This window comes from Mastigoproctus giganteus, chromosome 12 (assembly GCF_048544385.1).
Source record: "Mastigoproctus giganteus isolate SK-2022 chromosome 12, ASM4854438v1, whole genome shotgun sequence".
NCBI classification, from domain to species: Eukaryota; Metazoa; Arthropoda; class Arachnida; order Uropygi; family Thelyphonidae; genus Mastigoproctus; species Mastigoproctus giganteus.
The window spans coordinates 89,878,214-89,948,267 of record NC_143586.1 but is presented as its reverse complement, the minus strand read 5'-3'; the positions used below and the strand labels follow the sequence as shown (position 1 = coordinate 89,948,267).

The window sequence follows — 70,054 nt, the reverse complement described above, 5'->3', positions numbered from 1 at the left end:
CTCTTTGCTTGGATGTCCTGGCCCATTGCCTGTGGTCAGAACTGCTTTGTAATATACAATGTTCGAGTAAACTGCCCATTATGGACACTGTACTGAGTGATGACTATGGTCACAGAGTTCATGTATATACAAGCACAAATGTGAGGCACAACTTTTCGTTGCTATTAAAAAGCATTATCGCAAGTTGTGACAGCGTTATAGTGAGCTACAGATTATAATATAAGACAGGGTTATAGCGAATCAGCATAAAACAAACCACATTATAACAAGGGCCTACTGTACTGTAAATTTAGTTAATGCTTCAAGTAACTTCCACTTTTTTAACCTAGAACCAAAGAGTTATGCTTGCTCTTTAGATAAGTTTAAATTGCAAACTGTTATTCAACTCTTCTTGCTCAATTAAATGTGGTATACTATAATTTTCTAGTTGGTAGTCCAAATCTGTTGAAATGGATGGTCCAGCAAAGTCTGCAACACAAGAATCTTTACTATATTCATCACTGCTTCCTTCATCCCACGATTTTGGGAGATTTGGTATCAACAAACCTCTGTTATGAGGAACAGGCCTTACTGAATATATATTAAGATATTTTATGCTGTGATTGCTTTTCTGGACACCCCTGATATTTCTGTCATGCAAAAATGGCAAGTCAATGTGGTTGTGTAGGAATTATCACACTATAGGAATGGCAAAAGGCACACTTTTAATTTTCCCAGTTAACAATATGCAATAGATATGCAGATAAACTATACAGGTACTCGCACTGCAACTGTCTTTCTATTACTGAGAGACAGAGAGAGAAGTTTGAACATGTTAACCCTTCCATATTATTGCAGGGTATACATGTTCAACCTAATTAAGAAAATAATATTACCTTTAAGCACCTGCAGATATTATTTGCAGATAATATAATGGTTCAGTGTCATATCTATATCTTAAATTGTAGTAAGATATACGTATTATGGATAAACATAAAAACCTGTGAATGTAAAAATTCTTAGGTGATGTGAAGTTTTTCAAATATGCACATTCAAAAAATGTTTATGCCTTCTGTGCATAAAAAATGTAGGTGCATTCTATGCATAAAAATTAACTGCAAACAACTGATACATTAGTTAAGGTAAAAATCACATTGGCCAATGAAAATACCGAGGCTTAATTGAATCTGCATTTTTCCTGCTTAAATGACAATTAACAGAGATTGCTGGAATTTTCAATGAAAAAAATCAACAAAAATTCCTTCGTTGAAAGGTATGGGGAGTTTTAGCTGTGTGGACCAAGTAGACAAAGAGCACAACATCCCCGAAATCATGTAGGATCTTGTAGACCTTGTGTGCCTGGCTCCAAGTTAATACCACTTTTGCGTCAGAAAGACAGAAAAATTCTAAGTGCTGTTCATTTTGCTGTAGCTGGAATACTTAGCTTTGCCTTGTTGCTAAAGGTTCAGATGATTTTCTACTGACATCTGGCATGCTTGGTACACTAATGTAAAGTGATGGTGAGGAAAATCTTGGCTCGGTAGCACCTACATTATTTCAAAAATATTTTAAATTGATGGTAAATACCATCAGAATGAGGCAATTACATTACTGAATACCTTATAGCTGTAGTGGAGTTTCATTGGATGCTTTCTATTTTATTTACAAAGCCTGTTAAAACTAAGGTCTGTTAAAGCAAGAGTTTCTGAATATACAATTTAGAAGACAGTATTACCTTTAAGATTCCATTCTTCAGTATCACTCAGCTGATTCTTCCAGTCCATTACACTATATTTATGATTTAAATTTTTCCATGATCTGTGATTAAAGAAAGAAATTTATAATACAATGTAATCAAAATATTAGCTAAAAAGTACTAAAAAGGGTTTAGGGCTGAAAGCCTCAGACTATGAGATATTACTAGATGAACAAGTTAGCACAAAGCATCATTTTAATTCATAGTAAATCATCGAAGTAGGTGAAAATGATGCCATTTTACCGAAATGGCATCATGTCTTCGATGACTTCAGTGATTTACTATGAACTAAAATGATGCTTTGCACTAACTTGCTTGTCAAGATATTAGCTTAATATCACTAGATTATACATATGAAGTAATAAAACAAAGTTTAAGATCAGGTTTAGCTGATGATAAGTTCCTGCACTTTCACATTCAGATATACATTCTTCTTCTTCAGCTCGATAAACCTCCAAGGTTCTTGGGTGCAAACACAATCTTCCTCCATTCCTTTCTGTCCTTCACTCGATCTGTCCAGTCTGTTATTCCAAGCTCCTCAAGATCCTACCAAACGCTGTCCTTTCATTGTTGATGAGGGCATCCTCTTGGTCTTTTACCTATTGGTATATATTGGTATGCCTGTTTGGCTGCAATGGAGTCTTCCATTCTTTCAATATGTCCTAACCATCTAAGTTGCATTGCCTTCATTTCGTAGATGATCAGTGGTGATTCAGATATGCATAATGCAACAAAATTAGTAGTTGAATCCCATAAAACAATACACAAGCTCACTATTTGTAATTCATGTGATACCTTATAGTAGGGGTCGGCAGCCTGCGGCTCTTTAACTTTTAGCCCACATGAAGCACAATTTGAAATGGAGTTAGAGGACTTAAAAAAACAAGTACATATGGCAGGCAAGACTAAAATGCTTTAAAACTGAAATTGAGGATTTGGAGAGGCAAAAGGCTGCCCTTGCAATTCTACACAAATGGACGGCAATAGATGAGTTGAAAAACTGGACATGTATACAAAGTTGAAAATACTTACATTTGGACTTCGCTCAGTTTTTGGTTCAACAAATTTCTGTGGGCAAATATTTTCGAACATGAACTATATTAAAAATAAATCAAGAAACCGTCTAAACAATGCAAGTATCAGCATGTTTAAAGATGAAAATTATAGCATACTCACCTGATATTGAAAGACTTGCTCAAGAAGTTCAGCAGAAAAAGTTACACTGATTCGTACCTAACTGGATGTTTGTTCCATTTTTTCAGTATTAATAAATATTTCAAAAAATATATATTTTTTAATAAAACACCTTGCCATTCCATTCCATTCCATTTCTTAAAAAACTCCTCCACCCCTCCCCCCAGCTTGAGCTGAGGTGCGGCTCTTTGGATTCTCTTTTTTTTTTTTTAATTAGATCAAAAATGACTCTTCACTCAAAAAAGGTTGCTGACCCCTGCCTTATAGGGCACTATGTATACCAATATTGCTGGATCTGTCGGTAAATTAATGAACAGCTTCTGTAAGCATTTAATTATTAATCATTTTATTAGAGATTTTTGTGAAGTTTTCCTGTTGCAAGTGATCATGATTTCTGAGTTCTACAGGTTTATATTATGTACAAAAAATAACAATAAACTTTTCTAAATCAATTATGATGAAATCGCTTACTGATTTATGTAAGTCACTTTCAAAGGAGAACTTCAGAAATCAAAAGGGTTTCATCTTAACTGATTTAGCTAACTTCAAAAATAACTAAAGCAACTTGGTCTACTTGATATTTGTGAAGAGGACAGAACTACCTTTTCCTTTTATGTTTTCTACAGCCAAAGAGTTGAAGACTGCATTTTTTTTTTTTTTTTTTTTTTTGGATTCCTGATGCTTGTCACAGACATTCTACCACGAATGATGGCTACAGTTTGCTACCTGGAAGTCTAAAATGACGATGGAATTGATATTCAGATCCCATATATGAGTCAAGTGAATCAAGTTTCAGCAAATTCTGGTTGTTCTGCAACAACTAAATCTTCTGCTTGTGCCTTAGTGGTGGTGAGACTATTAGAAATTCTGTGTATACTCCCACGTGGAAGTTTCAAAAATACAGCACCTAATAAACCCAGGTGTGAAAGCATAAGCAAGAGTCAAATGGTAGCAATCACATCACACAGAGGAATGACCAATTCCTTGTGTCACCAAGAAAAACAAGGCAATGTAGTAGATAACTCTCATAACTGAGTGATATAAGACCCATTTTGATTAGTGGAGGCTTGAAGTGGTGAAACTCATGTTTAGTCTCTACAGCAAAGCCTAGCTCCTTGCCACCTCTTCTGTCATGCAGTATAAATCATGTCTTTTGAGGTTATGGGAATCGTGGCAAGATCAAATATTTCTTACATTTCAAGGGTACAGCTTTTGAATGATTTTTACAGGCTAACTGATAGATAGTCCATTATACCAAACTTACTGGTACCTCTAGGAGACATCCAGATCAACTATATACATCTCACTGCTTTACTCTTCCAACAGTGAGCAAGTGACTGGAGGGAGTCTCAGTGGTGAGTATGCAAGAAGTGCTGTGAAGGCCATGTTATATCAAGGAGCTGAGTATATTCTTCCTGTGTGTATGCTATAATCAGAAATTTCATTAATTCATACAAGGTCCCTTTGTCTTATATTTTATCTACTCAATACATCATGAATAGTCAAAGTAATAGAACAAACTTACATGCAAAGAGATTTAAATCTCCCAATAACTTCTCATTCATTTCACAAATATATGCGGTGTTAGTTCAAATCACAATGATGCCTATTTCCACCAACAGTCTGCCAAGTTCCACTTACTTTTCTTACAGAATCTCAATTATTAGTAGCCTCAACTTATTTGCCCCTAACTATTTGCTCTATGATTCCTTTTGCTTCAAGGTGGCAATTTTGCATATGTCTGCTCTAATATCCTTTGTCAGAGACTTGATAATCTGGAATCTCTTCTTTTTTGATCTCCTTAAAATCTCTTTGCCATAATTAGCATTAGCATTAGTAGAGGCATTTGATGCAAGAAAGCAAGCTTATGCAGCATCAGCCAAAAAAAAAAAAAAAAAACCCCACTTCCACTTCACCCCTCTGTTGGTTCAAAATACCTGTTCAGCTGAGCCTTAAACTTATTTAGGCTATCAACCTCCACAACAAGGGATGGAAGTCTGTTCCACCAACCAACCAACCACCCGCTGGCTAAAGGCAAATTTCCGCACATCTATCCTACATCTGTCTTTCCTCAATTTGAATTTATGCCCTCTCAGGTGATTATTCTGAGCTAGAGGAAGAATCCCATCAGCATTGAGCATGCTCAAACCATTCAAGGCTTTATACACCTCTATCAGATCACCTCGCTGGTGCCTAGTCTCCAGACACTGTAATTTGCAAAACTTAAGCCTTTCTTCGTAAGAGCACCCCTTTGTTCCATTCACTAATCTTGTTGCCCTTCTCTGTACTCGTTCAAGCAGCTCTACATCCTTCTTGAAATGAGGCCTCCAGACCTGTATACAGTACTCTAGGTGTGGCCTGACCATTGCCTTATACAAGAGAATAATCACCTCCTTATCCCTGCTGGAAAAATTCCTGTATATCATTGACAATACTCCATGAGCTACTCTTGCAGCCCGTCTGCACTGCTCAGAGAACTTCATATCTGCCTGCACAACCACCCCCAAGTCCCTTTCATTCTCTACCACTGTCAGTGTAGTACCACAGAGTTGATACGTTGCTCTGGGGTTGCTGTTTCCCATGTGTAGTACTTTACATTTGTCAATGTTAAACTTCATTTGCCACCTCTCAGCCCATCTGCTCAACCTTTCCAGATCCTGTTGCAGCAGCATAGTGTCAGTAGTGTCCTTGACAACCCTAATAATCTGCCATAATCCATCAAATTTTTGTCTGCTACCTCTATTTATTCTCCTAACTCTAAAGATCAACAAGAACTTTTTGACTTCCTTTCTTTGGAACCAAACTTTCTCCCATCTACCTTTACTACCACCTAACTTTCCTTAATTATTTTAATATTGAACTAGGGGGCTCAGCTTCCTGCTCGCAGGAGGTTTTGCTGATGATAGCAGACCACATTCTACCATCCAGTTTGAGAAACCTTGCCTGCATAAACAGCTTCAAATTCTAAAATGCCCTTTTCCAGATAATTCTCCAATGGGAAAAAGAAATTTTAGTTAACTATGGTCTTTCTAAAACCAAGTCCTCTCTCATTTTTCATACAAAAGAGTTATCTAGTGCTCCTATGCTCTTCTTTTATGATACTCAGATTTCCAAACAATATCACATCTCTATTGGGATTACCCTGACTTCTAATCTATCTTGACATAAGGCAATCACAAATATTGCTTCCTTTGCATCAAAAAACTTGGTTTTCTTTTTCACTCTCATCATTACTTTTCAATTAAACAACTACTGACTCTGTACAAAATCTCAAATTTCTCCCTACCTTGGAATATCAATCCCACATGTGATGTGGTGCCCCAAAATTCTGTCAAGCTTCTTGACTCTATTCAAAAGAAGACAGTCAATTACCTGTCTCTTACAAAATCTCTCCACCTAACTGACATTCATTCATTCTCTCTCTCTCACACACACACACATTCTTCCAGGCCAATCTAGACAACATGCATCACTGCCTAACTCTACACCCACCCACAGAACTAACTTTTCCTTTTTCTTCATTTATTCCTTCTACTTCTGTTCTCAGGAAGAATCTTCCATTACACATATTTCTTCGAAATTATAAAAATTCAAATCAAATGTCAATTATCTTTTGTCTTTGCCTTCCAGCCAACCACAGTACTAAGAACTATAGGTTCTAATATCTTTGGTGCTTCAGGCTTTCATAAGAAAAAAAAAAATTTGCTGTGCCGTTTAAACTCTCAAAGGAAATGAATGAACCACTCTGGCCCACTACAAGGGGCGAACAATGCCAATCGAAAGTCATCAGTGTCAACTGTGCAGGCCTTACATGTTGAACATGTTCTTGGCATCTAGGAGTGTGTTATAGGCCCAATGACTCTGATGAGTACAATGAGCAACTGTGCAGAGTAGTAGAGTAGGCTTGTAAATCAGAATGTCTTATAATGGGAGATTTTAACTTACCAGATAATAAATGCAACTTATGGGTTGATCGCTCATTAACTAGCAAGACTTTTGTGGTTTTAATGGATGACTGTGTTCTACGGCAGCATGTAAGGCAGGCAACAAGAGAGAGTAATACCCATGAACTGATTATCAATAGTGATTATTCACACATTAGGAATCTGCAGATAAAGGAAATACTAGGTGGCCATGATCACAGTGTAACAATGTGGGTTTTACTTAAAGGTGTAACTACCATCAAGGTTAAAAGGAAACATTTTTGCTTTCATAAAGGTGACTACAGCAAACTCAGTTTTTAAGTTCTACAGAGCTGGACCAACTGAAGATATTATCATCTGAAAATTTTAAATAGGATGCATTCAAGGAAATAATCAAAAATGCTACTAGCCTTTTAATACCAACTAAGAAATGCCATTCAAGGCTTAGACCAAAATAGATGTCATATGAAATGATGAGACATGTTGCAGAGAAGAAAATCCATGTCACACATATAATCAGGTGATAAGAAGCTTATATCAGCTTGGCCTGCAATCAAGAGGTAGAAGGAATCTGTTTTACATTAGCATTAGCCGAGGCATATGATGCAAGAAAGCAAGCTTATGCAGCATCAGCAAAAAAAAAAAAAAAAAAAAACACACTCCCATTTCACCCCTCCGTTCGTTCGAAATACCAGTCCAGCTGAGCCTTAAATTTATTTACGCTATCAATCGGCATTGAGCATGCTCAAACCATTTAAGGCTTTAAACACCTCTATCAGATCACCCCGCCGGTGCCTAGTCTCCAGACACTGTAATTTTCAAAACTTAAGCCTTTCTTCATAAGAGCAACCCTTTGTTCCATTCACTAATCTTGTTGCCCTTCTCTGTACTCGTTCCAGCAGCTCTACATCCTTCTTGATGTGAGGCCTCCAGATCTGTATACAGTACTCAAGGTGTGGCCTGACCATTGCCTTATACAAGGGAATAATCACCTCCTTATCCCTGCTAGAAAAATTCCTGTATATCATTGACAAGACACTATGAACTACTCTTGCGGCCCATTTTCACTGCTCAGAAAACTTCATATCTGCCTGTACAATTACCACCAGGTCCTTTTCATTCTCTGCCACTGTTAGTGTAGTACCACTGAGTGGATACGTTGCTCTGGGGTTACTGTTTCCCATATGTAGTACTTTACATTTGTCAATGTTAAACTTCATTTGCCACCTCTCAGCCCATCTGCTCAACCTTTCCTGATCCTGTTGCAGCAGCATAGCAACATTAGTGTCCTTAATTACCCTGCCAACCTTTGTATCGTCTGCAAACTTGGACATTAACCTTGATATACCATCATCAATATCATTTATAAATACAGAAATCAACAATGTACCCAACACTGAACCCTGAGGGACTCCACTAATAACATTAGTCCACAACGAGCAGTGTCCATTGATTACCACTCTGTCTTCTCCCCCTCAATCACACCTTTATCCATAGCAGCAATTTGCCTCCAATGCCACACTGCTCCAATTTGTGCAGCAGTGTTCCATGTGCAACAGTATCAAAAGCCTTTCTAAGATCCAAATATATAATATCAAAGCTATTCCCTGCATCCAGTTCTTTTGTGACTGCATCATAGTATCCAATCAAATTGGTCAGGCTTGACTTGAATGTCACCCGAATTGTTTTAGAGGTGCAATGGTTGGAGGGTTAATAAACTCCATAATATATTGTCACATAACATCAGATCTGGGTAATCCTGCCTTTCAGCATCCCAATTCTCAGAGTTCTAAGCCTATCAAATTGATTGCAGTTGAAGCATTTAACATGAAAGTACAGTAAACCCTCAATTTAACAGATTAATAGGAGAGATGGGGTGTCCGCTAATTCCGAAAGTCCGTTAAATCGAATGTAACCCTGGGGTGGGGAGACATTTTTTATTGTTCTTAATGTAAAAAAAAAAAAAGTTTTAATACAATATACAGTACTGTACAATATAAAATTACGTTGCAATTTGGCCTTTGATTTACGGATATCAGAAACAGTTTGTTTTTTAACGCCATAAATTTCAGAAACGTGCTACTGAGATGCCTTGTTCTAATTTCTGTGCCAAATTTAAGTTCACGCGTTTTCTTTTAGTTCCTCTATCACTTTATGCCATTTTAAATTGTAAGGATTGCAAAATTATTTAATAAAGTCACGATTCACAAATCACAGAAACACTCTCTGTATACAACCTGACCGCACAATAGCTTGAGGCAAACTGACACCGAAACAAAGCAAGTCGGTAGACCTGCAGTTTAGTGTCCTGAGTCACGTTCAGCTCGCAAGTCACCGCCTGCTCTTATCTGTTATCTGGGAAAACAGCTATTTGAACATATTTTCAGAAAGAATAAAAAACAATTTCCTGACTACAATCTCCCGAATTTGATTATAAAAATAAAAGTAGATAATTATCAAAACAATAATGAAAATATGTAATTATTATTAATTTTTAATTAATAATAACATTGAAGTTTTGTATAACATAAAAAAAATAATATGGTCGAGATTAATATGTACATTACTGTATTATTATTTGTCCGGTCGTTGTTAATACTGTATTTATGTTTTTATTTTTAATTTCCTCCACTTATAGTGGCAATATTTTTGCTATCACTTCTAATAAAATTTTGAAGTTTCACATCATGAAACACATATTGGGCACGGTACACATTTTGTGATATGAAATATGTGTTATGCAAAATATGTGTGTGAAAGTATGGCTTATGTGTTTTACAACATATGGGCTATACTTTCAGTATTGATTCAGGACCTGAAAGCAATGATAAAAAGTTCATAATCTGCCTTCACCTGCCTAACCTTAGGAGGTTAGGCAGGCAAAGGCAGATTACGAGAAATCTTTGGCAAACGATGCAAAGAAAATCAGCAAAGAGTTCTTTACTTATGTAAACTTATGGACTAATTCAATGGAAAGGTTCGGTGAAACACAAGTAGTTGCTCTTGACATCTCAAAGGCTTTCGATCGTGTTTGGCATAAAGGTCTTCTAAACAACAAGATTCCACCTTATGGTTTGCCAACTGTTTTTAGTAATTGGTAATCCAGTTTTCTCTCTGATCGCTCACTGAGGGTGATGGTAGATGGCTCTGTCTTCTAACTTCTCCACTAATGCCGGTGTCCACCAAGGTTCAGTCCTTTCCCCCGCTCTTTTCTTCTTGTATATTAATGACCTTCTTTCATTGACTGGAAATCCTATCCATAGTTTTGCCAATGATAGCACATTACATTCCACTTTCCATTTTGAGAAACCTTGCCCTGCTCAATCAGCTTCAACTCCTCGAAAATCTGCTACCAATTCCTTAAATGCCGATCTTCAGATAATTCTCCAGTAGGGCAAAGACAACTTAGTTGATTTCAACCCTTCTAAAACTCAGCCTTGTCTTATATCTCGCAAAAAGGATTCTTCCACTCCTATGCTTATCTTTAGTGACACTCCGATTTCTAGGCAAAATGATATATCTCTTTTGGGGATTACCCTGACTTCTAATCTCTCTTGGCACAAGCACATTACAAATATTGCTTCCTCTGCATTTAAAAAACTTGGTTTTCTCTTTCGCTCTCGGCGTTACTTTTCTTCCAAACAGCTGCTCACTCTGTATAAATTGCAAATCCGCCCTGCCATGGATTATTGTTCCCACATCTGGGGTGGTGCCCCCAAAACCTCTCTCAGGCTTCTTGATTCCATTCAGAAGAGGGCAGTTAGGTTAATTAATGATTCCTCTCTAACAGTCTCTCCACTTGCTGTCTCATAGATGTACTGTTTCTGCTGTATGCCTCTTCTACAGATACTTCCACGGGCACTGTTCTTCTGAATTGGCTCCTATAATTACCGCTCTCTCTTTCAAAACAATCCTAACATGTGCCGCCACCAGCCAACATTCATTTACTGTCCAACTTCAAACTCACAGAATCAACTTTTCATTTTCTTTGTTTATTCATTCAACTGCCATTTTCTGGAACAACCTTCCTTCATACGTATTTCCTGAAAATTACATACAGAAGTTCAAGTCCAATGTCAACAAAATCTTCTTCCATCTTCTCAACCTCCAACCCAAGCACAGTACTAAGTACTATAAGTTCTAATACCTCTCGTGTTTGGGGTTTATATAAAAAAAAAAAAAAAACTCTAGAAGGAAGGGGATGAATCAGATTGGTCCACTTGATATCGATGGTTCAACTGTTGATGATCCTGCTCAGGTAGCTAACAAACTAAATGAATATTTTGCAACTACATTCACACATGAGGATTTATTCAAGGAGGGGAATGCCACAGGTGAATTAAACTCTGGCAATAAGATAGATAATCTTAATAACTGAGAGTAAAGTGGAGAAGAAATTGTTGAATAAGAAAGGCACCTGGGGGGATGGAATCTATCCAGTTATATTAAAGGTGGCGGCAAAGGAAGTAAGAAAACCCTTAGCCATAATTATGAGAGCTTTGGAGAGGACTGAGGTCAAATGTGACCCAAATCCACAAAGTAGGATCAAAGGGAGACACAGGTAATTACAGACCTGTTAGTTTAACTTCTGTTCCAGGGAAATTAATGGAGGCACTGGTTAAAGAAGTATTGCAGGATCATCTAGACAAGACTTCAGTTACAGCTCGGACACAGCATGGGTTTCCTAAGGGGAAGTGTTGTATGACCAATTTGATTGGATACTATGATGTAGTCACAAAGGAACTGGATATAAAGAATAACCTTGGTATCATATATTTGGATCTTAGAAAGGCCTTTGATACTGTTGCACTTGGAAGACTGCTGCACAGATAGGAGCAGTGTGGCATTGGAGGCAAATTTCTGCTATGGATAAAGGGATGGTTGAGTGGGAGAAGACAGAGTGGTAATCAATGGACAATGCTCTTCGTGGAGTATTGTTATTAGTGAAGTGCCTCAGGGTTCAGTGTTGGGTCCATTGTTGTTTTCTGTATTTATAAATGATATTGATGATGGTATATCAGGCTTAATGTCCAAGTTTGCAGATGATACAAAGGTTGGCAGGGTTGTTAATGACACTAATGACAGTACACTGCTGCAACAGGATTTAGAAAAGTTCAGCAGATGGGCTGAGAGGCGGCAAATGAAGTTTAACATTCACAAATATAAAATACTACATAAGGGAAGCAGTAACCCCAGAGTAACGTATCAACTCTGTGGTACTACACTGACAGTGGTAGAGAATAAAAAGGACCTGGAGGAAATTGTGCAGGCAGACATGAAGTTTCTGAGCAGTGCAGGCAGACATGAAGTTTCTGAGCAGTGCAGACAGTCTGCAAGAGTAGCTCATGGTGTTTTGTCAATGATATACAGGAATTTTTCTAGCAGGGATAAGGAGGTGATTATTCCCTTGTATAAGGCAATGGTCAGGCCACACCTTAAGTACTGTATACAGGTCTGGAGGCCTCATTTTAAGAAGGATGTAGAGCTGTTGGAACAAGTACAGAGAAGGGCAATAAGATTAGTGAATAGAACAAAGGGCTGCTCTTGCGAAGAAAGGCTTAAATTTTGCAAATTACAGTGTCTGGATACTAAGCACCTGCGAGGTGATCTGATTGAAGTGTATAAAGCCTTGAATGGGTTGAGCATGCTCAATGATGATGGGATTCTTCCTCTTGGAAGAATCCCATCCATACTGCATATGGGTAGAAGTAACCCCAGAGAAAGGTACCAACTGTGTGGTACTACACTTAAGGTGGTAGAAAATGAAAAAGACCTGGGAATAATTGTGCAGTCAGATATGAAGTTTTCTGAGCAATGCAGACAGGCTGCTAGGGCAGGTCACGGGGTTTTGTCAATGATATATAGGAATTTTGCTAGCAGGGAAAAGGAGGTGATTGTCCCTCTGTATAAGGCAATGGTCAGGCCACGCCTTGAGTACTGCGTACAGGTCTGGAGGCCTCATTTTAGGAAGGATGTAGATTTGCTTGAGCGTGTACAGAGAAGAGCAACACGATTGGTGAGGGGAATGAAGGGATCCTCTTACCAAGAGAGACTTAAGTTCTGCAAATTGCAGTGGCTGGAGACTAGGTACCTGCGCGGTGATCTGATTGAGGTCTATAAGGCCTTGAATGGGTTGAGCACGCTGAATTCTGATGGGATCCTCCCACTTGTTCAGAATACGAACCTACGGGGACATAAGTTCAAATTAAGAAAGGATAGATGTAGAATAGATGTGCGGAAATTTGCCTTTAGCCAGCGGGTGGTTAATTGCTGGAACAAACTTCCATCTGTCGTTGTGGAAGTTGATAGGTTAAATAAATTTAAGGAGGAACTGGACAGGCATTTGGAGGGTATGGTGTGATTTTTTTTTCTTTTTTTTTTTTTTTTTTTTTTTTTTTTGGCTGATGCTGCATAAGCTCCTACACTTGCTTTCTTGCATCAAGTGCCACTACTACTGCCACTACTACTACTGCTTGCTCAGAATAATTGCCTGAGAGGGCATAAATTCAAATTGAGGAAAGACGGTTGTAGGATAGATGTGCAGAAGTTTGCCTTTAGCAAGCGGGTGGTTGATTGCTGGAACAAACTTCCATCTGTCATTGTAGAAGTTGTTAGCTTAAATAGATTCAAGGCAGAACTTGACAAACATTTGGAGTGGATTGGTGAAATAAGGGTTTTTTTTTTTTTTTTTTTTTTTTTGGCTGAAGCTATATAAGCTTGCTTTCTTGCATCATGTGCCTTTGCTAATGCTAATAAACATATGCCTGATTCTGACAGGTTATGGAACTATGGCTGCTTGAATTTTAAAAACCGGTATAAAATTTTTAATGGTAAAAAAATAATAAAAAATAATAAGAATACACAAACATGTACTAAGTATGAATAAACATTTTACTAGGCTTATTATGTTTGCTTATTTTTATTTACTATTTTATTATTTGTATTATTTTTTAAAATTCAAAAGGCCATAGCTCCATAACTGTTCAGAATTAGAGAGACGTTTATTATGAACTTTTTTTCAATAATTTTAGGTCCTGAGTTGATCCTGAACGTGTAGCCCATACCCTGTATATACACAACTCGCACATGCACATGCATCATATCCACACACATACTTGGAAAGAAGAAGGCCTACACTCATTTTTTCATATTTATATCCCCTGAAAATGCAGAAAAGCATAAAAACAATTAGGAAAGCATGGGCAGGAGCACACCCTTCTGGGCTTCAACTCCTTCCAAAACTTCAAAAGACACTCAAATGAAAAAATAAAATAAAGAAAGAAAAAAATAAAAACTAATAAATTTGTTTGAGTTGCTCTGATCCCCTGCCACAAAAAGAATCCTGCATTCAGTATTGAGCAAATGAATGAGTGTGTGAGTGTGAAAAATGATTGAATGACAGGGCAGAAAAAAAAAAATAAATAAAGTTGAATGACTGAATAAGAGTGATACATGAGTAGTTGACTGAATGATTGATAAAAAGCAAACTACAACAAGAAATTGAAGGAATAAATGGAAAAGTGTAATCTTCAGCCTTGAGTTATCTTATCTCTTTTGTGCTAATCCTCAGCCCAGACTGAACCTACCTAAATTTAAGTCTGTGTGCAGTATCTCTGGCAGGGATGATAGGAACTATCATCCCTGCCAGAGATACTGCACACTCCTTTCTTGGATAGATACTGCACACTCCTTTCTTGGATAGATACTGCACACTCCTTTCTTGGATAGATACTGCACACTCCTTTCTTGGACACCAAGAAAGGAGCCAAGCGATACTTGGCTCCTTTCTTGGTGAACCCAATGAAACAAGTGAATGCAATGTAAATACACAAAAATTAGTGTAAATAAAAAAAAAATACTTTTTTTCAGGGGTGCTTTCCCTTGCTATATGTGTGCATCATGCACGTTTCATAAAATGAAAATTTTAAATTTTATTTTATTTTAGGTAGTTGTGAAAATTTACTATATGTACACGAAATTAAAAATTAATAAAGGAAATTAAACATAACCACGGAATACTTTTGTCTGAACTGGTGTAATTTGGGAAGTCTTTCATTGTGTTACCAGGTGGCCTTTCCATAAGCAAAAGTTCTCATTGCACTATTTACTAAAGCCTTGACACAATTGAGTAAGGCGCCTCCGTAGCCAGGTGGGCAGGAGCAGTAGTACGTAGCACACGCTTCTTGATTAGACCGGGGTTCGAGCCCGTGACCACCAAATACGGAGGATGCGGAAAGGTCAGGGAATGACCACCGCATATCCCCGGAGCAATATGGCCTTAGTTGCTAATGCTCCTAAAATCCAAATAACAAACAAACAAACAAACAAACAATTGAGTAAGCTGAATGTTAATAGTATTCTTCCACTTTTGAGACTGCACACGAGGGAGCATAAATTCAAGTTGAGAAAGGATGGTTGCGGGATAGGTATGTAAAAGTTTGCCTTCAGCCAGCGGGTGGTTGATTGTTGGAACAGGCTTCCATCTGTTGTTGTGTGGAAGTGGATGGGTTTAAAAAAACTCGAGCGGCAGAACTAGACAAATTCTTGGGGGATGCGAACAGATGACGGTGGCTGAACTCCACATTATGGGTACACCTTGTCACCACATTGTAGGCAGGGCCAAATCCGGGATGGATTCAAGCAAAAGAACTATTGTTTTTTTTAATAGACTTTCATTTTTGGCTAATGAAAAAAGATTATGTTATGTTACACCAGTAATTCGGGGTGGATTCAAACAAAAGACACCACTTCCTTCGGAGTACCCATAATCTGGAGTATAACCGAATGGTTTTTTTTTTTTTTTTTTTGGCTGATGCTATATTGGCTTGCTTTCTTGCATCATTAGCCATTGCTACTACCTTTCTGCTAGATCGTAAACAGGTTCGTGAGCCACCGCTTTTGCACTTACTATATGTGAAATAGGCAGCAACAGTCTTAGGAGGGCACATATAGAAGACATTCGAACAAAAAAAAAATAATAATAATAATATTATTCAGATATAAATAATATGAACATTTATCACAAATTCTCGAAAATTAATTTTCGAACATCATGCCAAAGGGAACAGCCAATCTTCGGCCCTACCCAAAGAGACTTGACCAAAACTGGTAAGTTATAACTGGGTTAAAGCGGCTAGAATCGTCAGCAAAATTTTTTTATGCAGTAAATAATAAAAGTAAATTTTCAAAAAAGTAAATAACGAAATGGAGTTTATTTATTTTATTTTTTTTACTCAATACTTACAGCATATTTAGTGCCCACTTTCACCGATGTCTCTTACACTGTAAGAGACAGTGTAATTACATTTGTCATTACATGTCTCTTACACTGTAAGAGACATGTAATGACAAAAAAACATATTTCTAAAAGCACGCATAATAATTCAAATTAATCAAAAGATATGTGAATGCAAAGAATTAGAACATCCAACCTTGCACCAATTGCCATAACACTTAACTAGCAGACGAATTCTTAACATTCAAAAAAGAGCGCCACTTTAATATTGGTGTTCAAAAATATTAAAATTGTGAATTGTACATTTCAAGTTATACACTACAAAATTAACAAAACACGTAGCAAACGTGGTGTAACTCGTGAAGCTTGCGATGAAGGCCAAAATTTGGTATGGTGGTAAACGATAGAAGAACGATGAAATTAGGAGACAGCGAGAAACTTCGGAAAGCCATACGGGACATATAGGGTTGTGTAAAAATCGCCAAAAAGACACATTACCACATTGCAAAGCAACTATTTTCGAGAACCTTGTATCGACATACAAGGTGCTCGAAAATATGGTCATACGACATCAGTACGGCGTACGATCCGCTTCAACGGCTAAACAGGCCTGACAGCGGTGAACCATGCTAGAGATATAAGGGAGTCTATAAGGTTCTGTGGCAAAAAAAAATCCCATTCTTCCACCACCCCAGACCTTAGCTCCCCCCAATAACAAAGGTTGTTGTTGTTGTTGTTTGGTTTTTAGGAGCACTAGCAACTAAGGCGATATTGCTCCAGGAGTATGCAGTGATCATTCCCTTGACCTTTCCGCATCCTCCGTACTTGGTGGTGACGGGCTCGAACCCCGGTCTAATCAAGAAGCGTGTGCTACGCACTGCTGCTCCTTCCCACCTGGCTACGGAGGCGCCCCAATAACAAAGGAGTTGGCTGTCTGCGTGCAAAACGACACCCAAAGGTGTCCACGCATGCTCCAACTGATTCAGTCTGTTGATCGTGCTGGCCACGGCAGTCGTTGGATAGATTCAGTTTCAAGATATTCCGCCAACAATTCAGCTCTATGTGCAGTGGCGATGTCACGCATGAAAACAAAACCTGGGCCAACCGTACCCCTAAAAGTCGCACATAGGATTGGAGGATCTGTTCTAGGAACCTCTGCACACTCACGGAACCCCTATCAGCATTGCCGTACCTAGACTTCTGTCAGCCCCAGGCAAATAATCATCTGGGGCTCCCCCTCGCAAAAATCAAAGGTGGTCGTAAAATTTTCAAAAAAAGGACACACTCAAAAATTATTCAAATCATAATTATTTTTTTAAACTTTAACGATTAGTACATTATTTGTATAAACTTAAAAGTTTTCACATCATTATCATTACCTTATGACAAGGGTCGGCAACCTTTTTTCGGTGAAGAGCCATTTTTGATCTAATTAAAAAAAAAAGAGCGAGAATCCGAAGAGCCACACCTCCGCTCAAGCTGGGGGGGGGGGTTAAGAAATGGAATAGAGTGGGAAGGTGTTTATTAAAAAAATATATTTTTTGAAATATTATTTATTAACACTAAAAAAACGTAACAAACATCCAATTAGGTACGAATTAATGTGACTTTTATTGCTAATCTTCTTGAATGAATCTTTCAACATCAGCCCAGTAAGCCGTAATTTTCATCTTTAAACATGCTGAGAAACTTGCAATGTGCAGACGGTTTCTTGATTTACTTTTAATATAGTTCATGTTCGAAAAAATATTTACCCGCAGAAATAAGTCGAACCAAACACAAATATTTAAAAATTTATATACGTGTCTCATAAGCTACTCCATATATCGAACACAATTTGATTTTGCATTTTCAACTCATCTATCGCGGTCCATCTGTGTAGAATTGCAAGTGCAGCCTTTCATTATTATTATTGTTATATTATTTCTTCCTGATTGGGGGATTCCACTCCGTGACGGGTACTGCTACCAAGTACACAGGGTGGTTGTAATGTTGCAATGTCTGGTGTTACTCTTGGTCGAGGAACTCTCTAACTATCCTACAGGTGTACAGAATTGCGACTTTCTGGAGTTACTTGTAGGTGATCGCTGGGAAACCTATTGCTGCTAGACTGTTAGGTAAGGTCTTTGGCACCATATCTGTGATTGAGACAATGATCGGGATGGTCGTTACTTGTTGCATATGCCACATCTCTTTGATCTCCTGTCTTATGTTTTTTGTACTTCCTGATTTTTTCCCCATGGGTTTGCTGCAAGTTGCCAGAGTTGGGTACCGCCATGTCAATCAGATAGGTAGCCTCTTCCTTCTTGTCCACAAGGGCTATATCCGGTCTGTTGTGCAGGATTGTTCTATTCGTTACAATGGCGCGGTCCCAGTACAGCTTGTGGGTTAGGGTCTCTAGTACTGCCTGGGGTTCGTACTTGTAGTACAGAACATTTTCTTCGATCAACTGGTATTTCCTTGCTAGCTTCTGATGTTTCCCAAAAACATCCTTTGATGTTTTGAGCAATACCTCAAATTTGATGAATTTGAGGTATTGCTCAAAACATCAAAGGCAGATATTGTGGGGATTTCAGAGACGTGGTGTCACACAGATATAAGAAATGCAGAACTGGAATTTGGGGAGTACAATGTGTACAGAAAGGATAGACAGGATAGGAAGGGAGGAGGGGTTATGCTATTAATTAAGAAACACATAAAATCCAAGGAAGTGAAGCCAGTCGACATCGCTGGACAGTGCAGTGTCGAGTCAGTTTGGTGTGACATAAGCATTGGGAGATCAAAATTGAGAGTAGGAGTGTGCTATAGGCCTAATGACTCTGATGAGTATAATAAGAAACTGTTCGGAGAAATAGAGTGGGCCAGTAAATCAGAGAGTCTTATAATGGGGGATTTTAATTTCCCAGATATTGACTGGAATTTGGGGGCTGGTCACTCACACAGTAGCAAGGCTTTTGTGGATTTATTGGATGATAGTTTTCTACATCAGCATGTTCGGGAGGCAACTAGAGGGAGTAATACTCTTGATTTGATTATCAGTAGTGATTCTTCATGCATTCAGAATCTGCAGATAAATGAACCACTTGGTGGCAGTGATCACAGTGTGCTGAAGTGGGAGTTACTCAAAGAGGTAACTACCATTAGGGGTAAAGGGAAGGGGTATTGCTTTCGTAAAGGCGACTACAATGGACTGAGACAGTATTTAAATTCTATACAGTGGGATCAACTGATGATATTGCCAACAGCAAATTCAAAATGGGAAGCATTCAAAGAACTTATCGTGGAAGCTACTAGGCTTTACATACCAACTAAGAAATATTGTTCAAGGTTTAGGCCTAAATGGTTGTCAGATGAACTAATGAGGCATATGGCAGAGAAGAAAAATGCATGGGATACATACAAATTAACACGTGACACGGATGCCTATGATAGATACAAGTTGATCTGTAACCAAGTTACAAAGGAGGTTAGGCAGGCGAAGGCAGATTACGAGAGATCCTTGGCAAGGGATGCGAAGAAAAACAGCAAAGAGTTCTTTACTTATGTAAACTCTAGAAGGAAGGGGATGAATCAGATTGGTCCACTTGAGATCGATGGGTCAACTGTTGATGACCCTGCTCGGGTAGCTAACAAACTAAATGAATATTTTGCATCGACATTCACACATGAGGAGTTATTCAGCGAGGGGAATGCCAGAGGTGTATTCAACTCTAGCAGTAAGCTAGAGAATCTTGTAATAACTGAGAGCAAAGTGGAGGAGAAATTGTTGAAGATAAACACAAGAAAGGCACCTGGGGTGGATGGGATCTATCCAGTTATATTAAAGGAGGCAGCAAAGGAGGTAAGCAAACCCTTAGCCATAATTATGAGAGCTTCCTTGGACTCAGGGGAGGTACCCATTGACTGGAGATGTGCAAATGTGACCCCAATTCACAAAGGGGGATCAAAGGCTGACACAAGTAATTATAGACCTGTGAGTTTAACTTCTGTTCCCGGAAAATTAATGGAGGCACTGGTGAAAGAAGCACTGCAGGATCATCTAGACAAGATTTCAGTTATAGCTAGGACACAGCATGGGTTTGTTAAGGGGAAGTCTTGCCTGACCAATTTGATTGGATACTATGATGCAGTCACAAAAGAACTGGATGCAGGGAATAACTTTGATATTATATACTTGGATCTTAGAAAGGCTTTTGATACTGTTGCACATGGAAGACTGCTGCACAAATTGGAGCAGTGTGGCATTGGAGGCAAGTTGCTGCTATGGATAAAGGGGTGGTTGAGGGGGAGAAGACAGAGAGTGGTAATCAATGGACACTGCTCATCGTGGACTAATGTTATTAGTGGAGTCCCTCAGGGTTCAGTATTGGGGCCTTTATTGTTTTCTGTATTTATAAATGATATTGATGATGGTATATCAGGCTTAATGTCCAAGTTTGCAGACGATACAAAGGTTGGCAGGGTTGTCAAGGACACTACTGACACTATGCTGCTGCAACAGGATTTGGAAAGGTTGAGCAGATGGGCTTCGAGGTGGCAAATGAAGTTTAACATTGACAAATGTAAAGTACTACATATGGGAAACAGCAACCCCAGAGCAACGTATCAACTCTGTGGTACTACACTGACAGTGGTAGAGAATGAAAGGGACCTGGGGGTGGTGGTGCAGGCAGATATGAAGTTCTCTGAGCAGTGCAGACGAGCTGCAAGAGTAGCTCATGGTGTATTGTCAATGATATATAGAAATTTTTCTAGCAGGGATAAGGAGGTGATTATTCCCTTGTATAAGGCAATGGTCAGGCCACACCTAGAGTACTGTATACAGGCCTGGAGGCCTCATTTCAGGAAGGATGTAGAGCTGCTGGAACGAGTACAGAGAAGGGCAACTAGATTGGTGAATGGGACAAAGGGGTTCTCTTACGAAGAAAGGCTTAAGTTTTGCAAATTACAGTGTCTGGAAACTAGGCACCAGCGGGGTGATCTGATAGAGGTGTACAAAGCCTTGAATGGTTTGAGCATGCTCAATGCTGATGGGATTCTTCCTCTAGCTCAGAAAAATCACCTGAGAGGGCATAAATTCAAATTGAGGAAAGACAGATGTAGGATAGATGTGCGGAAATTTGCCTTTAGCCAGCGGGTGGTTGGTGGGTGGAACAGACTTCCATCCCTTGTCGTGGAAGTTGATAGCCTAAATAAGTTTAAGGCTCAGCTGGACAGGTATTTCGAACGAACAGAGGGGTGAAGTGGAAGTGGTTATTTTTATTTATTTATGTTACTTTTTTTTTTTTTTTTTGGCTGATGCTGCATAAGCTTGCTTTCTTGCATCAAATGCCTCTACTAATGCTAATGCTAATGCTAATGATGTATTATCCTGGCTACCTGATCGTGTCCATGAGTGTACTCAGTCTGGGTTATCATCTTGCATCCCGCGGTGATGTGTTGGATCGTTCATGAGGCCAGGTGGCATCGTTGAAACGTGTCATCAAAAACTCAGGGCTCCTTGGCGATGTATTTTCCATAGTTCCTGACGTTGATTACCTGCTCTTGGATGGCGAGCATGAATCATTCAGTCTCGGGGAAGAGCATCCCGCTTGTGAGCCATGCATTGGAGGCAATGTTATCTATGTGTTCTTGATGGGGGTCATTGTAGTGTCTGCCATGGAGTGTCTCTTTTACCCATCTTTCTAACTTCGTTTCTTGTACCGTCTGGGGATTCCTCGCTTAGGTTGACTCGGGCATACCACTTATCTATCTTCCTTATGGCCTGGTGGAGTGGTGCAATGTTGTTCTTGAAGTAATCCTTCAGGTTAACTATCGCTGTTTTCTGTTGCTCTATCAAGTCCCTTCCTCCCTTTTTCCGAGCTATTGTTAGTCTCTCCACTGCTGATTTCGGGTGGTGTTGGCGGCTCTTGGTCATCATCGTCCTTGCCTTTCGCATGATATCTTCAGGCTCGGTGTTAGTCCAACCTATGACCACGAAAGTGTATGTTAGCACTGGAGCTGCATAGGTGTTTATTGCTTTAATTGTGTTCCCTCCTTTCAATTTTGCTTTCAGCAGGCTTCTGAGTCTCTGATGATATTTATTGGACTAGTACTTCTTGATTTCCTTGTTGTCTAACTGCTGTGCCTGCATCATCCCTAGGTATTTGTATGTCTCTCCTTTTGTTATAGCTTCGATCTCTTTACCAGTCAGCAGCTGGTAGTTTCGGCCAACTAATTTTCCCAGTGTGTGTGTGTGTGTGTGTGTGTGTGTGTGTGTGTGTGTGTGTGTGTCTTGCATTTTTCTTGACCAATTAAAACCTGATGTCTGTGCTGCATTCTTCGGTCATCCGGAGTAGTTGGAGTTGCTTCCCGGTTGCCGCGTAGAACTTGATGTCACCCATAAACATCAGGTGGGTGAGGATGTACAGGTTCTTTCTTTCTTCTTTGAGGTTATATCCATACTTGCTGCTGTTAAGCATGGAGGATAGCCGGTTGAGTGCTGGACAGAACCACAGTGGGCTCAGAGCATCTTCCTGAAAGATTCCTCTTCAAATGGGAATTGGCCTGGTTGTGATGTTCTCGACCTTAATGGTGGTACTCCATTTCGCCATTGTTGCTCCTAGGAAGTTTGCCACTATCGGATTGACCTTGTTGATCTTCAGGGGTCTCTATTACCAGTTATGAGGTACTTGCTCGAAGGCCCTGCGATAAACGATGCAAGCCGTGCGGTGCTTCTTGTATGCTTGCCCCATAACTGCGGTATCTATGGTTAATTGCTCCTTGCATCCTTTCTGCTCTTCGGCCATTATGTTCTGACTTCTAAGTGGTCTGATATCTTCTTGGTTATGTAGCTGGTCAGGATCTTGTACTTCGTTGGAAGGCAGGTTATTAACCTGTATTTCGCCGGGTTTCTTGTATCTTTGTCTTTTGGCTTCAGATATGTGATTCCTTCGGTGAGAAACTTTGGGAGTGTCTCCGGGTGCTTTATTTTTCGAGTGAACTGCTCTGCTAGGTGCTTGTGTGTGTGTGTGCAGGTGAACTTCTTGTACCAGTAGTTGTGGATGTTACCAATTCCTGGTGCTGTATAGGTGTTTGCCATTTGTAGGTGTTCCTGATCGATTGTTTTATTCTTCTTCTCGAATCTCCCACTCTCTCATCTCCTTGGTTTTCTTCCGTTCTAGTTCTATCCCGGATTCTCTGCTGTTATATCTCACTTCACTGCTCCAGATTTCCCCAGAACTCCTCGATCGTCTTCTTCTCAGGCGGTCCGTTTCTTGCTTTCTCATATTCACCCAGTTTTCTGTAGAAGGCTTATGGGTGTATTTTCTTGCTGAGTGCGAGGAGGTTCTTCTTCAATGTGTCTAAGTATTCTCCTATTCTCTGGTCTCATGTTTTCTGTGGACGCTGTCTCTCTTGATGTTCTTCACCTTTCCAATCAATTTCTTACTTCTATTAACCTGTTGGTACTGGGTCAACTCACCACATACATCGCGACTACATACCAACCACTTGGTATGTAGTCGCGACCTGTACATTGTCATATTGGTCTCAAGCCTGGTTATTTCATGGTATGCTCCAATGATGTACGTATTCATTTCAATGCTCCACTTCATGCGTTGGCGTTTTCTTCCTTCCTGTATGGTCACTGGCGCAGTTGCCACTTGACTCTTAATTCTTCTATTTTCTGCTGAAGTCTTCTTTCCCAAGCTGGCAGTTCCTTCTGGTTTCGGTTCTTCTTTTTCTGGTCTCTCGTTTCTTTTCCATTGATACTAGTAGCTGTTATGGCAGCACAGTATACGGCTGTGTGGATAACCTCCAGCGTTACACCATTGCTATCAAGGTAATGTGGCATTATTTGCCGATTTAGGTGGTCTGTTACTCTCCACAGGATTTTATTTGGCCTCTGCTTAGGTATCACATAGATCCTTCTGGATATCATGCCTTCGCCTCTTTAAACTTCAGCTTCTCTGGGTTGTATTTCTTCTTGCTGTTCCTCCTCTGGTTCCATATTGACCACATTCTTCGTGCTTTGCAGTTGATTTCTGACATCCTGCTTGATTTTTTCCAAGATGGCAGGTGCTATTAGGTTCTTCGTGACGATGGTCCTTCTTTGGTCTGCTAATCGCCGTTCGTTGACCTGGATATCCGTATAACATTCCAACCACTTGGTATGTAGTCGCGACCTGTACATTGTCATATTGGTCTTAAGTCTGGTTATTTCATGGTATGCTCCAATGATGTACGTATTCATTTCAATGCTCCACTTCATGCGTTGGCTTCCTTCCTGTATGGTCACTGGTGCAGTTGCCACTTCCAGTTGGTGGGCTGGATGGTCTTGTCCTTCTCTTGAGGTAGCCTTACAGGGGAGAGCGCCACTTGCTCAGGAAACAGTACTTTTCGAATAATATTTCTCTGCGACATCATCCATTTACGGAGGTGGACTTGTTTAGCTTCGACTTATGTCCAGTGGTTTATTTTAGTTCTCGCGGGTGACACCAGATGGCGCCACTATCTGCCTCGCCGTCACTCCGTCCTTGGAAAGGGTAAGTCCAAAGGGGTAACTTTCCTGATGATCTTTTTTTTTTTAATCTATCATTATTTAATAATAATATCATTATTATTGGTCTCCCAGCATAATAGAGTCGCGTTGCTTCCACCACGGTGGGATCCGAACCCAGGCCCATCAGGCTGGTAGTCCAGTGTCTTAACCACCGGGCCATTGCACCCCTTCATTATCATCATCATCATAATGCGAGGAAGCGTGAGGCTTATGCTGTACCCTCCTAAAAATATTTCCGAGTTACCCTGGACCGAGAGAAATTCTTTCTTGCCTAATTGTTGTTCGCAAATATGTTTTAATCATTTTGAGTCTCGAAAATCTCCTCTCTCCAGACGGAACCGTAATCGGCAATGTTAATATTATTCGAAGAGACAAATATTATTCGTTGAAGTTGGGATAAAATTCAACTAAGTTTTGTTCTTGAATAAATGTCAATAATTCTAAGCAAACCAAATTTTTGTACTAATAAAATAAGCTGCAAAGATTGGATTTCTTGACGTAACTGTTTGGCACCGAAGTCTTTGCACCCATCTTCTTGCAATAGAAATGAAATGTCAACACCTTCTTCAAGGTGTTGACATTTCATTTCTATTGCAAGGTCTTGCATTTTATTTCTTTATAACGAATTTTTTAAAGAGAACAATCGATTAAGTTATATTTAGAAGTCCGACTGTATGTATAATTAATGTATTATATTAAGAAACAACCATTTTTTGATATTTAAAAAAATTAAAATATCATCGGAATTCGGACCCTCTCTTACATTCCCAGGCTCCTGGTGGCCGCTCGTGCCAAGGTACGGTATTGCCTATCAAAAACATTAAGACGGGTAAGTCCATTGATCATTATTCCGCTCCACACGGTCGCCGAACACTAAACAGCAACGGAGAGACGGACCGTCATCAAGAACCTGATAGCTCTTGCAATCTTGGAAAAGTCAAGCAGGATTGTGAGCGACCAACTAGTAACAATAATGAACATGGACATAACAGATCCAAACCTGGAAGAGGAACAGCAAAAACAAGAACTACAATCCAGAGCAGCCGAAAGATAAACAGACAAGTTGGCGATGTCCAGAAACTAGAAGAGAATAAAAAAGTGCTAGCAGAATTCGAGGGAATGAATCCGAAGAAAGACCCACACCAATCCGAAGCAGACACTCAACAGAATTCTAGGCAAGTCACAGACTACATCAATAAGCCAAGAAGACAAAATTATGTCAACAACAACGAAGTAACACACGGCACCATCCACACACAGCCATTTACTGTGCCGCTGTAGGAGCCACCAGGGTTAACGGAAAGGAAACAAGAAACGAATCTAAAACAAAACAGAAAGAAGGTTACAACAGCAGACAGAAGAGATAAGAGTGAAAATAGGACAACTAATACAATACCAACAGGATAATAGAGATAAGACGCTGAACAGAAAAGTGAACGTCATCCTCAAGGAAGGCAACATCCACAAACCAAATAATGATATTAGGGTCACCCCATGAATGATTACAAAATATGAACGATGAACGATATACAAAATATATTTATTTTGTATGTAAAAATGTGTGTGTGTGTTCTCTGGTCAATTAAACAGGCAAATTGACCAGGAAAAAAAAAACCTGATTTCTGGGGAAAAAAACTTTGCTATCTACATCTGAGACTGACTAACTCAACCACTGAGTGAAAAAAGCCCATTAAAGTTCCTCGCGTCATCGACGTGATTCGACCTGGTCCTTTTCCACCCGGTGTCCGGAGGACGGTGACGATACCACTGTGCTACGTGCGCAGGCAGACGGCATCAACAAATTATTATATTCAATTTAATATATTAAGGTCTCCTGTAATTTCTTACATATACACGTATATACAGGGTGTTTCAGTTAAACGTTTCAGAACTTCTAAGAGGGGTAGGGTACATCCTGACAACTCGAAATCATATAGCAATGTGGGGTCGGAAATGCTTTCCTGAAGCGGTGTTGTACACAGAAGCACCATAAAGAAAAGAGGCCGTAAGTGAGAAATCGTTTTAATAATACATGAAAAGAAGCAAAAGGTACATGGATTAAAGTAAGTGTTCGAAGTTTCTTCCACGGGCTACAATGCACGCCTCACATCTCCGACGCATGGACATCCGAACATTCTGGAATACTCCAGGCGAATTTCGAATTTCTTCGGCAGCTACTGCGATTCTTGCAACCAGCTCCTCAGCATTGTCAACAGGGGTGTCATAAACTAGCGATTTCATATGACCCCAGAAATAAAAATCAAGACATGATAGGTCGGGTGACCGAGCAGGCCAACGCACGGGACCACCACGTCCGATCCACTGTTGACCAAATGTGACATCCAGGTAGTTACGAACATCTCCGCTATAATGGGCAGGGGCTCCATCGTGTTGGAACCACATTGTCTGTTGCGTCGATGCAGAAATCTGTTCATCTCTCAAAAGTTGTGGCAATACTTGCTGCAGAAAGATCAAGTAGATAGGTCCGGTTAGACGACACGGTAACAGGTAAGGTCCAATAAGGTGATCTCCCATAATACCGGCCCATACATTGACCGAAAATCGAATCTGTGCTGCACGACGTCGTATTGCATGCGGGTTCTCGAACGCCCAGATATGGTCGTTATGCGTGTTGAAAATTCCTTCCCTTGTGAAGGATGCCTCATCGGAAAACAACACTTCAGCAGGAAAAAGGGGATTTGTAGCACATTTTCCAAGGTACCACTGTGCGAAAGCAATACGAGGTGCATAATCCTCCGGTTGCTGTGTCTGGACACGCTGCCTGGAGTATTCCAGAATGTTCGGATGTCCATGCGTCGGTGATGTGAGGCGTGCATTGTAGCCCGTGGAAGAAACTTCGAACACTTACTTTAATCCATGTACCTTTTGCTTCTTTTCATGTATTATTAAAACGATTTCTCACTTACGGTCTCTTTTCTTTATGGTGCTTCTGTGTACAACACCCCTTCAGGAAAGCATTTCCGACCCCATATTGCTATATGATTTCGAGTTGTCAGGATGTACCCTACACCTCTTAGAAGTTCTGAGACGTTTAACTGAAACACCCTGTATATTATGTCTGTAAATTGCGTGTGTTCTGTGGTCGCTTTGCATGTTTTGCTGGACGAAAAAAAACCCAATTTCTGGGGGGAAAACCTTGCTATCTACGCCTGAGACTGACTAACTCAGACACGGAATGAAAAAAGCCCGCGTCATGGAGGGGATTTGAACCTGGGCCTTTCCCACCGGTTGTGGGGAGGAGAATGACGATACCACTCTGCTACCCGCGCAGACAGAAAACATCCACAAAAAAAAATGATATTCGAGTCCCCTGTAAATGATAACATCTACCCATATAGTAATAGTAGCAGTGGCATGTGATGCCAGAAAGCAAATGTAGGAGCTTATGCAGCATCAGCGAAAAAAAAAAAAAAAATCACACCATTCCCTCCAATGGCATGTCCAGTTCCTCCAATTTATTTAACTTATCAACTTCCACAACGACATATGGAAGTTTGTTCCAGCAATTAACCACCCGCTGGCTAAATGAAAATTTCCGCACATCTATTCTACATCTGACCTTCTTCAATTTCAATTTATGCCCCACTTAGGTTTGTAATCTGAACAAGTGGAAGGATCCCATCAGAATTCAGCGTGCTCAACCCTTTCAAGGCCTTATACACCTCAATCAGATCACCGCGCAGGTGCCTAGTCTCCAGCCACTGCAATTTGCAGAACTTAAGCCTCTCTTGGTAGGAGGATCCCTTCATTCTCCTCACCAATCTTGTTGCCCTTCTCTATACACGCTCAGGCAAATCTACATCCTTCCTAAAATGAGGCCTCCAGACCTGTACGCAGTACTCAAAGTATAGCCTGACCATTGCGTTATACAGAGGGACAATCACCACCTTTTCCCTGCTAGCAAAATTCCTATATATCATTGACAAAACCCCATGACCTGCCCTGGCAGCCTGTCTGCATTGCTCAGAAAACTTCATATCTGACTGCACAATTACTCCCAGGTCTTTTTCATTTTCTACCACCTTAAGTGTAGTACCACACAGTTGGTACGTTTCTCTGGGGTTACTTTTACCCATATGCAGTACTTTGCATTTGTCAAGGTTAAACTTCAGTTGCCACTTCTTAGCCCATCTGCCCAAACCCAAATTTTCTAGATCCTGTTGCAGTAGCACACTGCCATTGCTGCCATTAACAACCCTGCCAGCCTTTGTATCATCTGCAAACGTCGACATTAAGCCTGATATACCTTCATCAATATCATTAATAAATATACAAAACAACAGTGGACCCAACAACGAACCTTGTGGGACTCCACTAATAACATTAGTCCACGAAGAGCAGCACTCCAATCCAAATATATGATATCAAAATTATTTTTTGCATCCAGTTCCTTTGTAACCACATCATAATATCCTATCAAATTTGTCAGACATGACTTTCCCTTAACAAACCCATGCTGTGTCTGAATTAAGTTAAACTGATTAAAAATTATTTGATTTCAGTGATCAACCAGGAATGGTTAGTATGACTGAATACTTCCTCTAGAACAAGGACAGATTTATGGAGCACTGTTTACCGGATTCCTTTCATGGAAAAGAAAGTCGTTCGGCTAGATTTCCCTTGGAAAGGGAAATCTAGCCGAACGACAATCTAGCCATCATTCGAAGTCAAATGGAGATAATTTTCAATTTGGCGTGATAAAGCGTTAGACGGGCTACTTGTTGATATGCATTTGCCTTTGTACTTGGGATATTGTTTTCACATAAATATTTAAAAATGTATACACCTAAAAAATCATTTAATTGGAGTAATTTTTTTTTTATTAAAACAAAAGACCTATATTTTTCGAAGGGTCTGCTAGACTTTCAGTAGCCCTGATTTTAGGACTCCAATTCATTTTCAAACATTCACATTCTCACGGTAATAATTCAGGGCTTGTTTTTTTTTTTTTTTTATTCTCTAAAAAAATTTACTGGAATGCTTTCCAAAAAGAAGTTTATAAAGCAGTCATATCCCCAAGCTGCTCGCTCTGCAGTTCCTTTCACTTGTTTTATCACCTCTAAAATTGCGTATTGGGAATCTGCCAACTGAGCGTGACTCAACCACTGCGGCCTATATGTGAACTACGTAGCCTGCAATTCCACCAACGGTTAAACTTCAAAGTTGAAACGATGTCGCGTTTTTATTCGTTTATTATTGAAACGATTATTGGAAATAGAGGATGAGTATACTATATGCGGAACCTGTTAATAAAAATATTCATTGCATTGCATTGTTCTTCACATTATTTCATAACTCCATTGGCTGTATATTTAGATTTAAAAAGCTGGGGGTGCTGCAGTTCCGCAGTGCCTACCAACGAGTCGCTCCTGATGCATATACAGTATAATAAAAAGGATATAAAATGTATTGTTTATAGGCTGCGAACAAACCGTCTTGTTTGTGGTATATAAAGGAAGAATTAGCCACAAGTAGACCCTTGCTGTGAAAAAATAAAAAAATAAAAATAAACGGGATGTGAAAACCATAAAGCGAAACTGCTGACGATTGAGTTAATGGCTGCAGAATCACCTGAAAGCCGCGGTACACTTTATAATTACAATAGCTTCTGTCAGGAACGAATTCAGGCGAACCTATTCGCAGGCTGCAATCTTGTTTGAGATATACAAACAAAGAATTAGTCGCAAGTAGACCGTTTGTGTGAAACACTATTATTATTATTATTATTATTATTAGTCGTATGGTGCAAGAAAGCCTGAGGCTTATGCTGTGAGAGAGATACAGGAAATCACCAAGAGAAGAATGACGCTATCCGGCTCAGGACACTATCAAGAGATGTTTCCACCGGTTGTGGGGAAGACATAAATTAATTGAATTCGTGTTTTATAAAATAAAAATTATTTTTTTCACCGGGGATTAAACTCACCCCCGGTTACCCCCCTGGATTCAACACTGAGTGCCTTTTTTTTTTTCATTGAAAAATGTTGACTTCAAAGTTTTAATTTGGTAGGTGTCGCTGTGTTGTATTTATTCGTCGCGTAATTCGAAACAAAACAGTTGTCTTTTGGAAAACAGTTCTAAACTGTTTGCAGATCTAGTGGTTGTGTTTAGTATTATCTTATATTTGGCGGCCTGTTCGGTGTTTATGTGTAGTAGCGGCATGTACAGAGCACTATGCTCCGTTTGTGCTTGAAATAATACCGCGATTGCTGTTTGAAATTAATTTTTTTTATCAGTCTAAATTGTTTTAAAGTATTTCTACAGATATGTCTACTACACCCCGTATGGGCCCACCGCAGACAGATGAACAAATTCGAATTCCGCCCGAGTTACCTGCCATTTTGAAACAGTATACAAAAGCAGCCATCCGTACCCAGCCTGACGATTTGCTGAAGTGGTCTGCAATGTAAGATTTTAATATATTCCGAACAGAACATCAGTTGGCACAGTTTAATATATTTAAAAAATATATATATATTTTAATTATTGTTTTAAATTACGTACCAAAGCAGCAGCACTGAAACACTGTAAATGAAACCATCTTTATTCAATTATTAGTCGTGGCAAATGATGCAAGAAAGCAAGCTTATACAGCATCAGCCAAAAAAAAAAAAAAAAAAACCTGCACATTTACTGGCCAAGCCTTCCCCCAATAATTATTTTGCCTAATTCTTCCTTGAAGTTATTCACAATATTCATTTCTATAACAACAGATGGAAATTTGTTCCAACAATCAGCCACTCCATGGCTAAAGGCAAACTTCTGCACATCTGTTCAGCACAGCCTTCCTCAATTTGAATTTATACCCCCCCCCCATACATAATCTGAGCAAGAGGAAGAATCACAGTATTGAGCTTGTTCAATCCATTCTAAATCTTGAACACCATAATCAGTTCACCTTGCAGGTGCTGCAGTTTTCAGAAAGAAAATGCCGACCGGGCTAGCCAGGTGGGTAGTAGTAGTAGTAGCACTTGATGCAAGAAAGCAAGTGTAGGAGCTTATGCAGCATCAGCCAAAAAAAAAAAAAAAAAATCACACCATTCCCTCCAAATGCCTGTCCAGTTCCTCCTTAAATTTATTTAATCTATCAACTTCCACAACGACAGATGGAAGTTTGTTCCAGCAATTAACCACCCGCTGGCTAAAGGCAAATTTCCGCACATCTATTCTACATCTATCCTTTCTTAATTTGAACTTATGTCCCCGTAGGTTCGTATTCTGAACAAGTGGGAGGATCCCATCAGAATTCAGCGTGCTCAACCCATTCAAGGCCTTATAGACCTCAATCAGATCACTGCGCAGGTGCCTAGTCTCCAGCCACTGCAATTTGCAGAACTTAAGCCTCTCTTGGTAAGAGGATCCCTTCATTCCCCTCACCAATCGTGTTGCTCTTCTCTGTACATGCTCAAGCAAATCTACATCCTTCCTAAAATGAGGCCTCCAGACCTGTACGCAGTACTCAAGGCGTGGCCTGACCATTGCCTTATACAGAGGGACAATCACCTCCTTTTCCCTGCTAGCAAAATTCCTATATATCATTGACAAAACCCCATGACCTGCCCTAGCAGCCTGTCTACTTTGCTCAGAAAACTTCATATCTGACTGCACAATTACTCCCAGGTCTTTTTCATTTTCTACCACCTTAAGTGTAGTACCACACAGTTGGTACGTTTCTCTGGGGTTACTTCTACCCATATGCAGTACTTTGCATTTGTCAAGGTTAAACTTCAGTTGCCACTTCTTAGCCCATCTGCCCAAATTATCTAGATCCTGTTGCAGTAGCACACTGCCATTACTGTCATTAACAACCCTGCCAACCTTCGTGTCATCTGCAAACTTCGACATTAAGCCTGATATACCTTCATCAATATCATTGATAAATATACAAAACAACAGTGGACCCAACACCGAACCCTGCGGGACTCCACTAATAACATTAGTCCACGAAGAGCAGCACCCACTGATTACCACCCTCTGTCTTCTCCCACTTAACCATCCTTTTATCCATTGTAGCAACTTACCCTTAATACCATTCTGCTCCAATTTATACAGTAGTCTTCCATGCGCAACAGTGTCAAAAGGGTAAAGTGCCTTCCTGGCAAACCCAAAGGTTGCGGGTTTGAATCCCGCCTGGGGCTTGGATAAAAGTACTGCAAAAACCTTGGGAGGTGCATTATGGCCACAGAAGCTGATGCGCCAACAACTACAAAAAAAAAAAAAAAGTTTTCAGAACTGAAACTTTCCTTGGTAAGAGCACTCCTTTGTTCTCCTCACCAGTCTCGTTGGCTTTCTCTGCACTTGTTCCAGCTGCTCTACATCCTTCCTAAAATGGGGCCTATAGACATGTATGCAGTACTTAAGATGTGGCCTGACTATTGCCTTATACAATGCAATAGTCGCCTCCTTATCCCTGCTAGCAAAATATATGCTCATCTGATTTGAAATGAATAATACTGAGCAAATTATTTGTTTTTCGTTTAAATCAGTTCTCTTTGGAACTGATCTGCAGTAGTCTTCAGTACAAGGCTCTTACCCATGGATCTTTGCTATAATGAGTGATAGGAAGGTCTAGCTTCGCCCACTGCTTTGCAGTGATTGGCTGCTTATCACCATGATTTTGCATCAGAACAAATGTTTTGCAAGTACAGCTGGCAGGATACAATGTACAGACCTGGAAACCTAACGTTTGTAGCAGTCACTTTTCTCCTTCTTGGTACTTTATTATTCAGCCAAAAGAAATAATTTATTTTAATAGATTTATTTTGTACTAGCTAAAAATGGTTGTTATGTGACGGCACCAATTCAATACGGATTTGTGCGTAAAACTCTTCGCAACTGTTATGGTATACAAAATTATTGTCACACCTTTTTTTCACATGAATCCGTCCTGAATTGGTGGCTTAAATTAATTCACCTAATTTTTTTAAATAATTCAAAATGAAAGTGCATTAAAATGATAAATTATTCACAGGACCACATCTTCCAATCAGTGGGAAGCAGTGGGCTTAGCTAGACCTGTCCATCGCTAATTATTTCAAAAGATCCATGGGTAAGAGCCTTGTACCGAAGACTAACCCTGATCTGTTTTAAAAGAAACCTAGTGAATAATTGCATAATTCTGATCTTATTTATGGCATGTAATGTCATTTATGGCTATTTATTATGTCATAAATAACACTACATACACAAATCAGTACATATTCTATAAATCTTTATATTTTTATTTTCCAGTATACTGCCTCATTTGCAAGGTTTTTGTAACTTGCATAGGTTTATTTGTAATAACATATAATATCACATGTGCTTCAAAATGGAGTGTAAATTTTATTTTTTCTTCTATTCTGAGAATGATAACAAAAAAATGAAATAATCCAGCTGTAAACCAAAGAAAGGTGGCAATCCTGTATATGTTTTACTTGTATAATATATATTATATTGATATTGCTGAGAAATGTTCTAAAGATTGTAATATTGAATGTGTACCATTTCATTTTTTTTTTTTTTAATATATATGCACAACAAAGATATTTCATTTAGGTATGTATGCAAAGGAAGTGATACTATTGTTATTTAAATAATAACGTGATAAATATGCAGCCATTGTTAATCTACTGCAGGATGAAGGCCCTCCTCAACAGCCATGTTGAGAGAATGGACCATAATCTGCCATGCTGGTCCTGGGCAGGTTGCAGATCAGACCATATTTAGTAATCAGAGGCTTGAAACCCCAGTTTACCCTAGGGGCTCGCATCTGGTGAGTATGGGCTTGGCAAACCTTAGGTCCTGAGCTGGATTCTCTCTCTCTCTCTCTCTCTCTCTCTCTCTCTCTCTCTCTCTCTCTCTCTCTCTCTCTCTGTGTGTGGGGAATTTTATTTTTTGGCTGGTGCACCATAAGCCTCAGGCTTCCTTGCACCATATGGCTAATAATAAGTAATAATAATAATACTACTGTTGCATTCCTGCTCCTGACCAGTTGGCTATGAGAGCTGTCATTATTTATTTAAATGTAAATGACTAATGTACACTTTTGTGGGACATTAAGTAATGTGGGCATCTCTGCACCCCAAACTTGATATACATAAAAGTTAATATATGCACAATGTATTTTATAAGGCATCAGGTTTACTTAAAAAGTAAATATGATGCCTTATAAAATTGAGATAGTTTATTAAAAAGTTATAAAAATGATTACAAAATTTTTACACATTAACATTTATATCCTTTAATGTTCAGTCATAATTTGATTTCAGTTTTCTGGTTTAATGATTTAGCTGATCATTACCCATTTTGATCACTTTCATACTAGAATACCAGACATTACTAACTGCACATCTAGCATTCTTGATATTTTCTTGACTAACAACTTTTCAAGTATACATTTAATATTAGTTGTCTAAATATCTCAGATGACTTCTCTTCCAAGTTTTAATTGGTGGTTTCTCATTGCATATCTGTTCTTCCTGGTCTGAGCTGCATTCTCTTACCACTGCATAGTGTTCTTAGCTGATGGCTGACATATATTTCTTGAACTCTGCTGCTGTAAAATTGAAGGTATGTTTGTGCACTGTTTCTGTATCTGCCTGCCTTTGCGGTTTCACTGCTGGTAATTGTTTTAATGATAGCTAGTGACTGTATGTGGTGTTAATATGAGGGAGTGAACTTTTGTTTGTCAAGAAGAGGATTATTCATAGGGAAGAATGGCAGTGGCTCTTGTTTAAATTGGATGCTGCTTAAAAAAAAATTCTTGTTTATACTTAAGATGGAACTAGGCAATCCAATGCCTGGGACAAAAGTAATATAAGTACACCTCATTATATGCAGCTAGTCAATCGTTGTGAATTTATAAAAATTACTATTGCAGTTATCATGCATATATTTATTAATAAAATAATAAGTTGAATAATACAATAAAATAAAAAGAAAAATATCAAATAAATTTACAAATATTCATTTATATCTATAGATCCTTTTTTTCTACGTAAGCTACATAGATAATGCATATAACTACAAAGAAATAAAAAATATCACAGATAGTTTGTTTATATATCTAAAATAAAATCATAGAAATGAAATATAATAGAGTACTTTTAACATAATAACATAAATTAAAAATATGCAATAAAGATATTTCAATGGAATTTTTCTTGCATTTTAATAAGCAAAATCAATTATTTTATCATAATTTATATTTTGTGCAACGTGATTTTCAGTGGATATAATTGATATGTTGGTTAGTCGTTCTTGTCCATTGTTGATCTGAGATGATTTTTAATTAATTTAAGTTTACTAAAGAACCTTTCACAAGAAGCTACTGTTACAGGCAGGGTAAGAAAAATTTGTAATACTATTTCTGTTTGGATAAGATTCTATTAGACAATATTCATGAATGAATATTGAATTACATGAAAGTTGAAAAGAGGTTACATTTTATATTTTACAGAATTGATAAAACATTATTTTTGAAACTTTGTTTCTGTTGAATTATCAGACTCATTTAAATCTGTTGTATTTTAATACATGGTTGGAAGCAGCCTCCTGCAAGTCAGATTTATTAATTAATGCAAGTGAAGTTCCAAATATAAAATCAAAATCTGAAGAAATAGTACTCTGTTCAGTTTTTCAAATCTAGTGTAAAGTCATTCTTAAGAATGTCCAAAACATTTAATTTCAATACAAAATTATTATTCGGCAGATAAACGAATCTTCCGAAGATTCGTAAAGAGTCATTCTTTTTTCTTTCATCTGGAAATGTAGCTAGTGTACCGTATATCCATTTTTTTCTGCTCAGCATATCCGAAAATATCTTAATTCATTTTCCTGTATTTCTTGGAGATTTTTTTTTATCTGCTTATTAATTGGGGCCACAACACAGGTTGACCAGAAGCTATAATCCATGTCAGGAATATGCCTTTATCTTCTGACTGGCTATGGAAAGGAGTTGGCTAGTGCAACTTCTCGATATGTGGGATAGGTGACTGCATAGGTTTTAGAGGCATCACTTACATTGTATAATCCCTTTAATTCGCACTTTCTAATTCAGAGATGGAACAATGTGTACAAAGTTAAGGCTCTGGTAATCCACTCGTTCTTCATTCTACAGAAACTATTTTGGCGAAGGTAAAGAAAGCCAACACGAGAAACATTGGATAACTTACACAGAAAATTAGTTTCCCGATATGCACTAGTGCTGCTCACTCGATAAGCAGACAGTAGGTGTTATCGGTCTGGAGCAAAGTCGAGAATGATATATTGATTGACAGGTAGGTGTGGCAAACGATGTGCTGATTGGTGCATGAACACAATGCATGATAACATCGGTTTAGTAGCACTCAGAAGCACTAATGGTAACTTGCCCTAATGAACGCTTTCCATAATGGTAGAAAAGGTCAGGTTACCGTCACTTGAATCCCACGGGAGCTTGAACCCCTCCCGAAATGGAGGGTGTAACCTAACCTTTTTTCTTTAAAGAATCGTGGGTGGATTAGCACATAAATTGTTTATTAATAAAATATTAATTTTTTATTACTGTACTTTTATTTTTAAGGTCAGGTTACAAAATATAACAAAAAATAAAGAAACCTTTTCTTTTTTCGTAACCAAACCTAAATCAATAGTATAGTAAAAACACTCATGAATTCCAAAAAGCTGCTTTTAATAATGAGAAAAAAACATGAAGAACATAAAAGAACAGAACGAAACTTATTAATTTAGTTTTCAACAAAAAATCAACCGTTTTATTTTCCTTACAAATTTCTTCCATCTTTAAAAGATTCATCGCTGCTATTACCTGTTTACCGTTCATCACAAAACTATTATGCACCGTTCTTTACTCATAAATAAGTAAAGGTGTATAAGGTCTTGAATGGGTTCAGCACGCTGAATTCTGATGGGATCCTTCCACTTGTTCAGATTACGAACCTAAGAGGGCATAAATTCAAATTAAGAAAGGACAGATGTACAATAGATGTGCGGAAATTTGCCTTTAGCCAGCGGGTGGTTAATTGCTGGAACAAACTTCCATCTGTCGTTGTGGAAGTTGATAGGTTGAATAAATTTAAAGGCATTTGGAGGGAATGGTGTGTTGTTTTTTTTTTTTGGCCGATGCTGCATAAGTTCATACATTTGCTTTCTTGCATCACATGCTACTACTACTAAATACACATTATAATGCCAACCAATGACTACACAGTAGCTTGTCGTCTGTTGCACCCACCACCAATCATTTCATTGTTTGCCATGCCTACCTGTCAATCAATATATCCTTCTCGATTTCGGCTCCAGACTGATAACACCTACTGTCTGTTTACAGAGCGAGCAGGGCTAGAGTCTGGAAACTAATTTTCTTTGTAAGTTATCCGACGTTTCTTGTCGTTCTCGTGTTGGCTTTCTTTACTTTAGCCACTATTTTAAATGTAATTACCAAGAGGAATTCAAAAAATTTGCTGTAAAGAAATTCGTTACACAGAGGTACGACTATAATTAAATCAAAAATGAAGCAATTTTGAAATGTAACTGGGTGAGTGTGCCCTTAAAATGATATGCCTTGGGCTGGAGCCCCGCTTGCCCCATTGTAGTTCCAGCTCTGGTTTATACTCTGGCACGACCACCAGGTCGGTGAAGTTTACAATAAATCAGTACAAATGTTAATCGTATTCATCAGTCACGGGCTTGAACCCCAGTCCATTCAAAGAGCATGTACTACTGCACTCTCTCTTCTGACCACTCAGCTATGTCAGGCCTAAAGGAAGACTAAAATTATCTTATGTTTATCTTTTGCTGGAGAAACATGTGTTTAACTTTTTTTTCAAGTTGAATGTTTCTTAATTCACCTATGATGGACATCACTAGTTCTGTTTTTACACCAAGTTGGTGTAGGGTATACTCATCAATTCTCATTTTTATTTTTCTGTACATCTGTTCAATGCCAGATTTACATTTGCATGTGAGTTGTGTTCTTACCCTATGTTTTCATTGGGGGAGGAGGAAAAGAACTGAGGATGGTCTTCAGTTTGGGTCTTGTAGTGTATTTTGATTTTTGGACTTTTTCCAATTCTCTTTTCATACTCTTCGAAGCCTGGGTAATATATTATTTTTCCACTTTGTATTAACTGTGAAGTAGTATCTGTTTTGGTTACTTGTTTTGCTGAAGCTATTTCTAAATCAAGATGTGAGCTGTGTGTACAGAGAACCCCTAATATGAGGCTATTTGTTACTTCAGCTTCTATGCTTCTGGAGTTGGTCAAGGTGAAGTACAGTAGCTTGCTCAGTATCTGTCCGCTTCCTATACATGGAAGTGGTGACTTTATGTATTCTTTACATGAGAATAACTCCAGGAGTGGTACCAAAGAGGTTGACCTTCCTTAGCGAGACGAGTATCCTTGGTTAAGAAGTTCATTCTAATTGGTGTATGTAAGTTGTCTGTGCTTGCTAAGGTGTCACTGGAGAGCATTGTTATTGTTATTTGTTTTTTAGGAGCATTAGCAACTAAGGCCATATTGCTCCGGGGATATGCGGCGGTCATTCCCTGACCTTTCCGCATCCTCCGTATTTGGTGGGCACGGGCTCGAACCCCGGTCTAATCAAGAAGCATGTGCTACGCACTGCTGCTCCTGCCCACCTGGCTACGGAGGCGCCCACTGGAGAGCAAGGTGCTTATTTCCCATTTAGAAGATTGGTCACTTCTTAAGATATTTTCTCTTCATGATCTTAGTGGTGAATTGGTGCACTAGCTCTTTTACTAGGTTTTGTACCTAATATATTATTAATTGTGTAGAACTTCCCTTTGAAGAAGTAAGAGCATTTTCATAAAATGCATGATTATTAATGAAGGCAATCATTGCTTTGTAATGTTTGAGTAGTGATAGATATTTACTTGTTTTTTTTTTTTTTTTCATTTATATATTCAGGTATTTCAGAGCTTTAGCTGATGGAAACCCCCCACCAGTAAAAGAAAGACTGGATCACTATGGACCAGGTGCTGGAGGATTAACTTTAGCAGTTATTCAATTAATGCATAGTCAGGTAAATTGCATATTGTATAGTCATTAAAAGGTCATCAATCATAAAAAAAAAAGTCCATTACAAAAATGAAAATGATCTCTTTGACTAAGCAGTAATGATTATTGATCAGCTAAATAGCAGAGTATCCTTTGTCACTACATTCATTAAGATTGATTGATTAATTAAATGTTTTGTGAAAGGAGAGATTAAATCATTATGTATTTGAGTTTAATTTATGAAATAAGTAAATTTATTTTTCTTAACTTTATTTCAAACAGAATATCTGTCAGTACAGTTATTTGATTAAATGAAAATCTAATTTATAAATTCAGTTAATCTTTGAATATAACTTCTTTGTGAAACACTAAAATTCCAGATGTATTAATTTTATTAAATGAGTTTTGTTTGAAAGAAAAAAAAAAAACTAATTTAAGTATTAATTGCTTTTTATATTTATTATCAGTTAGAATATTTGATTTCTCTTGTAGAGACTATTGTTTGTGGACTGAAAGAATTTGAGGTCAGTCCCAATGAATGGGTGGTGTTTTTCATTATATGGTACATTAATGTACCATATAATGAGACCAAGAGAGACCAATGATTTAATTGCTCTTAGTTTTCCATACTTATCAGTTATCCATTTTATAGCTACATATAGCTGTATACAAGAAAAGCTACTTGAATAGTATTCAAGAAAACCAGTAACTGCTAGTTATTATAGTGTATTAAATTATTGATTAGTATTAGAATGGCTAAATGATGCAAGGAAGCAGACTTTATTCAATGAAGAACGATCAAGATTTTTTCCCCCATTAATCATCCATATATTTTTATGGTTCTTTTCAAAGTAGTCCCCATTTCATGAGGTGCACCTACTCCAAAGTTTCTACCATTCTTCAGAAATGCTGTGGAAGCCATTTTTTGATATGCATTTGAGAATCACGTATGCTGTCTTTACACCTTCTCCTGCGATTGGAAATGTGTTTCTCACAGCTTCTTTAACTTTGGAAATAATAAAAAAATTGCAGGGTACAAAATCAAGGCTGTAGCTCGGATGAGGAACACATTTGACATCAATGCTGGCTGAGTACTCACTGATAGTAAAAGCAATCTGTGGTCCTCGCATTATCATGACACTGCATTCACCCCCTGCATGCAGTTGTGGTTGTTTGTGATGAATGTGATCCTGCAAAGTGTGCAATGCAGTGCAGTTCTGTGTTAAGGCTCCATAACAGTCGTATGCCATGGCACAACATGCAGGTAAACCATTCTTCGAATGTCAAAAAAAAAGTATTGACTGTAATGCTGGAATACTGTGTATGTATGCTTCCTACTGATATTCTCAATATCTCTCCAGTTGCCTTACTGTTATACGATGATTTTCTCTCATGATTACAGAAGCAGTGGCTGTAGCTCCATGTTGGTCAATTTTTGTGATTGAATCACATCCATCTTTAAACATTCTAAACCACTTGCTAGCTGTGCTATATGGAAGCGTAGATTCACCATTAACTTCTTCTAACATTTCATACACTTTAGCTGATGTTTTCTTGAAACAAAAACAAAATTTTTAGCATTAGCATAGGCATATGATGCAAGAAAGCAAACTTATATAACATCAGCCAAAAAAAAAAAAAAAAAAACCTTCCCATTTCACCCATCCATTCTCTCCAAAAGTTTGTCCAGTTCTTCCTTGAATTTATTTAAGCTATCAACTTCCACAATGACAGATGGAAGTTTGTTCCAGCAATCAACTACCTGCTGGTGAAAGGCAAATTTCCACACATCTATTTGACAACTGTCTTTCTTCAATTTCAGTTTATGCCCCCTCAGGTTTGTAATCTGAGCAAGAGTAAGAATCCCATCAGCATTGAACCTGCTCATTCCATTCAAGGCCTTATACATCTCAATCAAATCACCTTGCAGGTGCCTAATCTCCAGATACTGCAATTTGCAGAACTTAAGCCTTTTGAGAGCAGAATACTCTTCCTGGCTTGTCATGTCCATTGTTATATAGGCATAAACTTGACTGGCCACCAAGGTCAAACTGTGTTCTTGAGTCATCTGTGCAGTTACTGTGATGCAGCTTGGTTTGGTCTTAAATTCTGCAACTCAACTAGAAATAGCAAGCAAGTACTGTTGTTTGTGAAAAATTATGATCTGCCTTTATTGAACAGCCCTTGTATTTTGCATCCATCAAAAAAAAAAAAAAAAACTACAACAGTTATTCATCCAAAAGCTAGAAAGTGTCCATCAAATTTCTTCTTGAACTTTGTCAAACTCTCAGCCTCAATCAAAAATTGGGAGATAATTTATTTCGGTGATCTACAGCACTCTGAAGATGAACTACATGAGATCGAATCTTCTTTTATTCTCTGAGATTTTACATTTGTATCTCCTGGTTGTTTTCTTGTCTATTACTGAAATTACTTAATCTTAATCAGTCTCTGCACTACCCTCCAGAGATATTTTGTTGCCAACCTGTTCACTCAACAGCTGAGCTGTTTCTTTTAGGGAGAATTCTCTGCCTTTTATATAAACTGGCTAAGCTTACATTAGGTCAGTGGTTTGGCTCTGTTCTATAATTTATTTCTCTCTTCATTTGCGGATCGATCGGAGGAATGGGTGGTTTGGTTCTTTGATCTTTTCGCCTTTGCGACGATTTATATAGCGATTGAAATGCAGCGTTTCCATGACCATTATTGGCCTTGTGGTCCTCTGTCGATATGGGGCATAATGGTCAGTCTATTATTTTGATATTTTGTTTTCTGTTAGTAGTTCTTTTAACCCCTTTTTGGTGATATTTCACATTTTTCGGAACTGGTACCTTACGAGGGGGATACCGCTAAATTATCATATAATTGGCATTATTTTAAATTTTATATCGGTTTTATTAATTGGATTTAAAGAGCTAAATTATAGAGGGGACTTTCGGCTACTCTTTATGTCTTATTACCTTTACTTTCCCCTCCCTGTTGGTTTATTTTACGTTATTTTTATGTTGATTTTCGCTCTACAGTTTTTGCCATACTACTGGCTTATATTTTATTTTATTTTGTATTATCGGATATATATATATCCTCTAGGTGTGAATTCAATATTTCAAGTGTAGTCTTATGTAGTGAATAATAAGATGTAATCCCTACTTGTAAATATCTAATAAATCATTGATAATACACTGCCTTTCTCATTGCTTATTTACACTCTATATAAAAAATTTAAATGTCTCTTTATATATTGTAACTCAAATTAGCATATTCAATGTGGACTAATGTAGCATCCTACATCATCCAAATGATTGGTGCTAGGGTGGCCTCTTGTTTTTTTTTGTCTGCATTATTGGCACTGTTCAGTAGAGAGAAAGCTGGCAAAGTTTGCTGATTATTTGAACGTTGGGGAGGATGACCTAACCTAGCTACACTGCATCAAAAGAAATATAGCCTGGGAAACAAACACATGTAACTAGAGGCCACCCTAGTCTCCAAACAGGAATAACCTCTAGTTACACGTGAGTGTTTGTTTCTCAGTCCATATTTCTTTTGATGCATTAGCATTAGTAGAGGCATATGATGCAAGAAAGCAAGCTTATATACAGTCTCAGCCGGGGAAAAAAAAAAAAAAAAACAACAAAAAACCTTTCCATTTCACCTATTCATTCTCTCCAAATGTTTGTCTAGTTCTGCCTTGAATTTATTTAAGCTGTCCACTTCTACAACTACAGGTGGAAGTTTGTTCTAGAAATCAACCACCCGCTGACTAAAGGCAAGTTTCTACACATCTATTCTACAACTGTCTTTCCTCAATTTAAATTTATGTCCCCTCGGGCGATTAATCTGGGCAAGAGGAGTGTAGTGTAGCGAGTTTAGTGTATGGAGTGTAACTAGGTTAGTTTATCCTCCCCATCATTCAAATAATCAGCAAACTTTGCCAGCTTTCTCTGTACTGAACAGTGCCATTAGAGCAGGCAAAAAACAAGAGGCCACCCTAGCACCAATCATTTGGGTGATGTAGCATGCTACATTAGTTCACATTGAATATGCTCATTTGTGACTGCCCTCTGTCTCTTAGTCGGTCCATGATCAAACCTTAGGAATTGTAGCTTGCTCAAGAATTATACAATATCTTGTATCCAACTGTTTTTTGATCTTTTTTAATAATTAACCAGATTGGTTAGTCTTGATTTTTCTTTAAAAAAACATACTGTGATGTTAGTGTGTTTACATGATTGAATATAAATAGCATTTAGAAACACTAATGCAATTTTTCAAATGATTCAGAAGCTTAAATTAATTCCGTATAAGTATGAATTATTCCTGTTTATCATGTGACTAAACTATTTCAGACAGTGGACTTTTTTTTTTCTTTTTATGACTTTATACAATATGTGAAAAGCTTGATAAAATTTGCAATTTTGTTAAATAATAAAAAATAATTACATGTTCTTTTATTTTTTCCTAAAAATTTTTTAAAATAATTTTGAAATTTAGCTTAAAACAGAAATATAGTCTCCTTTTATAATTGACCTTCACATATTGAGTGATTCTTTATGTTTAAGTATACAGTGTCACAAAAGTCTGTATACTCAGTACAGGAACTCCCTGACTTACGTAATACTCGACTTACAAAAATTCTACTTTATGTAAGTTTTTCCCGGCCCGTGCAAACTTAAAATCGTGGAAACGTATTTTGCATCTCGTAGGAATAAATGGAGGTATTGTAATGTGAACCCAACACAACGCATTGTGTTGTTTTGTTTTGTTGTAATTCGTTCTTGGAAATTTAAAATTTTGCTATATTACTGAGCTATTTATCTCTCTAAAAGGTCATATTTATAATATAAATTGCGCTACCCTTTCATCGTTATCATATGTTCCCGTTATAAAAATCAATTTTGAACACCTTTTTGATATTTTTCTAAAGCATGTTTCTAGAGGTCACGAACAAAAAACAATTTGCACTTTCTGGTATATTGGGCTTTTCTGTTCGTGCATCTAAATTCCTATTTCCGTATTGCAATGAAGAAAATGATTAAAAAATATGAAGCAGGACAAAGTTTGTCATCTATTGCAAGAGAATTAGGTCTCGCTGCTTCAACAGTGAATACTATTTTAAAGGACAGTGTGCTTGTAAAGGAACATGTCAAAGGATCAACGCATTTAAGATCAACAGTGATCTCAAAACAGCGTTCAGGTGCTATATCAAAGATGGAACAGCTGATAATAATATGGATGGAAAATCAGATTCAGAAGCGAGTGCCCCTGAGTCTAATGACCATTCAAACAAAAGCAGCAAGTATTTATAAAGCTATTAAGGATAAGTACAGCGAACCCCAAGCCAAGTTCGTGGAAAGCAATGGTTGGTTTAATAGGTTCAAGCATCGTGCTGGTTTCCACAACGTTAAGTGCGGTGAAGTCGCCAGTGCCGATTCTGCATCTGAAGAGAAATTGTGATGTGTTGGAAAAAATTGATGAAGGTGGCTATTCAACGCACCAAATTTTTAACATTTATGAGACTGCTCTGTATTGAAAAAAAATTTCGGATCGAACATACATTGCCAAAGAGGAAAATACAATGCCAGTTTTCAAAAGATAGGGCCACTCTCTTGCTTGGGGCCAATGCAGAGGGAGATTACAGATTGAAACCACCACTGCTTGTGTACCATTCTGGAAATCCTTGTACATTTAAGGGCATCAATAAAACCACCCCACCCGTGCATTTCCGATTGAAACAGAGCATGGACAACAGTTCACCACCTCGTATCTCTGTGAAGAACAGTATCACTACAAATGGGCCAGATATGTGTGTGACGTCGGTTTGTGTGTATTATGTGTGTGTTCTGTTGTTATGTTCTGGCCACTTGGCTACCCAGAAGCATCAGTCAACTGGACAGATGATTCTGGGTACTATCTCTCTTTGAGGATTGGTTTAAATGCTGCTTCATTCCGGAGGTTGAAAAAATATTGTAAAGACAATTAAGCTCTTTTCAAGATTTTGCTTCTATTAGATAACACTCCTGGACATCCTATGCACCTAGATGATTTCAATTCGAACGCGAGTCATATTTCTACCACCAAACATTTTACGTTAAGAGACTTGGAAATCTTACAATATTTACCACGCAACCCTAAACATTAAGGCCTCAGCAGAAATTACTAAAAGTTGTTTAAATGGTGCGTGGACGTTCGAAGCGTTTTACATGCATGGCACGTAAAAGGCTTCGAAGGATTTCAAAAAGATGAATCATATGAAGAGGTTACAGATAAGATAGTAAAGGTTGCAGAGCTACTTCAGTTGGAGGTTGATGCCAAAGATGTGGAGGAGTTAATAGAGGAAGAAGAGAAGGAATTATCTAACGAAGAACATATCGACTTGCAGGCAGTGATAGTGAAAGAAGAAAATGCTGAAGCTCAAGACGAATCAAATGAGGAGCTGTGACGCTTCATCACCAGAGAGATGGCAATGGAATTTTGTGAAATTGCATCGGCAATGAGAAGATGGATCCTAACAGTGAACGATTCTTAAAAGTTAACCGAGGGGTGAATGATATGCTTGCTTGCTACAAAGAAATCTATGATTTCTTTATGATAAATCAATTAATGCGTTCTTTCATAAGGTTGAGCGGCTTCTAAATCTCCACAGTGGTGGATATATCAGCTGAAGACGTAGATTCTGGCAACGATGCTCGAGAGGTAAATTATGCCTGTCTCCTTTTTTTGTAATTTTATAATTTTGAAATTTTTTTAAATTGCACGCTTATTTTTTCCTGCACATGAGATAAAAAAAAATTTAATAAATAATTCTATTTACATGTTCGTCTAATATTTATTTTTTGATTCAATCAATTCAGTGAGCACAGTTGCGAGTGCTGCACAAGCATGGGGGGAAATTCCCCAATTTATGTAAAATCCGACTTGCATAGCGTTACGCAGAATGCAACCCTTAAGTAAGTCGGGGAGTTCCTGTATATTACATTATTATTGATATCATTAATAAATATTGTTAGGATTATTATATTTTAATTTTATTTTGTAGATATTGAAAAAAAAATGAGTGACAATATACCATAAGAATAAGTAGAACTGGTGCTCTTACATATAATGGGCAAGAGCCAAAGGGAAGCATTTGAGTTATTTCACCAAAGGCATCCTGATAAAAACAAACCCTGTCAGCAATTTGTTGAGAAACTACTTGACTTTTTAATGAGTAGTAGTGTTTTTGACAAGCCACATAGTTGTCCTCAGACATCCACAGGTGATGAAGCCTTTGCTATTACCCTTGAAACCATTAACAGAAATCCCCACAAATCTTTGAGGAAACTTGGCCAGGAAGTTGGTATTAGCTGAATGTCTGCAAGGATTTTTAAATGAAAGAAATTCCATCCATACAAAGTTTGTTTGTTTGTTTGTTATTTGGTTTTTAGGAGCATTAGCAACTAAGGCCATATTGCTCCGGGAATATGCGGTGGTCATTCCCTGACCTTTCCGCATCCTCCGTATTTGGTGGTGACGGGCTCGAACCCTGGTCTAATCAAGAAGCGTGTGTTACGCACTGCTGCTCCTTCCCACCTGGCTACGGAGGCGCCTACCATACAAAGTACAGTTTCTTCAGGAGTTATGTGGAGATGACACCAACTGATGGGTGGAATTCTGTGAGTGGGTATTACACACCTCACATTTGCACCTCCCCACTTGGCTGTCAGATGTTATGTTCAGTGATGAGCCTGCTTTTACTTGAATGGTCCTGTTAGTTGGCATAATTGTTGCTATTGGAATGATATTCAAGAGTTGAACATTGCCAGGATAAAAGCCAGGTGGGCAGGAGCAGCAGTGCGTAGCACACGCTTCTTGGTTAGGCTGGGGTTTGAGCCCTTAATCACCAAATGCGGAGCATGCGGAAAGGTCAGGGAATGACCACCTTTAGTTGCTAATGCTCCTAAGAGAAAAAAAAAAAAAAAAAGATGGTGCGATTCATATGAATTTATTAGTGGTAAATGTTGTGAGCCAGGATTGCATGTTTCTGTTGACTTTTTTTTTTTTTTTAATACAGTTTGAGACCAAGGTTAAACTGGTCTGTAGTTATTCATCTAATCCTTCCCTGCCACTAAGGTTAAACTGTTCTGTAGTTTTTATACACCTAATCCTTAGCTTCCCCCCCCCCCCCCCATTTTATTAGTGAGATAATTCATTTCTACAATCCAAGATTACCAATGAATTTGACAACAACCTTATAATTAACCCTAAAGGTTTTGGCACATTCCTTTGTAGCCTCGTTCAGTGAATGAATATTCTATTTGGATATTGAGACTTTAAGATTAAGGGCAGCTAATTCTTTAAGAACTGCTGCCCATTCTACTTTGCTCCCAAGTATGCAGTGGCTGATATGGGTACCTCCTATCCAGCACTAAAAGCTTTTGTGAATTTAATGTGTAGATTTTTGATTACATCATAGGAATTGGTCATTGATCATAATTCTATTTATTTCTTCAGCTTGTTTTATGCTTTTTTTTTTTTTTTTTTCAGTTAGTAACCATTGATTACAGACTTGCCATTATGTTCATTGCCAGTGATGACAGGCACTGACAATCATTCCTCTTTTGAACGGGCTGATATCTGCTTTCTTTCCCATAATGTAGCATTAAGATATCAGATTACAGTACTATGCAGTTTTACTTTTGGTATGGTCATTTCACTATGTTTCCAAATGACAGGTTATTCTATTTAGATTCAGAAGGTAGTATGCACATCTAATTATATAATATTTTGGTAGAGGCAATTGTATAAATGCATATCATTATTGGAATTTTAATGTAATATGAATATATTTTTAATATTGATATTTTGTCTTTTAATAAAGCTTAAAAATGAAGAAAGAGTTGTAGTAGGAAATCTGGAGATGAAGTGGAAAGATCTTTATCTAGATCCAAAATTGTTTTTTAAATTATTAAAGAAAGGTGGCTTCTCTGAAGATGTTGCAGCACAAATAGAATGGCCAAGATTTATGGCTCTTATGACATGTATGCAGTGTCAGGGTGTAAGTAGTTTGTGTATAGTGCTGAAATGTTATTTCTTATTCTTAATTCAGTATGTTTTTAAATTTATGTCAGGAAAGTAATATTATGCCAACAGGTTGTTTAGTGTTAAAAAAAAATTGTTTCATGTACACTCAAAAACAATGTAATATACAACTAAAGGATTAAAGATTTGTTACCTTTTACATTTGATTAAAAAATTAAGGTACTGTAAAATGGCATGTTTTCATTTGCATCTTTGACCACAAATTTCATGGTATTCCCTGCCACTGAGGTTAAACTGGTCTGTAGTTATTTATCTTTATTCTTAGCAGCCCTTGTATTGGTGAGATATAATTCATATTTACAATCCAAGGGGGTTACCCATGAATTGGCAACTTATAATTAACCCTAAAGGTTTTGGCAAATTCTTTTGTAGCCTTTCAGTGACCAGGTAAATACCATCTGTATCTGGTGTATCATCTACTTTTAAAGTTGGTGAGAGAGAGATAACACGAACTGAATTCGCTTATGCATGATTCGCCTTTGTTTACAAGAAATGGCAGTCGAACACGGAATCACCCAAACTAAACGCAACACGATAGGAATGAAGAGAAGATTCTGAAAATGTATTTGTTTTTTTATATCAGTTCACCATAATAACGTAAAAACCCACACAATTCCAGCTATCGGTATTATCGCAAATGCAATTAGATTGTTTACTACCAGTTTATAACAGATTCCACTAGCAGAAACGCAACTGGAAATTGTTTTTATTGTTTTATGGTAGTAACCCCCAGAAATGTGGTTTAGTAAAATATGAGCTAGTGAGGTGTTCATAGGGTCTCTCTGCCTTTATGGTGTTGTTTATTCAGTTGGTACACACGCGCAGCTTTGTTTGTGTATCAAGCGGGCCTCCTCATTTTGTAATTGTGCTTTATTCCCTGAAAATGAGTAAAATACTTAAAAGGTTTGAAAAGGAAGCGTCCTGGTGAAGACACTACAGATTCAGAGAGAAGAGAAAAGCAATATTGATAAACAGAGGTGGACTGGGTCAAAAATTCTTACCAGGGAAAATTTGTAGTGGCCTCATACTAGTGTTTATGGCCAAAATCATACTGGCCTACGGCCCACTGGGGTTTCCCCCAGTAAGGCTTATGGCCAGTCCGCCTCTGTCGATAGAGAAAAAATATGAAATTGTGAAATGCTTTGAGCAAAATGAAAGAACATGTGATATTGCACGTGTTACAGTCCTAAATGAGGCAACGCCAAGAATTACAAAGAATGCAGAGAAAATGAAAACTTTCATAGCAGGAACAGCTAAAAAGTGTAATTAAAACCCATTAGATTAAGGCACAAAGAATTGGAAGAGATGGAACGGCTATCATCTGTTTCGATAGAAAATCAAACAAAAAACAAGTTTGCTTACAATAGAACCAAAAGCATTAGCAATATTTTATTATGTAATAGTTGTAATAAAATACGTATTTTATTACAATTTATTGTGTTTGGTAATGTTTTGGTTACAAATGCGTGTTTAATCTTGGGTGGTTGGCACCTAACCCTATTTTAACCCATAGGGCCTCTTGTTTATATTGCATGATTTTGCATTGCACAAGGGTTTCTAGGAACACAACTATGGTGCTATACGAGGACTGACTATTAGCAAAATATTCACCTGAAAAGGGACTTTCTGCCTGTGAAGCTCTATACCAAGTGTCTATCAGTTCATAGAGAGATACTCAATGATAATCCAGACACATCATGTATTATCATTGAGTATGCTATTTCTATTGAGTAAGGGTCCTCCTATCTGGTTTACTTTTTTTCCTCTTCATATTTACATATGAATAAACCTCCTTGGCTAATGCTTTCTCATAATCAGCTTTTGTGGTTTCATCACAATTTGGCTTATAATTATTATAGTAATCTGAGCTGCCCATTACTCTGTAATTTGTGCATTTTTCTGCTCTTTCAAACTCATTAAATCCTAATGAAATAAACATTGCTTCTATATAACTGTGGCAAGTCCCACCTTTAAATGAAATGCTGTGACCTGCATACATCCTATTATGGAAGGTGTTATTTTACATCAGACCAAGCTGGGTTAACAACAGACTAATGCTTGTTGTTAACCCACTAGAGCTAGTGTATGCTGCACCACTACAGCAGTAGAATATTTTATTGTTCCCTTTCCCTTCTTTCTTTTTCAATTCTTTTAACTGTGCACAATCCACACCTGTTGTCAATACATGCACAAGATTATATCTCTGCATACAAGGACTTGTTATCATGTAGTTTGTTTAAGTTGATAACAAAGCTTGTTGCCTTGAAAGCTTCTTCATGCTTAAGAGTTCTTATTCCTGGCACTGAAGGCCAGGAATAAGAACTCATCCCACCAGATCCCTTATAGAGTCCCTCAAGTCTCGAGTTAATCAGCAAGGCTTCATAATAAGATTCATCCTATCATGCTTGGGCAAGATTTCAGACAATTACATTTTGCCATAATTTGATATTTTTTCATTGTGGTCCCTTACCTATAATTTCTAATTTAATATCACTGGCACCTACTTGTATGCCCAAAACTTCATTAATCCCCATAAGAACTGACAACTGGTTAGTTACTCATTGATTGTAGTACCAAGCAGACATTTTGGTTCTTTTCCACCTGACTTTTTTTTTTTTTTTTTTTTTTTTTTTTTTTTTTTACAAAATATGTTATCAGTTTCCTCAAAAACTGAGACCCCTGTTGAACCAAAATAGTCTACTCTTGATGATTCATGTCTCGGATCAGAATTTGGAATGGATTTCCTGACATATCATTTGGGTCCAGTTTTAATCTGTCTAGGACATCTGCCCATTTGCTCAGTGACTTAATTTTGTTTATTAACAGGGTTTAAATTCAGATTTTCACTTTTCCTAAATTTAGTACGTAGTATGACTGAGGAATCACTTCTATGGTCACCTACAAGAGCAACCTTCAAATATATAGCACAGTGTGAACAAAAATTAGGGACTTGACTTACAAGGAATAGCCTGCAGCATTTCCAGCTGTCATGATTAAGTCTTTTGCCCATTTTTGGATGCTCTTGTATTAATTAGTTAATTGACAGGGATGAATTTACAAACTATTACAGAAATTAAATAGACAAAATTTGAGAAATTAATTAAAGCTTTACTTCTGCAAATTACTACTTAAAAATGGTTTGGTTCTCTATCCTACACTATGAAATGAAATATGCTAAGCCATGAAATAACTTAGACTGTGGAACTAGCCAGAGCCATTGTACTGGTTCTGATAATTAATAGAAATAGTTAATTTCTACTAATTATCATAACTTAACACTGTTAGGATTTAATTAGGAGTGGTAAGTACTTCAAAGCTACAGTTTGCACCATAAAAAAAATTTAGGTTTGGTGGAAACTATAATATTATTTATAGAACTCTTTATATTCAGTTATTCAGCATATCTGCTAGATAGCTGAATATAAAATGTTTTGTTTCCTTGGCCTGATTCTTGATAAAAAGCTTAACTTCTTGAAACATATCAAATGCCTCTGAACAACCTGTCTTAAAAAACTGAATATTCTTAGAGTTCTTCTTTCAGTGATATGGGAGCCGATTGGTACACATTGCTTCACTTATCATGTCTTAATCAGATCAAGACAGACTACAAAGCCTGTCTATAACCCATGTATGGCTCGACTCCATACATCACAGTGCCTTATGAATTACTCTAAGTGCATATAGAACATTGCCTGTATAGAGATTATATGCAGAAGCCCTCGAGCCTCTAATATCTCTCTGGAGACAAATGCTGTTATTAAATAACTGTGCCATCAAAATCTGAAGTTTTCCTAATCACCCTACTTAGCAATATCTTCTTGATCTACAGTGAGAGAATCTTTACAGAAATAAACCAGCTGGAATATGACTTCAAGAACTAGCTTCAATAAGCTTTGACAGCACATGTGATGATAATAGTATAGCGAATCTACCAGGGCAAACTTTCACTCCTAATTGTGACACTTGTTTTGAACAGTTTGGAAAAAGCCCTCTGGCAAACATCAACATAAAACTGATGCCCACAGACTACTCACAGTTCTCTGAATATTTTCAAATATATACAGATGGCTCTAAAACAGATAGCCAAATGGCTGCTTGGGTATCTGTTTTAGGAACTGATGGGTATACCCAATTCTCGTATAGTAGACAAAATTTTGAATAATATAATTTGTAACTAATTGGATGGTTATAAAGGACAGTTTTTAAATATATCAGAATGAATCAAGAAACATTGTTTCAAATTCATATAATAAATGATATTAATATTTTTCCTTGCTAACATTTCTCCTGGTATTCCTTTTTATATACATCACGTACCAAGTTAGTTGACACTTTTGTTCCATATTGTGAATATTACATAAATCCATAAATGTCTGAAATCAAAATTTCAGTATCCATGCTTAAAATTTCTGAATTACAGGTTTTCTTTATGTCACCACGAATTCCTGCGTTTTACAGCAACAATAGTGCTAATAATTGCCTAAAGGCCAGTTGAGTGATATCTGTACTTCCTTGGGAATCAGCAAGCTTAATTTGTTGAGGTAAGCTGGGTGGTTAACACAAGAAGTGATGCTGTTGTCAACATGGTGTTATTGTATGCACTCCCATTGACTTACATGGTTCATTTGGGTTACCTGTAGCTGCTGGTACCAAGTAAGCATGCCACTTGTTCTACGTGAGAGCACCCAACTCACTACTCTTGCTGAAAAGAGAGATCTGGCAACAAACTTTCAGCCAACTGTGGCTGAAAGTTCCATTTGTTTTGTTATCTATGAATAAAAATATATAAGTACAATGTATTGTTTTTATTTCTATATTTACTAAACCTGTTTTTTTTTTAGTCTCCAGAACTATATTTTTGATAAGTTCGAAAATCCAAACTACCACTGGTCCCATTTAGTTTGGATTATCGATGCTCTGGATTAAGAATAATTCCACAAACCTACTTGAACAGGCACAATTTGGCCTTAGTTGCCCTCATATCAGAAATCCCCCAACCAGAAAATTTCGTACCAGAAATTTTCTGGTACGAAAGTCTTAACAGTTGTTTCAGAATGACTGGACTGTATTAAAATTTGCTGCACGCAGAAGTTAAGCTTTTGTTCTGTTTTATATTCCCAAATAGTGGTCTTAGACATCACTACTGAGGTTGTCCAGCAACCTTAGGGACCATGTATCTTTGATAACCTCTAAATATTTTTTTACTTGACTCATTTTTGAAATAAGCATTAAAAGATATGTAATAGATATATACGTTAATTTTTTATTCTTTATTTAGAACTTGAAAGAAACTATGGGCAAAATATGCGAGTTTCTCAGTGAAGATATTAATGAGGGATTGAAGATGCCTTTTTCGGTATTTAAAGATTTGTATAACTATTTAGCAACAGTAAATGAAGTGTCTTCTACTAAAGTGGATGCAGCTCTTGAATATTTAGAATCAGAAGCGTGAGTTCTTAAATTATTTTTATTACCTCATCAACATTACATAAATGAGAGCTTACATAAGCTCAAATGTTTCCTACATTCTATTAATATTTTAGAAATAAACAAGGAGTTAGCTTTTATTCAGTCAGTAGGATTTCTTCTTTACCAATTCCTCCTTATACGAATAAATTAAGAAATGATACGATAAAACCAGATTACATAATTTAAAACCCCTCACTATTCACCTATTGACACACAGGCAGTCCAATACTCCAGGATCACAGTGGTAAACCCCAACCTGACCCCAGAAATATCAAAACCTCCCATGCAACCTTTTTTAGTGAAGGAAGACATTTTGTCATAAACGCCACTTTGAAATATGAAAGAAATACTATTAAAATGTGATAATAGTACAGCAAAACAATGAATTTAAAATGTACTAACTGGGAGGGAGGAATTTTTAGTGCATTTTAAATTCATTGTTTTTTCGTACTTTTATCACATTTTAATAGTATTTCTTTTGTATTTCAAATTCGGGTTTATGACAAAATGTCTTCCTTCGCTAAAAAGGTTGCATGGGGGATTTTGATATTGCTTAGGTCAGGTTGGGGTTCACCACTGTGATCCTGGAGTATTGGACTGCCCATGTGTCAATAGTGAGGAATGTATTACGGATTTTAAATTATTTTAAATTATGTAATCTGGTTTTAATGTATCATTTCTTAATTTATTTGCATAAGGAGAAATGGTAAAGAAGAAATCTTACTGACTGAATAAAAGGTAGCTCCTTGTTTATTTCTAAAATATTACCTTATCAAATATATAATAATGGACAAAAGTTTCTAAGAGTTTGGGGATGCATATACTTGTATGTTTCCCCCTATATTATCAAGTGAGATAAAGGAAGTAGGCTTAAAAATTAAAACAAAATGTGTTGAATATAGGTAAATAGTAATATTAGAATTTTATTTTTTACTGGTGACTTATTTATTCACACCCCTATCCATACAACAAGTTTGTACATTCTGGTACATTTTAGATTTTTGCTAGGTCTTTTGAGGCTGAGAAATGGTATTATTATATTTACCATTTCTGAGTGAAGATAAGCTATAGTAGATATCTTGAAACACAACCAGTTGTACAGCTGGAGGTGTGTTAAATATTTTGTGAGTCATGCACTAAAAGGCTGTAATTTCCCTTCTCAGAGTAAGCCTCATCTTGCTTCGTCTTTGCCATCTGCAGACACAGTGTTTAATGGAATGGAATGACTTTACAGCCAAATGCCTGATGCCAATCTCTTAGTTTTTTTCATGACATACAGAAACTGCAGTCATCAAATTGTAACCCCTGAACACAGTGGTAAATACTTCATTAGCAAACACAATATTCTAAAATTATTGATGTTTATGTGGAGTGTATTTCCTTTTAGTCTAATTTTTATATTTGTCCTTTAAGCAATATATAAGAAATAAGTTTGCATTTTATAGTTTGTGTTGATATTACTGACTATTCGAAGTGTGCAAAACATATAAAGTGTCAAGAAAACAAAATCAAAGGTCACCTAGGTCAGAAGCCATGTAAAGCATGGAACACATTTTTTTGTCAGTGCAGCAGCTTTTTTAGCCTAGAGCTTTCTTGCACCATATGGCAAATACTGATATGAATATTTCTAATATACCTCATGTACAAAGCTAAGGAATAAATCCATGAAACTACACTAAGAAAATATGGCTTTAGTTGCCCTCAGACTAAGCTTTTTTTTTACCTTTTTTTGATGAAATGGAAACATTGCTTTGGCTCTTATACCTACAGAGTGTCTTTCATTTTTGGTGGACCACAATCTTCCTACGACTGCAGCAGATCATGTTGATCCCTTATTCTAAACCTGAAAGTTATCGAAAAGTATGGATCTGGCAGGACAATAGCAACAGATATTTTGAATGAAATGGTATCTGATATAACTACTGGAATTCTGCAGTGTTTATAAACTGGATCATTTTCTATTAAAATTGGTAGCAGTAATGACAGATGTGAATATTTGTCACATTTTTTAATGATGAATTACAAAAAATTGCTGGTACTCTTAATTTCCATACCTGCCTTGAAAGTTAATTGTACTGGATGGAATATAATTGTTTTCAGAATTTTAATATTGTAAGATATGTATTGTGTATAAGATACTAAAAGTTGTGATAATGTTGTTATATTGAAACACTACTATATGAAAACAAAAGGGAGCAATTGTTTTTAAGCTACCTTTGTTGTTTTATTCATTTAGCAGCAGAAAAGGCTGCAGTAAGTTTGCTAGCCAAATTGGATGAAATCATTGAGAACCTATACTTTTTGGAGAGATGTATTAAAAGAAAAGAAACATTGCAGAGGTTTCAAAATTTTGCAGCAAACAGGTCAAGAAAATACTAAGGTGCATATGCACAAGATGACCACCTTAAAACCCTTGATGAGCACAAGATGACCACCTTGGCAGAAATTTAAGATTGAAGGACACTTTTAGAAAATTGTGTACTAAATCTTAGAAAATTGTATATCAAATCTTGAACAGCGTACACTAGAGTCGAACTCTGAAAAGAAGAAGAAATCAGATTGTGATAGGCCTGGTTTCAGTAGTAAGAAAATTTTTGCTGTTATATGATCATTTCAAAAATATATTCTAAGTCATGAAGAACAGTTTATTCACATCTAATTTGAGCAAGGCAATTCAGTAAGTATATCTGATAAAAAAGCTAATTGTTAAAAAATTTTAAATCCCAGTTTCTCTTTTCTTGGAGTACATTATTATTCCACTTGGGGGGGGTGGCAATTTGCTAATGATACTGAACTTCAGGGACTGTCAAAGTTTTTTTTTTTTTTTTTTTTTTTACAATATAATGTCCTTGTAGTTCAATGCACTTGTTTATTTTTGTTGTGGGTTCTTAATCTCTGTTAAATCAATTAGTGAAACTTGCTTCTAACAGTCTTCACTGGATCTGAAAATCTGAACAATTCTAGGCTTGCAAATAGGTTTGTCACATATGCTTTTTGTCAGTTTTACTTGCATTTTAGATTTGTTAGAATCCTTTCATGTAAGCATTAATTGAGCAGAGTAATCACCATTCTTTGTGGTACCATTTTGGTAATAATCCAAAGTGAACCATCAGTAAGCAAGATTATGACCATAATTTTGCTGATAGTACAATACAGAATTTTTTGGGAGGGAGTGATTCTTTATGTTTCTATTGTTTTGATTATGTTTGAACTAGTCATGGAAGTGCCCTTAACATTTTAGAATATATTTTTTTAAAGTTTTGTAGTCAGAACAGAGTTTAATTTTAACCCAGCAGTATTGGTTGATATCAATTTTTACAATTACAGTGGTGCCTGATCTGACAGGTTCCCATTTTTTTTTTTCCTGAAAAATTTTTTTTTATTAATTCTATTGTATAGCTATAAGTCAAAGGAAGTGAAGCCAGTTGACATCGATGGACAGGGCAGTGTCGAGTCAGTTTGGTGTGACATAAGCATAGGGAAATCAAAATTGAGAGTAGGAGTGTGCTATAGGCCTAATGACTCTGATGAGTATAATAATATATTGTACAAGGAAATAGAGTGGGCCAGTAAATCAGAGAGTCTTATAATGGGGGATTTTAATTTCCCAGATATTGACTGGAATTTGTGGGTTGGTCACTCGCACACTAGCAAGGCTTTTGTGGATTTATTGGATGATTGTTTTCTACATCAGCATGTTCGTGAGGCAACAAGAGGGAGCAATACTCTTGATCTGATTATCAGTAGTGATTCTTCATGCATTAAGAACCTGCAGATAAATGAACCACTAGGTGGCAGTGATCACAGTGTGTTGAAGTGGGATTTACTCAAGGAGGTAACTACCATCAGAGGTAAAGGGAAGGGCTTTTGTTTTCGTAAAGGCGACTATGATGGTCTGAGACAGTATTTAAATTCTATACAGTGGGACCAACTGATGATGTTACCAACAGCAAACTCAAAATGGGAAGCATTCAAGGAACTAATCTTGGTGGCTACCAGGCTTTACATACCAACTAAGAAATATTGTTCAAGGTTTAGGCCTAAATGGTTGTCAGATGGACTAATGAGACATGTGGCAGAGAAGAAAAATGCATGGGATACATACAAATTAATGGGTGACATGGAAGCCTATGATAGATATAAGTTGGTCTGTAACCAAGTCACAAAGGAGATTAGGCAGGCAAAGGCAGAGTACGAAAAATCCTTGGCAAAGGATGCAAAGAAAAACAGAAAGGAGTTCTTTACATACTTGAACTCGAGAAGGAAAGGGATGAATCAGATTGGTCCACTGGATATTGATGGTTCAACAGTTGAGGATCCTGCTCAGGTGGCTAACAATCTAAACGAGTATTTTGCATCTACATTCACGCATGAAGAGTTATTCAGGAAGGAGAATGATGTAGGTAAAGTAAACATTGGCAGTGAGCTGGATGATTTTGTAATAACCGAGAGGAAAGTGGAGGAGAGATTGTTGAGGATAAACATAAAAAAGGCACCTGGGGTGGATGGGATCTATCCAGTTATATTAAAGGAGGCAGCAAAGGAAGTATGCAAACCCCTAGCCATAATTATGAGAACTTCTTTGGACTCAGGGGAGGTACCCATAGACTGGAGATGTGCAAATGTAACCCCAATTCACAAAGGAGGATCAAAGGCTGACACAAGTAATTATAGACCTGTTAGTTTAACTTCTGTTCCAGGTAAATTAATGGAGGCACTGGTTAAAGAAGCACTGCAGGATCATCTAGACAAGAATTCAGTTATAGCTCAGACGCAGCATGGTTTTGTTAAGGGCAGGTCTTGCCTGACCAATTTGATTGGATACTATGATGTAGTCACAAAAGAACTGGATGCAGGGAATAACTTTGATATTATATATTTGGATCTTAGAAAGGCTTTTGATACTGTTGCACATGGAAGACTGCTGCACAAATTGGAGCAGTGTGGCATTGGAGGCAAATTGCTGCTATGGATAAGGGGATGGTTGAGTGGCAGAAGACAGAGAGTGGTAATCAATGGACACTGCTCAACGTGGACTAATGTTATTAGTGGAGTTCCTCAAGGTTCAGTGTTGGGTCCATTGTTGTTTTCGGTGTTTATGAATGATATTGATGATGGGATATCAAGTTTAATGTCTAAGTTTGCAGATGATACAAAGGTTGGCAGGGTCGTTAAGGACACTACTGACGCTATGCTGCTGCAACAGGATCTGGAAAGGTTGAACAGATGGGCTGAGAGGTGGCAAATGAAGTTTAACATTGACAAATGTAAAGTACTACATATGGGTAACAGTAACCCCAGAGCAATGTATCAACTCTGTGGTACTACACTGACAGTGGTGGAGAATGAAAAGGACCTGGGGGTAATTGTGCAGGCAGATATGAAGTTCTCTGAGCAGTGCAGACGAGCTGCAAGAGTAGCTCATGGTGTCTTGTCAATGATATACAGGAATTTTTCTAGCAGGGATAAGGAGGTGATTATTCCCTTGTATAAGGCAATGGTTAGGCCACATCTTGAGTACTGTATACAGGTCTGGAGGCCTCATTTCAAGAAGGATGTAGAGCTGCTGGAACGGGTACAGAGAAGGGCCACAAGATTAGTAAATGGAACAAAGGGTTGCTCTTACGAAGAAAGGCTTAAGTTTTGCAAATTACAGAGTCTGGAGACTAGGCACCGGCGAGGTGATCTGATAGAGGTGTATAAGGCTTTGAATGGTTTGAGCATGCTCAATGCCAATGGGATTCTTCATCTTTCTCAGAATAATCACCTCAGAGGGCATAAATTCAAATTGAGGAAGGACGGATGTCGGATAGATGTGCGGAAATTTGCCTTTGGCCAGCGGGTGGTTGGTTGGTGGAACCGACTTCCATCACTTGTTGTTGAAGTTGATAGCCTGAACAAATTTAAAGCTCAACTGGACAGGTATTTCGAACGAACGGAGGGGTGAAATGGGAGAGGGTTTTTTTTGGCTGATGCTGAATAAGCTTGCTTTCTTGCATCATATGCCTCTACTAATGCTAATGCTAATAATAGTCCTTTTACTAATGAATTGCAATACTTAGAAAACAAAATGTAATTTATATTTTTAAATGAAAAATTAATTTAGAAATTTTTTTTTACACCTATTATTTTTAGCAAAACAATTTTGCTAAAAAATAAAATATATAAACATGAAACTGTTAATCACTTTGATTTAAGTTTATAAAACTAATTATGCAAAAATTCAACAAATAATAAAATAATTTCTGTAGCAGCAATGGCAGATGTCCAGCAAGAAACATATTTGTTACATTACACTGAAAATGTAGCAAGCTAAACTGGAAGCAAAAGTAGTACAGGAGAAATATTATTATTAGCCATATGGTCAAGGAAGCCCGAGGCTTATTGCTGCACCAGAGAGGGAGAGAGAAAAAAATCACCAAGAAAGAAAAGAATGATTATATCCAGCTCAGGATCCTGAGTTTGCCAAGCCCATACTCACCAGATGTGAGCCCCTGGTGTTACTTCATCTCTCATAATGTTTCACTTAATGACCTTGCATAAATAATAATTTGACTTTCAAAGCCACTTAAGTAAAATTGTGTGCACAGAACATACCGTTCTATGTGTTCGGCCTAATTTGAGTATACTGTGTGTTAATAGTCCTCAAATTAGAATATAGTTTTTTTTTTTTTTTTTTAATTTTATTTTTAGATATAGTAATGCATCAGCAGTACTGTATTAAGAAAAAACCATTACATTAGAGGAAAATTACCCACTAGTTTATAAGTTCCTCAAAAGTGATTTATGAACCACTTTTGAGGAACTTATAGTTTGCACATTGAATAGTCATTATATAATACACCTTATACACTTCTATGTAACACTGGAATGTAATGGTGAACTTCGACATAATCTGTTTTCAGACTATGTCTAAACTCTAGGATTATCTATGTTTCAACAGTGCAGCAGGTTGTGATTGCAATTATTACTGCCAGAAACAACCATCTTGCAAAGATAGTGAGCATAAGTGGGGATGAGGAAGCAAAATTATATTAATCTGTTGAGAGAAAGAAGATATGGTTCTTCATAATGAATTAATTTGAAATGTGAATTAATCTGTTGAAAAGTAGCAAGCTCACTAAGCAAACCATGTAAAAACTGTCATTAGGGGGAATTTTACTGTGTGCAAAGTATAAAACTAGTTAATAATTTGCACTGTTTCTGGATTCCATGTTGAAGCCAGAAATAGTGTCAATACTTTCAGAGATGTTAACCTAAATGGCACAGAAGATACCTAGCTCTGAACTTTGCATTTCAGCAGAATTGCACATATCAGAGACTTGCTTGATACTATTGGTATTTCACTTACAATTAGTTGTTTAAGTGAATCACAGTTCCCAACTTTTGTACAACTATATATGTTTGGAAATACTACCCCCTCCCCTAAAAAAAAAAAAAAACATTCATATTAACAGAGAGATATGAGAGGAATGCCATTTCCCCTTTTCACTTTTAATTCACTTATCAGTTCTTAAACATGTATACAAGGGTGGTGGGGGCAATCATTGATTAGATGAAATAGATTTCTAGATAGTGGTTAATTGATTTCTCCATTACTTTAGAATGAGTAGTAAAAGTAAGTGCAATAGAACGATAATTGGATGAGAGGTGTCACCCTTTTTTAGGACTGTCTAGATATGAGCAAGTTTCCAAGCAGAAGGGAAAAACCACCTTTGGAATAAGAAAGAGAAAAAAAAAAGGTGACACAGAACAGGAGCAAGTTCAAGAGCACAGGTTTTGAGAACAAGGGAAAAAATACCAAAAGTACCTGGAGCTTTCTTAGCATCAGTATTGTTCAAAATTCTTTGGAATACTTTTGATGGAAAACCACAGGTGGCATTGAATGGAGAGTACTGGGAATTGTAGGCGGTGGTTGATAAAAATCATTAATACACAAATTGAAAGAAAAGTAGGATGCCAGTAGATCAGCTTTATCCTTGGCTGAAGTGGCAAAAGAACCATCTGGTTTTGACAGAGGTGGAAATAGAAATGAGCAAAAGTTGTGGCCAATAGCTGCAAGAGACTAGAATGCTAGACAACCATTTGGACAAGAAGCAAGTTTCATACATTTAGCCTGTTTGAAATCTAGCTTTGACTGATTAATAATTGCATTAGAATTGTTGCAAACTTTGAAGGCAGAAAATGTACCTGGAGATTTAGATACCAGTCAGATATGCAACATTCTTATCATGACAGCCTTAGTACATTTATTGAAAAACCAAGGTTCAGATAAAGGACAAGATTTTATGGTGGATTGTGCAATAATGGGTTATATCTACAAGAATAATTTCACTGACACAAATTGTGCAAACATTGACATCAGAGGGGAAAACTGACCAGGGAAAAGAAACGAAATTTCACAAATTATCCAATTTTGCATTCTTGTAATGCCAAACATGAGTTTGAGAATGGCCATGAGAAAAAGGCTCCATTGAAGAAGAGACCATCAAGTTGTGATCTGAGGTGCCTAGAGGACCACTCACTTCGACCATATACTTAGAATAGTTCTGTGTGAGAAAAAGATCAAACTTGTTGGCTGCATGGTTAGGATTGTCTTGTATTCTGTTGGTAAATGAACAATCTGTGTGAGATCATTAGTAATTACAAAAGCCTCAGCATCACAATCAGCTGAGTCTGTGTGACTAGAAAATGGAAGCCAGCTGGAATTGTGAACATTAAAATCACCAAGGAAAATTACCTCACTGTTAGGAGTGTTGGACTGGAGAAAATCAAGTTCCAAAGAGAGGAAGTGAAAGTTTCAAGTGATTAATGGAGTTGGGAGAGAAAAAGAGGCAACATGAATTTGATAGAATGTGGCTGCATGGTTAGGATTGTCTTGTTGGCTGCATGGTTAGGATTGTCTTGTATTCTGTTGGTAAATGAACAATCTGTGTGAGATCATTAGTAATTACAAAAGCCTCAGCATCACAATCAGCTGAGTCTGTGTGACTAGAAAATGGAAGCCAGCTGGAATTGTGAACATTAAAATCACCAAGGAAAATTACCTCACTGTTAGGAGTGTTGGACTGGAGAAAATCAAGTTCCAAAGAGAGGAAGTGAAAGTTTCAAGTGATTAATGGAGTTGGGAGAGAAAAAGAGGCAACATGAATTTGATAGAATGTGGTAGAGAAATTAAGGCAGAGAACATTGAAAAGAGGAGATTCCAAATTATCTAAGTCTCTGACAGAGAATATCAGAATGGACTTATGCACAAGTATCTATCACCTTTGAAGTGAAAGGAATCTTACAGTGAATAGTTTAAACAACTGAGATGAGCAGTGGTTCAATCAACCAATAACTGGGATTCTGTCAGTAAAAGTGTATAGGATTTGGCAGACTAAGTGAAAATGGACGTCATTGAGGTTAGAATTGAGATCACTTATAATTGTGAAATGAACGAGGAAGTGTTTAGGAGGTTTAGATCTTTTTGCAGATAAGTTCTATTAATTTGGAAATTCAAGATGTATTCAGTAGTAAGAAAGGGTGGGGAGGACATGGTACAAAGTAATGAAATTTTTGGATATGGTGTACACATTGCAAGAATATACCAAGCTCCTTAACATAACATGGCCTCAATAATGTCTCCCGCACATACGCTACTCAGACTCCCTCCATTACTATCTGGTAGAGTAAAAGGCAGTGAAATTATACACTAGCTGATCCAGAAGTCTCCTAGAGTTTCTGATAGGTTTAGTCTGGTGGACTATCTAGCAGCCAGCCTGTGAATGCTGCTTTATAGCTGTACCATCGAAATGCAAGGAAGATTGGATATTGCCATGATGTCTATCATTACCTCAAAAGACAATCATACTGCATGATGAAAGAGGTGGGCAGGTTGCCGGAACTTTGTTCTGGAGACTAAACATGGAGTTAGGATACAAGAAACAGCTTCATATTTAATAATCATCCAGGCTTGAACCATGGTCACTCAAAGCATGCGTACTTAAGGACCCCTTATGCCTGACCACTGCTACTTGTTATAAGCACTTATAATGTCAAGAAAGTCCCCATGTGACTGTTTTTTTATGTATAAGTTTTAGCAACAGTACAAAGTTTCTTATGTGGTCTTAAAAAATTTGTCACTCTTAGTAATCACTTTGCTGTTGGTAAAAATTTGGCACTTCAGTTTGCTGTTACTATCAAGTGCAGTGGACTGCAAATATTTGCAGTGAAACATGGGCGTAACTTGTTCAGAGGAAAAAAGTCAGCGTAATAGTAAGAATGAAACATGCCTGCCTTTCACAGATAAAACACCTCTAATCAAAAAATAAATAGGGGAAAAATCACATCGTATACTGTTTAGAAATTTTTGAAGAGTGACCCTGCAAACAGAAACATTAAAATGTTAGATATCTTCTTATGCCATTGGCAAACAGTAAGCACAACATGGGCCGTTGGCCAGTGTAGATTCATTCTGTATGAGTGAACTGATGTTACCCTTCTGACCAAGTGAATGACAAGAAAGAAAGAAAGAAAGAAAGAAAAAAATAAATAAATAAAAAAATCTTGTTTATACTCCAGCATGACCACCAGGTCAGTGGAGTTTACAATAAATCAATCAATACAAATGTTAATTGTATTTAGTAGTCACATTCTTGAAACCTAGTTGATGGACAACTGACTGATCCCACATGTTCTCTGTTTATTGAGCACTTAGCAGGAGGCTGCTGGCTGCACACTGGTGTTCTGTTTGCATCCATTTGTATTTTGTTGTCACTGGTATTGCAACACTGCCAACGGAATGCTTAGAGGAAAATCTTATCAGTATATGACTGATACATTCTCCATTGTAGTGTTTGCCTTCGCCAATTTCATCACTTTAAACCTCAAATAAGCAAAGTGGTGGTATTGCATCAGATGAGTTTACTAACAGTATTGCCTGGTGAGACAGGGGGGGGTGCATTCCTCTGTGTGATGTAAATGCCACACTTCACCCCCTGCCTAAGTTGATTCACACCTGGGTGGCCACCTCCAGTATACTAGGTGCAGTGTTTCAGACCTTGCACATGTAAGTATATTTGGTTGTTGCAAAGCAACAAGCCACATGCCTTCACTGAAATTTGATTCAGTGGGATCAAATTTCAGTGAAGTGGGATCTGGTCAGTGTTTTAGCCTCCCAGGTAGCAGTCCTAGCCTGTAAATTGCATTCTGTAGGTTAGAATCCAATTCTAGTCTGCAAAATGCTTGTCATACCTGGGAAAATGTCTGATAATCCTTAAGGATCATAAAAAATCATTTTTTATTCTTTGTTGAACGTCACACATATAACCGTATGACTAGTAATGGCAGCATAAATGAAAAGAAATTTATTAAATTTCTCGTATTGACTAAAATGTCAACAGTCTATTCATGAATATCTGCTAAGACAAAACTAAGAGATTATTTTAAATGAGAATGACAAAAGTTCAGCACAGAACTAATGAGAGTAATAAGAGTAAATTTCTTGTGATTAACACCAATATTTTCTGAACTAGATATATTGAACCATTTAAATTAAGTGATCCACTTTGGCCCCATTGAACTTTGAATTAACCAGGTTTTACTGTATATTATTAAAATATGGTAAAATAGGATTTGTGGGTGGGGACAGCAAAACATTCTATAAATTGCCATGCTGTTTATGTTTATTGGATTGGTGTAGGTGCTCCTCATGTTATTCTGTGCTCATTCATGGATTAAATATTATTTTTTCTTGCTATTTTATATTATACTTGAGCCTCTTATTAAATGTGATGTACAATTTTATTTTATTAATCTACTTAGTGGATTAATATAAGTTGTAAACTTGTGCTATGTCAATTCAGTAGTAATTTTGTTTTTTCTTAATAGGGAGAAACAAGATGGGATGCTGATTCCTTCAGATTTTCAGTCTGAAAGCTGTCCTGCTTTGTGTTGATTACTTTGATTATCCAATATTTTTATTCTAGTCATGTCATGCTATTTAAAATAGTCTGTTAATATTTGTTTGTTTTTGTTTTTTTTGTTATCCTAAGGCTGTATAGTCAATAAAATAGTTATTGTTTTAATGTTTCTTTTGTATATTGTTTAAAACTGTGCTGAATGCAATTTTTCTTATAGATAATTAGCATTTATTTTGGATCACATTCAACTTTTATATAAAATCACTTCTTGCCAACCAAACGATAGGGTCAAATTACTTATGAAATGAGTAGAAACTCTGCATAAACCAATCTCGTGCTGATATTACATCTTTGAGTAGCTGAGGAAAGTCTTCCAAAAGTGTAAACAGGAAACCCCTCAAGAAACCCCAAAGTGTTGTACTTGTAAGAATCTATGATGATATTGTCAATTATTTTTTCTGAAATATTAATTGTTCATGATGCTAGAAGCATTTCTTGCATCGAATACCAAATTTCATCATTCCTTGACTGTTTAACATATTGTTTGCTGTGAAGCATGCTTCTACCAACCGTGGCCAGAATTTTGACTGAGAAAGTATGGCTCATTTTCATTTTGCTCAAAAGCTACAGCCGACTCTCGATTTACCGGGACACTTCAAGACTCGAAATTTAGAAAAAAAAAAAAAAAAAAAAACAGAAATCATAAAATTCAAGTAATAACGAGACATAAACAGATGTATTGCAAGCTAAATAAACGACAAGAAGCGGCATTATAAGTTGTCATTGGGAGTGTGCCTATTACAACTCCAGCTGTCTTCACACCTGCCACTCAAAAAAAATATATATATATTTAGTTTGTTTTAGTGCATCGCGTCGCTTGTGTTCCTTCACACCGCAAAAGGACAAATTTTATTTCATTATTTATGTCGGAATTTTTTTTTTAGTAGTGTTTTTTTTTTTTTTTTTTTTTTTTTTTGTTTAGAAATCGTGAAAATGATGGGCAAACGCAAGAGTTGTGCTTTCAATTAAACAAAAGCTTGAAATTCAAAAGTTTGAAAACTGTGCGTCTGTTAAACTGCTAATGAACCATTATAATGTTGGTAACCAAATCATATGTGACATCTTAAAAAACAAAGGGAAGCTATTCGATTTAAAATCTGTCGTAAAAAGTAAATGTCTAATGCACACTATTTGCTTATTGGACACACGAGTAGTATATGGTAAGTGTTTTTTTTTTTTTTTATCCATACCCATACTTTTTGCGTAGGTTGCTGAACATTTTTCGATACAGTAAATCCCCAACTGATGTAGCTTCGGACTTATCGCATTATTTATTTTTTTTTATATAACTGAAGATTTCAGTGAAGGGGACACACATTTCACTATAATAACTTAAAAACCCACAGAATTCCAGCTATCAGTATCAAATGCAATAAGATGAAGTTTACCACCCGTGTATAATTAATTGCACTACCAGAAAAGCCCAGTAACCCGGAAAGTGCAAATTGTTTTGTAGTAGTAACTTCCAGAAATGTGCTTTAGTAAAATGTGAGTTCCTGTGGGGTGATTAATAGTGAGTTTTTGCCTTAACCCTGTGAAGTTCTTTTCAGAAAATTTAATTTTGACTGTTATCATGGTGCCGACTAAGAGAATGAGTGACAGCGGTACTTGTAAATCTATGAAGAAAAGGAAAGCGATAGAGTTGGATCAGAAAATTAAAATGCATGAATATGGTCAACAAGTGATTAACAAGTATCTTGCGGAATTCAGATTTGTCAGTGGCAACTGTGGACGCAATAAAGGAGAAAGACTATGAGAAGCAGTCAGCACCAATGAAGTTAACTATAATAATTGAAATACAAATCAGTTTTTACAGTAAATAACATGAGTTTTTTTTCTTTCTTTTCTTATGTGCCACCCAGCTACTTCACCACTGTCCCCAGATAGTTTTAATTGAACTAATTAAAAAATATAACTTTTTCCTTCATTCTTCTGTGGATATGTTTTTTTTTGTTATTTTGGCATATCAGGGATATAGCAATATTTTATTAAGTCATTCCTGAGTTACGTAAAACTCGACTTATGTAAGAAGTCCTGGAACGTATATCTTATGTATGGTGGGGACTTAACTGTATTTTTGGATTAACCGGGAAATCGATTATCCAGGAATTTTTTTTTTTTTTTATCGTCTATCCCGGAAAATCGAGAGTCTATTATATTTGAAAATATTTGAAATAATAGACCCCTGTTATGGTCTGGGGTACTACATGCAGTCCTTCAGATCCATATTTGTTCACCTAGATACACAAATGATTGTCCAAATATTCAAGAGAACTAAATACCACGTAAAAATTAAATAATGTCTTGTCTTTTACCGTATTAAATAGTGCTTGTTTGTAATTACTGATTTATGTATATCACAGATAAAAAGAGGACACTTCTCTTAACCTAAAAGTGAACATGATTAAAGGGACAAAATTAACAAAACTCAATTTTTGTAAAATGTTCATGGATATTCATTAAATTTTTCTTCAACATTTCTTACAACTTCAATCAGTTCTTGATTTACATCTTGTAATGCAGAAATTTTTATTGATAGAATTTAACTCAGATTTTATTGGGACAGTAGAATGCATGTAATTTGACTAGTCTTTTACCTGTTGCATTTGGTAAGGGCCTAATGCTAAAAGAAAAGCCCTAGGTTCAAAGCAATGTAGAATGAACCAAAATTTGAATGTCAGAACAGACTGCCCTCTGGTGTTGCAGAAATCAGTATTTGGATAAGTTTAAGGAAGAATTAAAATTATTATGGAATGGACAGCTGGGATGGATAAGGTTTTTTTTTTTTTTTTTTGTATGATGTCCAGCTCGTTTTCTTTGCCATTACTAATGCCAAATTCTGGCAAAGACCGGAGGAATTCTTAGTCTTTTTGATCAGGATTGCAGTTAACATCCCCGTTGGAGTTAGTTCTGGGAAAAGGGATTTATGAAGGTAACATGTGACCTGTTACCTTCATTTGATACATGAACTCTGGGATTTTCTTATTTTGTAGATACAGTAGTATTGGTATGCTGCCAATTTTTTTTTTTTTTTTTTTTTTTTCAATATAGTCTGTCAACTGCAAGTACCTGATTTTTTTAATAACAATATTGATAAAATAAAACAACCTAGGGTTCCATAACTAGTGGAGTCTGCAGGGTTTGGTGTTGGGTCCATTATTGTTTTCTATATCATTAATATTGATGAAGTATATCAGGCTTAATGTGCAAGTTTGCAGACAATATGAAGGTTGTTAATGACAGCTTGCTGCTGCAATAGGATCTAGGAAAGTTGAGCAGATGGGCTGAAAGGTGGCAACTGAAGTTTAACATTGAAAATGCAAAGTACTGCATATGAGTAGCAGTAACCCCAGAGTAATGTACTAACTGTTAAAAAGATTTGGTTGAATAAATACACTTGCTATAGTTTTCTAAAGATTTTTGCAATCTGAGCCAATGAGTTACACATGACTAGGAAGAAATTTAAAGCAGACATGTTTAAATTCTTCATATTCCTGCAAGTTTCTGGAAAGCATATAATCGAACTTGGTTATAACAAGTATCAAAGGACCGACAATTTCCTCATTATAACCATTACTATATCAATTATGAGTTTCACAGTACTATGAAGAATTTAAATACAAACGAGTTTAAATTCACATTCCTGCAAGTTTCTGAAAAGCATATACAGATAGTTGAACTTGGTTATAAAGAGCATCAAGAGACTAACAATTTCCGTGTCAACCATTACTCCCATATCAGTGATGAGTTAAATTTACCTTGTTTATATATATATATATATATATATATTTTTTTTTTTTTTTTTTTCTCAGTAACTTCATAAAGACATTCAAAAAATATTAGAGAGAAAAAAAAAAAATACTATATACCTACATATTTGTATTAATATGCTTGTATT

The 70,054-nt window shown here is 37.1% G+C and overlaps 1 protein-coding gene across 1 annotated transcript; it reads left to right on the top strand.

Moving 5' to 3' along the window:
• The first annotated feature begins 30,706 nt into the window (after nt 1-30,706).
• Nucleotides 30,707-66,173, top strand: LOC150077260 (ropporin-1-like protein). The gene is made up of 5 exons (XM_090386525.1): nt 30,707-31,056; nt 39,557-39,671; nt 48,504-48,680; nt 54,003-54,172; nt 66,065-66,173. The coding sequence occupies exons 1-5, from the start codon at nt 30,917-30,919 to the stop codon at nt 66,129-66,131; spliced, it is 669 nt and encodes a 222-aa protein (XP_090242651.1). The 5' UTR covers nt 30,707-30,916; the 3' UTR covers nt 66,132-66,173.
• The last annotated feature ends 3,881 nt before the right edge of the window (nt 66,174-70,054 follow it).

What these genes read in the sequence shown, in the direction of transcription:
- LOC150077260 (XM_090386525.1), top strand. Translation starts at nt 30,917, where the DNA reads ATGTCTACTACACCCCGTATGGGCCCACCGCAGACAGATGAACAAATT. An exon ending in TTGCTGAAGTGGTCTGCAAT is followed by an intron (nt 31,057 to 39,556) that starts GTAAGATTTTAA and finishes TTATATATTCAG; the next exon opens with GTATTTCAGAGCTTTAGCTG. An exon ending in GAATATTTAGAATCAGAAGC is followed by an intron (nt 54,173 to 66,064) that starts GTGAGTTCTTAA and finishes TTTTCTTAATAG; the next exon opens with GGAGAAACAAGATGGGATGC.